This window comes from Globicephala melas, chromosome 3 (assembly GCF_963455315.2).
Source record: "Globicephala melas chromosome 3, mGloMel1.2, whole genome shotgun sequence".
In the NCBI taxonomy this organism is placed as follows: Eukaryota; Metazoa; Chordata; class Mammalia; order Artiodactyla; family Delphinidae; genus Globicephala; species Globicephala melas.
Genome location: NC_083316.1, coordinates 82166038 through 82238126, shown reverse-complemented (window position 1 = coordinate 82238126; position 72089 = coordinate 82166038). Strand labels below are relative to the sequence as shown.

The window sequence follows — 72089 nt, the reverse complement described above, 5'->3', positions numbered from 1 at the left end:
GTGCGCGGGCTTCTCATTGCAGTGGCTTCTTGTTGCGGAGCACGGGCTCTAGGTGCACGGGCTTCAGTAGTTGTGGCACGCAGGCTCAGTAGTTGTGGCTCACAGGCTTAGTTGCTCCGCAGCATGTGGGATCTTCCGGGACCAGTGCTCGAACCTGTGTCCCCTGCATTGGCAGGTAGATTCTTAACCACTGTGCCACCAGGGAAGCCCTCTATTTAATTTTGTATTTATACAAGATGATGGATGTTCACTAAACTTATTGTAATCATCATTTCATGATGTATGTAGGTCAAATCATTGTGCTGTACACCTTAAATTTCACAGTGCTGTATTCATTTGTATCTCAATAAAACTGGAAGAAAAAAATTGTTTTAAAAAGATCTTGTCATGATCCCCTGTAAGCACCATCAAACATCCCTGTCATTTTGGTGGTATTACACTTCCCTAATAAAGGATGGACTGACCTGTTGAACTAAAAGAAAAAACAACTCATACAGTGGTTTTCTTTCAGATTTGCATTGTACTGCAACATACAACACAAATGTTTTGTGTACTTCCCATTTTCTCACACAGAATCTTGAAAACAGAAGTACTCATTGTTAAGATTTAATTACGCAAATTTTTATAGTTTCATCAAGGACATTCTTGAGTGAAACTGGCTTTTTCTTTTTTTCTGTGAGTGCATGAAACTGAAGAATAAAATGACTCTGAGTGTACTTTGGTGCCACTGACTTGACTGTTTCTAAGCAGCCAGCAATTTTATCTACCACCATTAGTTACGAAAACTGATATGGTGGAAAAAACAAATAACATAATTGTATTAATAAGACTTGAATGTAAGACCTGAAACCATAAACTCCGAGAAGAAAACACAGGTGTTAAGCTCCTTGACAGTGGCCTTGACAATGATTTTTTGGATGTGACTCCAAAAGGGAAAGTAACAAAAGCAAGAATAAATAAATGGGACTACAACAAACTAAAAGCTTCTGAACAGCAAAGGAAATCATTAACAAAATGAAAAGACAACCTACCAAATGGGAGAAAATATTTGCAAATCATGTATCTGCTAAGGGGTTAATATCCAAAATATATAAAGATCTCATACAACTCAATAGCAAACAATCCAATTAAAAAATGGGCTGGGTAGTGGAATAGACGTTTTTCCAGAGAAGATATACAGATGGTCAACAGGTATATGAAAAGATGCTCAACATCACTAATCATCAGGGGAATGCAAATTAAAACCACGGTGATATATCTCCTCACATCTGTTAGAATCGCTCTTATCAAGAACAAGAAATAACAAGTGTTGGTGAGGATATGGAAAAAAAGGAACCATTGTGTATTGTTGGTGGGAATGTAAATTGGTGCAGCCATTATGGAAAACAGTGTGGAGGTTCCTCAAAAAACTAAAAATAGAACTACCATATGATCCAGGAATTCTTCTTCTAGGTATTTATCCAAAGAAAGCTAAAATGCTAATTTGAAAAGATATATATGCACCTCTATGTTCATTGCATCATTATTTACAATAGCCCAGATATGGAAACAACTTACATGCTAATCAATGGACAAATGGATACAGAAGATACTATATATGTGTGTGTGTATATATATATATATATATATATATGTATGTCACAGTGGAATACTATTCAGCCGTAGAAAAATGGTGTTGCCATTTGCAACACCATGAATGGACCTTGAGGGCATTATGCTAAGTGAAATAAGTCAGACGGAGAAAGACAAATATATCATCTCACTTATCTGTAGAATCTAACAACAGCAAAAACAAAAACTAAGCTCATAGGCACAGAGAACAGATTGGTGTTTGCCAGACATGGCAGGGGTGGTAGACAAAATGGATAAAGGGGGTCAAAGGTACACACTTCCAGTTACAAAAGAAATAATTCATGGGGGTGTAATGTACAGCATGGTCACTATAGTTAATAATGCTGTATTGCATATTTGAAAGTTGCTAAGAATAAATTTTAAACGCCCTTATTACAAGAGAATAAATTTGTAACGATGTATGAGGACAGATATTAAGTAAATTTACTGTGGTGATCATTTCACAATGTATACAAATATTGAATCATGATGTTGTATACCTAAAACTAACATAATGCTACGCTATATGTCCATTATATTTCAAGAACATAAAAATTATTTTGACCTCTAGACTCCCTGCAAGGGTTTCAGGGATTCTCAGGAGACCACAGACCACACTTAGAGACCACTGACTTAAGGAAGAGGGGAAGAGAACCAGGAGAGAATGGATGTAAGAGATTTGGTTAAATAAAATTTATAAAACTGTCTTATATTTTCTCTCAAAATGCCTATGTGCCTGTAACTGAATGAAACAATTTAGTATTTTATTGTGTGCTGATTTGTATTTTTTTCAGATAGCGTCTCTATATCATTTGTCTAAATAATCTACTTGTTAAAGCTTTGTGAAACCTTCTTTTTCTGTCTCCTGTAATATTGACCATGTAATAATTAAACACACAATAAATAAGACTTGATTAGTTGGTAGCTCTTGGAACAGACTGAAAAAAAGTAGTTTCATATTCTTATGTAACCTACAATTACTATATTAAGCAAAACTCATATTGTTTCTTAATCACTCTGAAACTGAGAAGAACTTTCAGCTTCAAGTATTAAAATTAAAGCTATTGGCATACTAAGTACTTTTCCATTTAATTATAATGAAATATCAGAACAAATGGCACGATTTGCCATTTTGCCAACTAAAACCTGGAAGGATAATCTCATCCTGAGCTTTTTACATATCACTTTAAACATTTCTCCTGGTTTGTTGGCTTCTTAGGGTTACAAGGTTTGCATATTATTTTCAGCCAGGTCTGAAGAGGGTAAGAACGTAAAAGAAGACACATTTATCAATAGGCAGAGGGCATTGTGCTACCACAAAATATTAAAAAGAAGAAAAGGCCACTTATCTTCATTCTAGGTATAGTTTTGTTATAATTTAAGTCTATGACCCTGGACACGTTAGTTAGTTGCTATGTAGTTTAACTGACTCATCTATAAAACAGAGGTTAAATTCAATGATTTGTCAACTTCTTTTTTCTTTCTTTTTTAACCAAGCTACAATCATTAATGTATGACCACGGTGACCAATATAATTACTTTATTATGTATTGAATAACAGTCTCTGATCTATTAAAAAGAGGATTAATGAATCATTTGGTTACCATAGTAATGGTGTGGTGATCTTTTATCTCTTCCTGACAGATTTTTAATATGTGCAGTTCAATATCACATATGATAATAAGATATATCTAGTCTTATCTTTTTTATCAAATGTAAATATTCAGATTAATTTCTTCAGTCCCATTAGAAAATGATGGTTTAATGTCTACACTCATCTCAATTGCATTATTAATTTTTCTGTCTAAATCCACAATTGACCTTGTTAAGGAAGAAACTAAGTTTACTGAGCCAATATACGATGTTTTAGAATCACAGAATTTTCTCCAAACTTAATTCTTTGATTCCTAACTGTTCCTAATTTTATTGATACTTTTTGCGAAGACAGGATCTTTGTTTCTGCTGTGGTTGCTGAAGGAGTAAGACACAGGCCTACGTCTGTATATCAGACCTCTTTTTTCACGAGGCAAGTCAGCCTGTAGTCTCTGATGGGAAGAAACAAAAATCAACCAAACAAAAAGAGTAAAATAGCTTGGTCATAACTTCTCACTTAAAATGAAAAGTAAAATTTCCTTTTCTTTAAGCCACTTTCAAGCAGGGCATCTTATTATTTTGCATCTGAAAATTCCATTCCAGTATATATAATACATGTAACTCTCTGCTATATTTACCTTCATATTTCTTTACTTGTGGATTATCGGAAAGGGATTAATTGTTTTTTGCTGCTGTTAAAATTTTTCCAATGTCCCTAAGAACTGAGGATATCCACAAAATATTAATATGTATATAACAGATCATAAAGAATCACTGAGAATCTCTCAAATAACTCGTTTAGTTAAGACTACAACCAAAAGAAATCTACTAGTTTATTCTTAGTCTATGGTAAAAACATAGTTTGTTAGAGGATTCTAGTTGTATGTTATCTGATTCGTTTAACATTCAGTTTCAAGGAGTATTCTATATCCAATTATTTTTTAGCTCTTTAGTTTTATAGATCACACACTAAACGAAATACTACTAAAAAATCTGTGGATACAGTATAAATGGTAAGGAATCAGTATGCTTACAAAAATCTCAGGAGAATTTAATTTGGCCTTTTTTCCTGTCTTAAAAAAATAATTTTTGATTATAATGCTGTTTATATATGTTAATTGTATCAAAACTTCTAGCTATGTAGAACCTTTCTTTAACATTGACCTTGAAGCAGTTTTTCTGGTTTCTGCCAAGAGAAGATGTACCCATACTTTAAATGTTGTAGTTTCCTCAGTCTCAAAGAAAATGTATCCTCTGAAACTTCCATTATGGTATTCTCCTTGAGATGGAGCAATATTTTCCAAAAGAGTAATTGAAGTTGTAGTTATATGTTGATACCGAATAGCCTGAGGCTTAAAATTCAGTGCTAGACGAATTCTTACTATCTGCACTCTTCAAAAAGGGGTATGATGGCCAAAAACTCATCATGTGTCTCATTTCAGGAAGATGAAGGAGGGAAAAATGAGGAAGTACAGCTCCTTGACTGTGCTTTCACTTAGATGATGAAACAGAAGTTAAAGTCTTTGCATCATATCAATAGGCTTAAAATTTTTTGAAGGTGAGAAAATGATTCATCGAGAAAGTGTATATATCTCTAAAACAAAAAATTGGCTAATAGTCATATGAAAGTATGTGATACCATGATACTTTTCTTCACTTAGACAAGTGCTTCTCAAAGTGTGGTTCTCAGATGGGCTACACCAGAATCACCTGAGGTGGTTGTTAAAATTACTATTTCTTGGGCTTTTTTCAAACTGTTAAACCAGGGTACCTGGGTTGGAACTGAGAGCTCTGAATTTTTAATAGGAACCTCTAGGGAATTCAATAAATGTTGAAACTTGAAAACTGCTGACTGAGAACTTGGGGATGACAGAGTCCCAATTACACTTATATCATGATGTGAGCTAAATTTTGCCCTTCTTTACAGTGAAATTTTATACAGCTCACTCTTGAGTATACGGATTCTATAAAACTTCCTCTGCACACCAAACTTGGACTTTTGTACATCAGCTAATGAAATATATTAAAAGCTATCGTATGGTGAAATTACCCTCCAGCCAACAGTTTTGCTTCAGCAGAATCAGTTTGTTTGTCTTCACAGCATTGCTGGTGTACTTAATGGAATATTATTGCCTTCATTTCACGTGAAGTAAAAATAATGTAAAATACAAGATTAAAAGTAATGTTTCTCGGGCTTCCCTGGTGGCGCAGTGGTTGAGAGTCTGCCTGCCAGTGCAGGGGACACGGGTTCGTGCCCCGGTCCGGGAAGATCCCACATGCCGTGGAGCGGCTGGGCCCGTGAGCCATGGCCGCTGAGCCTGTGCTCCGCAACGGGAGAGGCCACAACAGCGAGAGGCCCGCGTACCGCAAAAAAAAAAAAAAAAAAAAGTAATGTTTCTCAATGAGAACTAATGCATATGAGAACAAAGAGATTATTTCAGCTACATTAAATAATTTTATGTTATTCCAACATAAATTATTTTAAAGTTGTAGAAAATAAACAAATAAAATGAAGTAGATATATGACATGTTAGAAATACATTTTTTAAAATGGTGTCTAAAAAGCATGATGTAGTTAGGGATTTTAAAAAACATTTTTTCTCTTTGGGATTGGAATCTATCCATCTATCTATGCATGTTTGTCATTCTAATTCCATATCTTTGCTAGGAATTTACTGTGTATGAAATTAGGAGATTGCCTCTGTACTTAATATTGGGGTTTTCATTCATTAAACAGATATTTACTGAACACCTACTACATTGCAGACAGTGTACTAGAAGCAATATATATTATAGTAACAAACCAGAAAGAATAAAGCCCAAGCTCTCACAAGACTTTGATTCTAGTGGAGGAGGAGAGACAGTAAACAAATAATTAGTGAAAATCTATCCAGTAATGATAAATGCTATGAAGAGAAATAAAGCAGAGTAGCATGTTATATAGCGTGGTCAGGGAAAACCTCTCTTCGCATTTGCTTAGGGACTTGAAAGAAGTGAAGGAGTAATCCATGTATCTGTTGGAAGAAGTGCATTCTGGGCACTCAGAATGAGTGCAGAGACTTGAGGCAGAGGCTTGCACAGCATGACTGAGAGACAGAAGGGAGGCCAGTGTGGCTAGTGTAAGGTAGGGGGGTTGTCTACAAGGAGCTGAGATCAGAAGAGTAGCAGGGGACTAGATCACGTAAATCCTAGTAGACTATTGAGAAGACCTGGGATTTCTTCTACGTGAAATGGGAAGCCACTGGTGAGTTTGGAGAAGAATGATACTATCTGTTCAATGTTTTATAGAGATTTATAGATCTGATTTCTGTGTAGAGAGTGTGCCATAGAAGAGCAAGAGTGGAACTAGGGGTATCATTACAAGGCTTTTAAAATAGTCTAAGGTAAAGGTAATGGTGTCTTGGACTAGGGTGGGTGCATTAGAAGGAGGGGGAAATGGCTGGCTTCTGGTTATATTTTTACAATGTGATTTGCTGTTAAATAAGATGTGAATTTGAAAGAAAGAAAAAAAATGACTCCATTTTTTTTTTTTTTTCTGAAAGATTGGAGTTGTCATTTACTGAAATGAGAAAGTCAGTGAGAGGAGCATTTGAGGTGAGCAAGGGGAATGTGGGATAAACTTTCATTTGGAATTTGGTAGAATCTATTGGTCATATAAGGAGAGATACTGAATAGGCTGCTTGCGATATGGGACTGGAGTTCAGGGAAGAGGTCAGAGTTCAAGATAGAAACTTGGGGTCATCAAATATAGGTAATATTTAAAGTCAAAGAAACAGATGCGATCACCTATGGAGGACACGTGGACGGAGAAGATATCCAAGAACTGAGCCCCAGGCCACTTCAGTGTTTACAGATAAAGGAGATGAAATCAGTAACAGAAACCCAGGAGAAAGAGTGTGACAGGAGCAGAGCGAGGAGAGGAAGGCATCTCAGCAGACAGCTGTACATGGTTGATAAGAGAGAAGTGAAAGATGATGCTGAGGTTTGTCAGTAATTAAAAAGCTGGTCATGGGCTTCCCTGGTGGCGCAGTGGTTGAGAGTCCGCCTGCCGATTCAGGGGACACGGGTTCGTGCCCCGGTCTGGGAAGATCCCACATGCCGCAGAGCGGCTGGGACCGTGAGCCATGGCTGCTGAGCCTGCACGTCCGGAGCCTGTGCCCCGCAGCGGGAGAGGCCACAACAGCGAGAGGCCCGCGTACCGCAAAAAAAAAAAAAAAAAAAAAATGCTGGTCATGACATTATCTAAAGCTGCATTAAAAGAAGATGATTTTGTAGGACATTCCTGAAAAATAAAATACAAATACTATCTATCACTACCTTGAGGCTCACAAGCCAATGAAATCTAATAAATAGGCGCTGTTTATATAAAACAAATAATTGGAAACTCAAGTATCAAGACAGTATCTGATCTGTGATGTAGTTCATGAGAGTTTTTAGCTGTAATTTATGGGGCAGCAAATAATAAATAGCATATTAGTTAATACTTCAAGTTAATTTTTTTTTCCATTTTGAAGAATCTAGTACTCTTGTCTTCCATCTCATTTGTCCAGCCTTCTCATTTTTGGATACTGGTATATATACAAACGCAAATATGATTATTATTCATTTTCCATTCCAAGTTGGGATGTTTCTGTATGTTGTTACAGATAAAAGTAGCTGAAATGAAGTAAATATTAATACTTTAATATATGGGTTATTTAAAGGATAAAAAATAATGCATTAAAGTTTTAATTTATGTTTTGAAATTTTAATGATATTTTTTCACAGTATTAATAACAGAAACTGGAGAATTTTATTGACCACGAGCTTTTATGCTTGGAGGTCTCCTATGAGATTGTCCCTGGTCTCTAGGGGTAGTAGGTAGGTTCAGTTACTCCCCAATACATAATGTTACCATTCTGAGGAGGGTAAATTTAGGTTATGAAGTCCCTGGAAAGAGATGCCATGTTCCTCTGAGATTTCTGCTCATAGTACACGGAGCAACAGGGATTTTCACTTTTTTCTTTTAGCAAATATAAAAATGTGCTTGTATGCCTTCATAAAATTTCCAAGTTTAATAAGAATTTCATTTAGAATGGTCAGACTTTTTTGCTTTCTTCAGCGGAATGAGAACTCTTGCTAATAATACCAAAATTGGAATTCCCAAATCCCTCTTTGCTAGAGATGGCATCTCTGTGAACACATGCATCTTAGAGTTGTCTAGCATGAAGCATTTACAACAAAGCGAGCTCTCTGATGTATTCTGGATCAGTGTCATAATTGAACCTTGGGAAAACAGTATAATTAAGGAGCCCTTTAATATGTAGGCTTTTCTTTCTTATCTATTTGGGCTTAGTCCCAACACACAGTATATACTCAATAAATTCAATTGGATCACATGGAATTTTATGTTGACAAAGTAAGAATGTGATAATTAAGAATGCTTCCTGAAAAATCTTAGAACTATGAAAATATACAGTGTTGTTATTATGGTAGTAGGTAAAAAATGTGTTTTTTATAATATTTGTTATACTTTTGTGTTATTGGACATTTTCTTTACTTTTTTGGAATAAATACATCATTATACCATACCACAATAGAGATATCTTTTTTATGGGAAATACATGCTATAGTTTGATAATTTCATTTGCTTAAATGAAACTTATTTCTACCTCACGCCTCAGGATTTACATTTAAAGCTAAACCAGCAATTTCAACGTGAGGAATATAAAATTATAATGTAATATTAAGACCATTTACCTGGACATAACTTGTTCATAACTTTTAATATGGCTTTTGGTGCAATAATTTTCCCATTATATTTCTAAGAATCCTGTTTTACCAAGCGGAATTTTTCTATTCCATAGGGTAGCTGATAAAATCAGTGAAATCAGTGACCTTATCATTTAAGAAACTGTGGGACAACATCCCTGATAACATGGGTAATAACAAAATATTATCTATAATTATTAGATAGGATTCACATTATTTCACTTCAAAAATCAGTTCTAAACAGATATTCCATTATTTGCTTTGCTTTTAAAGGATTAACACAGGTTTATACTGTCAGTTTTATATATTCAAGTATCAAGTATTTTATATATTCAAGTATCTTCTTTCCCCATATACCTTCTCCATACGTTAGACAATGAATTAAGGAAATATATCCCCATGTATACTCTCATGTTGTTTATTCTTTCCAGATATAAATTTATATTGCTAGGGAAGAAGGGAGAATATGTTTGTTCTTACTAGGGATAAAAAGGTGATGGTATACACACATTGCCCCAGGCTGGAGTAGAGTCCAGTAAGTCCTCAGCCCAGGAAGTGAAGGAATATGAATATATGACTGGTACTTAGCAGCTCCATGGTATATCTTTCTTTGGTGGAAAGTTACTGAAGCCCTAAATTTGCCTCAAAAGAGAGGAAAAGCATTCCTAAACTATTTCTGGTTCTCCCTTTCCCTCATACACCCATGTACATTTTCCTTTATTATGTTTGGTTAATTTTTAAGGATGACCTGCTAAAGCCACTAAAATATGCAGGGGTATTAAAAGATAGAGATTCCAATAAATAATTATAATGACTGCTATCAGTGTAAATGTTTCCTCCTCACCTTAAATTATGACAATATAAGGGGAATCAGGTAGCAAACCTGGAGAAATAAATATTTAAAGAAAAATAAAATTGTCTACGAAGCTTAAAGCAGTACTTTCAAAGCTTCATGTTTTAGCTTTAAAAATCTTTGTAGATAGGAAATCCTTGCGGAAATTCAATATGTGTCACACAGTGGGGCACATGCGGCAGCCCACCTGACACATCTCTTCCCTGATAAGGCTTCTTAGTGTGTCTAAGGAACTCAAGGACTCTGATACACATTTTGAAGAGCAATGGCTTATAACTTTAATTTTTCAATAAATACTAGTTTTAGATGGTGACGATGATGATTAAATCTTCCTAACACAAGTAACTATTGTGTTTAGTTAACTTCAACAAATGTTATTGAGTCCCTACTGTGTGTCATAAACATTGCTAAGGGCATAAGAGAATTCCTCGATCCTTTTAGTTTTACGGTTATTTCTTCAAAAGTATTACATTTTGTGGCATTTTCCTGCTATAGAAGCTTTTAAGTATACTTCTTGGTTTCTTCCTTGAGAATTGTTGAGCTGTTTCTTGTGTTATTTTTCTTACAATTTTTGTGTAGGTTATAAATGAAATTAGAATTGTCTGAGTCAGCTCTGGCTGATGTAACAAATTACCATAGACTGTGTTGCTTACACAAAAATATTTCTCAGGCTAGAATTCCAAGATCAGGCAGCCACCTTGGTGGGATTCTTGATGAGTGCCTTCCTTCTGGTTTATAGTCGGCTATTTTCTTGCTGTGTCTTCACATGGTGGAAAGAGGACTAGCTAGCTCTCTGGCCACTTCTTTATAGGGGTACCGATCTCATTATGAAGCCTTCACCCTTATGACCTAATTACCTCCAAAGGCCCTGCTTCCAAATACCATCACTTTGGGATTAAGGTTTTAACATAGGAATTGTGGGAGGACTCAAGCCTTCCATCCACTGCAATAATAAAATATTTTGTGTACTTTGAATAATTTGATAAACTGGGTGCAGACAGAAGGAGAAGAAAAGGCATACAGAATATTAATGTGTGAAAAAATTCTCCAAAGTTATATATATATGGAAACAAAATGTAATCTCTTTAATAGCCTTTCTGTTAATCAATGGTGTGAACTCTGGCAAAAGAAGGTTCAAGTTACAGCTATAAAATGTACTTGCAATCTTTAAGCCCATCCTCTTCCTAGTGTCAATGAAAAAATTAATAAGTAGTCAAGGAAATCTTCCTCTTTGGTCAATTAGGTTAGTTGCTCCAAAAAAAGGCCTTTTTCTTTATGCTTGAGCTAAGTCTTGTGGGATGGGAGAGCGTTATCTGCGACGAAGGTAAAGTAGTGAGATAGACACTCCATGGAGAGAAAATAGCGTGGAAAGTTGCCACAAGCCTGTTGGCTTCTTTGAAATTTTGATGTTTGTGTAAATGAGCTTTGCAAACCTCTTTCATTCTAGCTCTTGTTAGTATTCCTTCAGCCTGGTGTCTGGATACATGACATATTGCATAGATTTGGAAAAATAAAAACAAATATTTCTTGAAATATGAGAATCTAAAATATAAAACCTGAGAATCCCCCCCATGCTTTAAGAGAGCTTTGCTCTATTGGCATATACCTAATTTACATGGGCTTCAAAAAATAGGTTTTTCTCTCTTTAAATCAGATGTGTAAAATGAATAATCTTGGTCAAGTTTTTATTGTGAGTATATTTGTGAAACATGATACTTTTTACTTTGCTTATAATTTTCTCTTTAGAGGATTTCGTTGATAGCCACTCAATGTGCTATTACTGGACTAGGCCCTGTTAACAGTAACCAAAAGCCTCTGGACCGCCTGTCTTACTAATCTGTTCTGGTCGAGGAAATGGTTACCTCTTGTTACTTCTTCCCATATTTAGAGTTACACTATTAAAATCCTTGATATTCTAGGACTATATATTTGGCCGGTCATTACAAATCACATAATCATCATTAATTTTATCTGAGGCTCAGTCACATATTTGGTAATGTAAGAAACAATCTTGTAAAATAGTCAGAATATAATTAATAAAACTAGTCATATTAATAAGGTCATAAGTAAGTGTTTAAGCTAAGAACTTCCATTAGGTGTGGCCCAGTGTCTCGCCAGGTCATCTGACCCAGTCTGTTCTGCACCGATCGCTATCTTTAAGGGAAATGATATGTTGGAAAGCTCAACGAAGATGTCTGCACGTACGAGGCGAGTGGTGGGTCCTCATAACCCCTTACAGGATTGAGAAAAGAATGTTATTTTCTAAGTAATTATATAGCTGGCACCAGAAGAAGAAAAATTAATCTTTATGGTTGAGCATGTATCTCTGCCTTTGGGGAGGTCTGGTTAACACATAATGCAGATGCACAATGTACACGAGAGGGGAGGCAGGAGGCCCAGACAGGCAGAAAAAAAAATTTTTATGTTTAAATTTGCCTTGTCTGGGCTTAAAACAGAATTTATTTCATCATTAGAAATTCAGTAGGCAGACCCATCTACCCAGTTGCCTTTACCCTGAACCATAAAACCCTAAATTACTGGTTTCTATCAACTTCTCTTTCCTCTTCTCATTCCTCTCTCCCCTTTGCCCACTCCAGCCCCACTGGCCTTTCTTCTGTCCTTCAAAAGTGTCACATTCATCCCTGCCTCACAGCCCTTTCACTTGCTTTCTTCTCCCTCTGAAATGCATTTTCTCCTGATCTCTGCAGGTCTTATTTTATCTAGTCATTCACATCTCAGTTAAAAAGACAATTTCTGACTATGTTACTGGGTCTCTAAAATATGTATTCCATAACTGGAGTTGCATCCTACAAATAAAACTAGCATTTTAATTTTGATTGAAAATTGAGCATGCAAGTGTGGATTGCTTGAATTTGAACTAAAGCCACTAGATGGTGCTCTATATTGTAAATATCAGAGAAATGTCTGGCTCTAAACGAGCAAAAGTCTTGAACTTTCTGTTACTAAAACAACCTGCTTAGTTTGGCCTGGTTGCTTTTCCTTGTGCTCATTTTTTTCCCCTCCTTCCTCTTTCTATATAATTGGCTTTCCTGCTCTGTGCACATGGGTTTACATTATGTCTATTAGGGGGAAAAGTGGGGGGGGAAAAAAAAGAAATGTGCTGTATACCGTTTTGGAGTATCCACTATGTGCTAGTCACTCTGAGGAGAATACAAAAGAAGTTTGGGCCATGGTCTGAAGTAACTTACACAGTAGTTGAAGGCCACAGTAGTCAGAAAAGCTTCATAAATGAATATGAAGGTATAATGCGTATTTGAAAAGGGAAAGTCTGAAGAAGAGAATCAAGCAAAGAACTGATAGTTACTGACACCCAGACATGTGCAGACCTAAAGTGTCTTTGTTCAGCTGAGAGCTTCAGATGCTCACATAGGAAGTGCACTGTGTGCACTTGGAGATTCATGTTCCCTCCCAAGTACTTGGAGATGAGGCATGGCCTTAAGAGTTACAGTAATAAAATTTTTATAAGCATAAAGGTTTAGATTGACTTTCAATAGAAGTTCTTTGAAATTTTGATATCAAAATAGCAAAAGAATAATTATGGCATATATTCATGTGAAAAAATGATATAACCCATTTTTATTAATGTATTTTCTGAGGACACCCTATATCAGAATCACCTGTGGTGTTTGTGAAACTGCATCTTCTTGGGCTACACTCAAAGCCTACCAAAATAGCATCTCTTGGGTGGTGGTTTTAAACCTTTTCTTTCTTTTTTTTTTTTTTGTGGTACGCGGGCCTCTGACTGTTGTGGCCTCTCCCGTTGCGGAGCACAGGCTCCGGACACGCAGGCTCAACGGCCATGGCTCACGGGCCGGGCCCAGCCGCTCCACGGCATGTGGGATCCTCCTGGACCGGGGCACGAACCCGTGTCCCCTGCATCGGCAGGCGGACTCTCAACCACTGAGCCATCAGGGAAGCTCTAAACCTTTTCTTTTTCAACAAGGTCCTTAGAAGAGACTGAGGGACATCATAAATTGAGAATACCTGCTATTAACTACAAAAGGGCATTAATAATTTGAATAAGTAATGTGTAATGTATAGAAGAAGTACCTGAAAGCAGGATATTCAGTCTGTTTCTAAAAAGAAGATAGAGCCTTGAAAAACCAGCCTTTGAGAGAAAGGACTTATGGCTTATTTGTTTCTATATGTCAGTAAGTTTTTAAAAAGTGGCATTTGATTAAATTTCCCTCTTCTGCTATTTGGGTCAAATCAACATTGTGTTCTGTTCAGGATACTATTTAACAGATATTTAAGTGAATGAATGAAGGAGGAGAAATGTATTGGGTGGAATTTATAACAAGTAAAAAGGAAGGGGACCTCATGGAAAGCCATTAGAATAGCTACCTTCCTGTTTCAGCTCATATTTCATATTCTCATATACTAACTTCCTTTGACTATCTTAATTAGCACCCTCCAGCTTTCTCTCATGTATCTGTTTATTTTATTATAACACTTACCACATTATGAATTTATTGCATTCTCTGTGTTTGTTCATTGTGTATCTCTACACATTAGTTTTGGCCTTATGGTGGAAACCCTATTTCTTTTTTTCCCCTTATTTATCATTGTATCATGAGAGCCTACAGAGTGGCATCCAATTTTTGAATGAAGGAAAAAGATGTTCTTAACTAGTTTATAAATAGATCACATAATTTCATTCGAGGGACAGGAAAGGCCCAAAATATCTCTTTTCTCTCTACTACTGATGCAAAAGTTTTCAATATTGGAACTTCATTACACAGCTGTTGGGTTGGAAACGCTTAACCTGTTAATACCATAAACTGTTAATACATAATATGCATTTTGAGTTCCTTTTAAAAATGGTCTCTAGTGGACACAATATTTGATTGCATGTAGAGGTGATAGAGAGAGGAAGAATTAAAGAGTATAGAACACTCCATGGAAGAACTAATCAGAATAGGAGTCAGCTCCCTGAGCATAGGAAATGGGGAGAGGGCAACAGAATGGAGAGACGTGTACTGTGTCTTACACTTTCTGATATGTGCAGCTCTCAGACAAGGCCTTCAACAAATGTTTCCAGCAAGGCACCAATTACTGTTCTAACAAATACGTATTTATCTCAAACTTCTTTCAAGACATTCTACAAGATACTTTTACAGATTCACATGGAGAAGATTTCCCTGTCCTATTGGAAGCTGTAGTCTAGTAAATTGAAAAAAAATGTACAGAAGTATTAATCGAGTTTTCCCTAGACTCTAACCTGATTTTTTTTGTCACACTCAAAATAGAACTCACCTTGGAGTCACCAGTAATGGTGCCCTGCATTATAAATACCTAGGAGAGTTAGAAAAAAAAAAAAAAAAAGACAAAGTTTCTAGTTCTATCTAGTTTTATAATGGTGTGATACTGTACTTACCAATTTGTATGTAATTGGCTATTAAAAACTAAGTGTTTTAATAAATAAGTGAAGTTTCTGGAGAAATATGATCATATAGTAAGGGAGATATAATTGACAAAATATTTGGAAAAGTGCAATTCTTTGGAAAAGTGCTATTTCTACCTGCTATTGAAGACAATTGAAAATGTTCTTGAATAGGCAGATTTATGACTATATGTTTCTTAAATCTTGATGGAATTTGTGGCTTGAACTCTTTCCTCAGGAGAGAGATTTTCTAAATTATTCCATAAGGCCAGCATTACCCTGATACCAAAACCTGTCATAGATATTATAAGAAAACTATAGATTAATATCTCCCATGAACATAGATGAAAAAATTCTAATCAAATTTTAGCAAATCAAATCTAACAAAAGATAAAAAGAATAATATATGGTGGCCAATGGAATTATTCTGGGAAAGCAAGGTTGACTTAACACTTGAAAAACTGTTCAATGTAACTTACTATGTCAACAAACTAAAGAAAAATCAGATGATAACTTGGGAGAATCAGAAAAAGCACTTGACCAAATACCACATTCATTCTTCATAAAAATTGTCAGCAAACTAGGAATAAAAGGAAGCTTGTCCATCTTGATAAAGAATGTCTACAAAAATCCTACAATTAACATCTCACTGATTGGTAAAAGACGGAATACTTTCTTTCTAAGATCAGAAAAGAGTCAAAGATGTCTGACTGCACCACTTATTTTAAACATTATATTATATTGGAGGTTTTATCCAGTGCAATAAAGCAAGAAAAAAAGCCATACAGACTAGAAAGTAAGATGCAGAATTGTCTTATTTTTCTGTTTTCTTTTTCACACAATCATCTATGTAGAAAATCCAATGGAATCTTAAAAGCAAACAAAAAGTCAAACGAAAAATTCTAAAACTGCTCAGTGAGTTTAGCAATTTTTCAAATATACAAAAATCAAATGTATTTCTATATACTACCAAGAAACAATGAGAAACTGAAACTTTAAAGTACCATCTAAAATAGCATCAAGAAATAAAATACTTAGAGATAAATCTACAAAAAAAAAAAAAAGTAAAACATCTGTATCCTGAGTACTATGAAACTATGCTGAAAGAAATTAAAGGTGACCTAAATAAATGGAATGATATACAATTTTCATGGGTCAGAAGGCTTCTAGCAAATTTTTGGAGAGCTAATGGAACAATATGACTACTGTTAATAATACTGTATTGTAAACTTCATTTTAAAATAAATTTTTATTTTAGAATAGTTTTAGAATGTACAAAACTTGAGCAGATAATATAGAGTTCCCATACACCCTACACTTAGATTTCCCTCTTGTTAACAAGTTATATTAGCATATATATCAGACCTAATGAACCAATACTGTTACATTATTAACTAAAATCCATACATTATTCAGGTTTCCTTAGTTTTTACCTAGTAACCATTTAAATTTTTTTTTTTTTTTTTTTTTTTTGCGGTACGCGGGCCTCTCACTGTTGTGGCCTCTCCCATTGCGGAGCACAGGCTCCGGACGTGCAGGCTCAGTGGCTATGGCTCACGGGCCTAGCCGCTCCACGGTATGTGGGATCTTCCCGGACTGGGCACGAACCCGTGTCCCCTGCATCGGCAGGCGGACTCTCAACCACTGCGCCACCAGGGAAGCCCTTAAATATATTTTTAATGAGAGTTCCATCCAGGATGTCACATTACCTTTAGTAGTTATGTCTCTTTAGGCTCCTCTAGGCTGTTACAGCTCTCAGACTTTCCTTGTTTTTGATGGTACTGGCAGTTTTGAGGAACACTGATGAGGTATTTTAGAATGGCCTTCATTTGGGATTCATTGATGTTTTTCTGTGATTAGACTGAGATTATGGGTTTTTATGAGGACAATCATAGAGGTAAAGTACCATTTTCGTCACATCATAGAAGGGGTATATACTATCAACATGCTTTATCATTGTTGATGTTTTCATTGATCTCTTGGCTGAGATAATGTATGTCAGGTTTCTTCAGTTTAAATTTACTCAGCTCCATCTCCTTCCTTAGTGTTTAATCTCTGAAAGGAAGTCACCATGTGCAGCCTACACTTAGGGAATAAGGAGTTATGTTCTACTTCCTAGAGGGGTGAGTGTCTACACAAATTATTTTGAATTCTCTGCAAAGGTCTATTCTCTCCACTTGTGTGTTCAATCATTTGTATAAGTTTGGACCCATGTATATTCTATACTTTGAGTTATAATCTAATACTACTTTATTATTTTTGTTGCTCAAATTGTCTTGACTTTGGCTACTGGGAGCTCTTTAATTTAGTTATTGTCTCCTTTGACATACTCCCATTATTGCTGTATTGCTTTTTAAGCACTTCCATTTTTTAGCACCTTCCATAGAGATGTTTAGGCTTTATCTTATATATACTCTGTCCCAATACTGGACTGAGCCATTTCTCCAAAGAACCCTGGTTCTTTTCATTGGAAAATGGTATTAGAAACCAAGATCTGGGCACTAGATGTGCTTCATGCTACTTGGATATCATTGCTTCTATGCTTCTCATCTCATAGAGCAAGGAAATATGTGTGTATACTAACCCATGTATATGTAACATATGATAAATACTTCCAAAGGTATACATCTGTATCTATACTAAGCTAAACATGAGATCATACCGATGTTTTCAACTACCAATATCATAAAGACCATTCTTTCCTTTCACCCTTGCTTATCTGTAGCCTCCTATGACAGTGATAAACCTGGCTATCACTGTCTACCATGCATTAATTTTCAATTCATATACATTTATAGAAGTCTCAGAATTTTTAAACCATAACCTTGAGAAAACAGCTTTACAAACTAGAGGACGTTGCTTTTGTACAGCTCTTTTGCCTTTGGTCTTGTAGTCACTGATGTTTCTTAGGTCAGCACCTTTCCCCCCATCCCTTCAGTGAGAGTATTTCATAGCCTTATAATATTGTTAGATTGTTTTGTCACAGTCTGAATTTTATCCTGAGATCCTCTATCTTCCTACATGTTTTTTTAAATTTGCATAATTAAGGTTCATTTATTTGTGCAAATTCTATGGTTTGACATACACATGGTACCATGTATCCTTCATTACAGTATCATATAGAATAATTTTGCCACCCCTAAAACATCCTCTTTTGTCTATTAATCCTCCGCCTTTCCAAATCTCTTGGTAAAAACACTGAATCTGTTTACTACCACTATAGTTTTAACTTTTCCAGAATGTCATAAAAATGGAATTATATGATATATACCATTCTTTTACTTATCAATATGCATTTAAGATTCACCTATGTTTCTGTATGTCTTGATAGTTCATTAATTTTATTATTGAACAATATTCCATTGTTTCTTTATTCATTCACCCATTGAAGGACATTTTGTTCCCAATTTTTGGTGATTATGAATAAAATTGTATATATCTTTACAATGCATATTTTTCTGTGGACTTACATTTTCAAAAAAAGATGGATCAATATCTGAAAGCACAGTGGCTGGATTATATGTTAAGATTATGTTTATCTTTGTAAGAAACTGCCAAATTTCCAGAGTGGCTGTGTCATTTTTCTGTTCCCACCAGCAATGAATGAGAGTTCCTGTTGCTCCATGTGCTCTTCAGCACCTGCTGTTGTCAGGTTTTTTTTGTTTTTTTTTGGTGTGTTTTTTGGCTTTTAGCCACCCTAATAGGTATGTAGTGGTATCTAATAGTGTCTTTAAATTGAAATTTCCTAATGAGAAAGGATGGTAAGCATCTTTTCATATACTTATTTGCCATCTATATATCTTCTTTGGTGAAGTGTCTGTTCAGATCTGTTGCACATTTTTTAGTTAGGTATTTTGTTTTCTTATTTTAGAGTTTCAATAGCTCTTTGTATATTTTGGATACAAATCATTCCTCTGATATGTGATTTCCAAACATTTTCTCTCAGTCTGTGACTTGTCTTTTTATTCTCTTAACACTGTCTTTTATATAGCACTTAATTTTTTTTTTTCATGATGTTCAGCTTATCAATTTTTTCTTTCATGGATCAAGATCTGTCTGGGAGTCAAATTTTGTTTAATATTTGTTTAGTTATAGGTACCAGAGTCTTCAAATTGCTCTAATGTCCTTGTTTTTGTCTCCCACTTTGGCTTTGGGACTCTGATATGTACATTACTCAAAGAGTTACTCCTACAACTTTTTCATTAGTAACACACTGTTAATACCCTGGAGGCTTGTTGGTAGGGTGGTAGCATGTGGGTGAGGCTGATCATTCTAAAAATATTCTGATTTAGTCTCAGTTATTTAGTAGGCCTGTATCTTGGGGCTGTAGTCTTCACAAGTGTTTCTGTTACACCTGTAGTGATACATAGCTTTTTTTCTCCTACAGTGTTCCATATGTATTTTTTGAAGCCCTATTCTCTGTTTTTTGTTTTCATTTTTATTTAAACCTCTTAAGTGAGACAAGAGGACTGGAAGGGGTTGGAGTGTGGAGGATTTACTTTGCTACAGCTGAAATAAAGTTTCAGAATTGTGTTCTGATGAAGTCCTTTTGTTATGGACAAATCTGCCTGTTTCACATTGTTACTCTTCTTCCTCTTCTGCCTGGGTCAAGAAAGGGATATTTCTTGAATCCTCACTGTGAAAGTGTGGTCGGGTCCTAGAAGGAAAGCTCAGGTAAGTGTCAACACTGCCCCCCACAAAAGAATGCAGTCCCTAGACATGTTTTACTCTCATCCTTGTCTTCATTGAGCTTCTGTTAGTTTGTCAAAATTATTATGTATATATTCTTACCAGTTTATGACTTTAAGTGGCTTCTGCTGAGCAGATCTTGGTTGGACATGCATCTTTCTGGATATGCATGTCTGTCTGGATTGGGGTGGCAATTTGCCCGTAACCTAAGTTTTCTGATGGATCCACAAAGTCCCTGATTTTCAATTTCTGAAACATTTTCTTGTTGTACGGATGGCAGTAATATTTCCAAGCTCTTTACAGTTGGAGCTAAAACCAAAATTTCTCTTTTCATTTCTTTTTCTTTTCTTTCTTTCTTTTTAAAAATCCTTCATCTAATATCCCAACTCCACCCCCTTCTCACTACTGGTGACCACAAAGTTGATCTCTTTTTCTATGAGTTTGTTTGTTTCTGAAGTATAATTGACCTACAACACTGTGCTAGTTCCTGGTGCACAACATAGTGATTTGATATCTTCATACATTACAAAATCACCCCATGATAAGTCTAGTTACCATCTGTCACCATAAAAAGATATTACACTATTGTTGTCTATATTCCCCACACTGTACATTTCATTTATTTTATAACTGGAGGTTTATACATTTTAATCTCCCTCACCTATTTCTCTCACTCCCCTACTCTCCTCCCCCTGGCAACCACCTGTTGGTTCTCTGTATCTATGGCTCTGTTTCTGTTTTGACATGTTTGTTCATTGTTTTGTTTTTCAGATTCTACATATAAGTGAAATCATATGTTATTTGTATTTCTCTGACTTATTTCACTTAGCATAATGCCCTCTAGTTCCATTCATGTTGTCACAAGTGGCAAAAATTCATTCTTTTTTTATGAATGGCTGAGTAATATTACATTGTGTATATGGCTGAGTAATATTACATTGTGTATGTAATATTATGTAATAATTATAATTACATAATAATATTATGTAATATTATGTAATAAATTACATTTACAATGTAATTTAATATTACATTGTGTATATATATAAAATACATCTTCTTTATCCATTCATTTATTGATAGGTACTTAGGTTGCTTCCATATTTTGGCTATTGTAAATAATGCTGCAGTGAACATGAGGGTGCACATATCTTTTCTAATTAGTGTTTTCATTTTCTTCAGATAACTACCCAGGAGTGGAATTGCTGGATTGTATGGTAGTTCTATTTTTAATTTTTTGAGGAACCTCCATACTGTTTTCTATGGCTGTACAAATGTACATTCCCACCAACAGTGCATGAGGGTTCCCCTTTCTCCACATTTTGGCCAATGCTTGTTATTTGTTGTCTTTTTTTTTTTTTTTTAAAGACCTACATTTTTTATTCTCTTCCCCCCTATTTTTTTTTTTTAACATCTTTATTGGGGTATAATTGCTTTACAATGGTGTGTTAGTTTCTGCTTTATAACAAAGTGAATCAGTCATACATAAACATATGTTCCCATATGTCTTCCCTGTTGCGTCTCCCTCCCTCCCACCCTCCCCATCCCACCCCTCCAGGCTGTCACAAAGCACCGAGCCAATATCCCTGTGCCATGCGGCTGCTTCCCACCAGCTATCTACCTTACTGCGTTTGTTAGTGTGTATATGCCCATGACTCTCTCTCGCCCTGTCACAGCTCACCCTTCCCCCTCCCCATAACCTCAAGTCCGTTCTCTAAGAGGTCTGCGTCTTTATTCCTGCTTTACCCCTAGGTTCTTCATGACATTTTTTTCTTAAATTCCATATATATGTGTTAGCATACGGTATTTGTCTTTTTCTTTCTGACTTACTTCACTCTGTATGACAGACTCTAGGTCTATCCACCTCATTACAAATAGCTCAATTTCGTTTCTTTTTATGGCTGAGTAATATTCCATTGTATATATGTGCCACATCTTCTTTATCCATTCATCCGATGATGGGCACTTAGGTTGTTTCCATCTCCGGGCTATTGTAAATAGAGCTGCAATGAACATTTTGGTACATGACTCTTTTTGAATTTTGGTTTTCTCAGGGTATATGCCCAGTAGTGGGATTGCTGGGTCATATGGTAGTTCTATTTGTAGTTTTTTAAGGAACCTCCATACTGTTCTCCATAGTGGCTGTACCAATTCACATTCCCACCAGCAGTGCAAGAGTGTTCCCTTTTCTCCACACCCTCTCCAGCATTTATTGTTTCTAGATTTTTTGATGATGGCCATTCTGACTGGTGTGAGATGATATCTCATTGTAGTTTTGATTTGCATTTCTCTAATGATTAATGATGTTGAGCATTCTTTCATGTGTTTGTTGGCAGTCTGTATATCTTCTTGGAGAAATGTCTATTTAGGTCTTCTGCCCATTTTTGGATTGGGTTGTTTGTTTTCTTGTTATTGAGCTGCATGAGCTGCTTGTAAATTTTGGAGATTAATCCTTTGTCGGTTGCTTCATTTGCAAATATTTTCTCCCATTCTGAGGGTTGTCTTTTGGTCTTGTTTATGGTTTCCTTTGCTGTGCAAAAGCTTTGAAGTTTCATTAGGTCCCATTTGTTTATTTTTGTTTTTATTTCCATTACTCTAGGAGGTGGGTCAGAAAGGATCTTGCTTTGATTTATGTCATAGAGTGTTCTGCCTATGTTTTCCTCTAAGTGTTTGATAGTTTCTGGCCTTATATTTAGGTCTTTAATCCATTTTGAGCTTATTTTTGTGTATGGTGTTAGGGAGTGATCTAATCTCATACTTTTACATGTACCTGTCCAGTTTTCCCAGCACCACTTATTGAAGAGGCTGTCCTTTCTCCATTGTACATTACTGCCATCTTTATCAAAGATAAGGTGTCCATATGTGCATGGGTTTATCTCTGGGCTTTCTATCCTGTTCCATTGATCTATCTTTCTGTTTTTGTGCCAGTACCATACCGTCTTGATGACTGTAGCTTTGTAGTATAGTCTGAAGTCAGGGAGCCTGATTCCTCCAGTTCCTTCTTTCGTTCTCAAGATTGCTTTGGCTATTCGGGGTCTTTTGTGTTTCCATACAAATTGTGAAATTTTTTGTTCTAGTTCTGTGAAAAATGCCAGTGGTAGTTTGATAGGGATTGCATTGAATCTATTTGTTGTCTTCTTGATAATAGCCATTCTGACAGGTGTGAGATAATATTTCATGTGGTTTGATTTGCATTTCTCTGATGATTAATGATGTTGAGCATCTTTTCATGTTCATGTTGGCCATTTGTATGTTGTCTTCAAAAAAAAATATCTGTTCAGGTGATCACCTCATTTTTTCAATTGGGTTGTTTGTTTTTTAATGTTGAATTGCATGATTTCTTTATATATTTTGGATATTAACCCATTATCAGTATATCATTTGTAAATATATTCTCCCATTTAGTAGCTGGCCTTTTCATTTTGTTGATAGTTTCTTTTGCTGTGCAAAAGCTTTTTAGTTTTATGTAGTCCCATTTGCTTATTTTTGCTTTTGTTTTCCTTGCTTGAGGAGACAGATCCAAAAGAAATATTGCTAAGACTGATGTCAAAGAGTGTACTGCCTATGTTTTCTTCTAGAAGTTTTATGGTTTCAGGCCTTACATTTAAGTCTATAATCTGTTCAAGTTTATTTTTGTATATGGTGGGAGAAAGTTGTCAAGTTTCATTCTTTTGCATGTGGCTGGCCAGTTTTTCTAACATCATTTATTGAAGAGGCTGTCTTTTTCCCATTGCATAGCCTTGCCTCCTTTGTCATAGATTAATTGACCATATAAGTGTGAGTTCATTTCTGGGCTCTCTATTCGGTTCCATTGATTTATATGTCTGTTTTTGTGTCAATACCTTACTGTTTTGATGCCTGTAGCTTTGTAGTATAGTTTGAAATAGTGATGCTTTGTTCATTTTTCCCAAGATTGTTTTGGCTATTTGGGGTCTTTTATGTTATATACACACAAATACATACATATTTTTAGAATTATTCTAGTTCTGTGAAAAACGCAATTGGTATTTTGATAGGAATTGCATTGAATCTGTAGATTACCTTAGGTAGTATGTTCATTTTAATTATATTCTTCCAATCCATGAGCATGGTGTATCTTTCCATTTGTTTGTGTCATCATCAATTTTGTTCATCAGTGTCTTATAGTTTTCTGAGTACAGGTCTTTTACCTTCTTAGTTAGTTATTCCTAGATATTTTATTCTTTTTGATGAGATTATAAATGGAATTATTTTCTTAATTTCTCTTTCTCTAATTCACTATTAGAGTATAGAAACACAACAGATTTCTCTATATTAATTTTGTATCCTGAAGCTTTACTGAATTCATTGAGGAGTTCTAATAGTTTTTTGATGGCATTTTTAGGATTTTCTATATATAGTATGTCATCTGCAAACAGTGACCACATTGCTTCTTTCTTTCCAATTTCATTCCTTTTATTTCTTTGCCTTGTCCAATTGCTGTAGCTAGGGCTTCCAATACTATGTTAAATAAATGTGGTGAGAGTGGGTATCCTTGTCTTGTTCCTGATCTTACAGGAAATACTTGCAGTTTTCACCACAGAGTATGATGTTAGCTGTGGGCTTGTCATACACGGCCTTTGTTATGTTGAGATATGTTCCCCCATACCCACTTTGCTGAGAGTTTTTATCATAAATCAGTGTTGAATTTTGTCAAAAGCTTTTTCTGCATCGATGATCATATGAGTTTTATTCTTTAATTTGTTAATGTGGTATATCACATTGATTTTAATTCATTTTTTCAAAATTATTTGTTGAGGATTTATTTTGTGCATATAACTTTTAAGCACTAAGAATGCAAAGGTAAACAAAATAAATGTGAATTTTGCTCTTACGGACCCTATGCGAAAGGAGACATTAAATAAGTAATTATACACATAGCTAATCAATCTCATACATATAACAATAAATAAAACAAAGGATAAATATAACAAAGGAAAAACAGGGGTTGCTATGAGAATGCATATTAAGGTAACCTGCATAATCAATATGCTAGAATATCAAGAAATTAAATGAAATTAAACCACTGAATTATCATACATTTATTAGATACTTGCATGCATGTATCTTTAGCATATTTTAGCAGCAATCACATAGGTGAGAGAGGAGCAAACATGATTTCTGCATTTATTCAAAAAATTTTAAAAATATGAGTATTGGGCTCATTGTAATCTTCAGAGTATGAAATAATGATATATGGGAAGAATGTTAAATGCTCAGTTAAGGCATTTGATTTACTATAAAAAGTATATCAGCTTCATTTCTTTTAAGGAATCAAATGAACATTTTTTGGTAATTGCTGCTAATGTGGGCCAAGTGAAACGTGTGTTTCTAGTTAAACATCAGATTTTTAAAGGACAAAGCAGTTTTATGTAAACAACTTTTGGCAGTAGCCTTTTAAAAGCTTGTTATGCATTGAAAAACTGAATAGCAGTATTTGAGAATGTTAAGCATTTCCCAGAACAACTGAGCACAAAGCCATTTATCTACAATTTCATGTAAAATTATACATAAAGACAGATTTTTAATACATGGCAGGGTTCTTGGGTAGGTCCAGGTATAGAGAATTCTGTATTTCAAGATTAAACTAGAATTTTTAAAGTGGCATTTAGTCCTTGACCATTAAGTTATTGATAACAGAGCCACCATTTCTTCACCAACTTTACAACTATCAAATCAACAAGCATTTACTGAGTTCTCACTATGTGCTTAGCCTTATAGTAGTCACTTTGGTGTATTAGAAGACAAGGTTACGGTTTCTGTATTGAGATAAAACAGTATTTTGGAGAAAATATGTGTAATTCAGAAAATCCAGTAATACATACTTATTGTTAAATTATTTGAAAAAGACAAGTTCACAACAGGTTTATAGAATGAATAATGGAGAGTCTTTCATGGCGGGAATTGTCAAACGGTTTGACTGAGGAGGGAGGAAATGTGCTGGATTTGACTTAAAGTATGCCTGAGATCACCAGAAGAGAGGAAAGGAAATTATTCAGGTCAGGATTCAGTATGTATGGAGGTTGGGATAAGATTAATGAACTTTGAATCCATTAGGCTAGTACCTGGGAGGACCTGAATGGTCTGTGTTATGGAGCAGGGTTCACTCCAAATTCTAAGACTTTATTTTGCTTCCCAGGCTGGAAACTACTCAGAAGAGACATGTGTGGACTCACTGATCATTTTTGATACATAGCAAATCAGTCTAATCTAAAACATTGCCCAGAACAGTGACCTGGCTCGTTGATGGCATTTACTTGGGTGATTTAGTTTCATGTGTTCAAATAGAATAGGACATTTCAGTGAGTAAAATTTTGTAGTCCCAGACACACAGACTCTTTATCTTATCTTTATTCATATCAAATATCCCTATTTTTTAAAAGTTTTTCTTTGTGGTCTTAAGAATGGAGCATCAAAACAAGTCATTGACTGTAATTCTGCATTTTAGCGTGGGAATTATAAGAAATGGTCACGATTTTCATGAACCCTATAGACAAATTATTGATAAATAATTTGTAAAATGTTTAGCATATGCTGGCCCTTGTGAGAGAATTGGGTTGTTTTGGTGGGTTATGTGAAGTTAGAGAGCCTGTGTGTTTTATTCTCTCCAGAGTGCTACAGACATTTGTTAACCACAGGTGTTTGGGCACACTAAACACTAACCACAAAATAACAAATACACCTATAGAAATACAATTTAGGTTTGAAAAATAACAAAAATACCCAGCTCAGACCCTCACATTGATTCCTTTTCTGGTTTTTGATACAAAGTCCCTGTGGACAGAATGAAAGAGAAAGCCATACTGAGAGAAGGAAGAGAAAATCAAGCTGCCAGCAGATAAGATGTTTGAGTGCTTCACGGCAGAGAGATTAAATCTCCAGCTTTCTCATGGGTGACAAGGGGTGAAGACTGCTGCATCACCCACTGCTCAGTGTTGTTTGGGGGCTGATAACAGGCAGAACAGAGCCAACGTGGAGCCTTTTCTCTGAGTCGCTCACAGAGCCCACTGTGAGTGAACAGCACAGTGACCTGGCAACGGAGCTGCATTACTTGGAGCTTGTTTTCTGTTGTTACTTTGCTTTAAATCTCAGTTGTCAGCTAAGCAAACATTTGACGGCAGGAAGCAATTCATTGAACATGCAGGAATCAGGATGGACAAATGGGCTGTGTTACTTAATCTTGGCCATACTTTGCATATTCTCACCAGAGGAGACATAAAAATACTCCACAGATTATTCTAGAGGCCTCATATCCATTAGCAGAATTGGCATTAGACATTAGTCACATTTTCTGGGTATTACCACTTGGTTCCCTGCAAAATCAAATCTGGGATTCTATTAAAAAAAACATAATTTGCATATAGAATCCATATAATTGATAGGATATTTTGCAGGCATTCCAGAGGTAGCTCTCTATATTGGCATGTAATATTTTTTGAGAATTATTAATTAACCAAAGGAACAGAATAGAGCTCAGAGTAAGGAATATTTGAGTTGTGAAGTGATAGATCATACATATGTATTATCTGTTGACCTGAAGTAAATAGATTGCCAGATATTTCTCTAGCAAATGTGGGTTTACCTGGGATCAGCAAAGAATTGCAATTCAAGGTCTGCAACCATGGAGAGCCATGTGCAAGTCCCCGCATGGCAAGGGAAGAATGCTTTTACAGAAAGGAAAAGAAGTTAGGAGGGCTGTAGTAAACAAAGAGTCCATGTCTTTTAATTGGCTAAGACATTGCCAGGAAAGGAGTCTTTCTTCTTTCTATTGGTCTCTGCTATCTTCCCAGGGCTTGAGAGCTCCCCCTTCTCATCTCCTGACTCTATTTGAGATCTCTCCTGACTCTATTATAGATTCCAAATTTATCTGAGATAGAATTTTTACATATGTACTTCTGGAAGGATAATAAAAATATCACTATGCAGGCAGACAGGGAACTGAGTAGGTGGTGGAAACCTTTAATTTATAGTTCTACATGAGTTTCTAATTAGAACAATGGCTTAAAGAATTTATATATATAAATTTCTGAAATGATGAACGTTATTTTCACGTGTGATTTATGAACGTAGAAACATTTAAAAGAATACCAAGGAAATATAGTACAAATATTAATGTTTAGCTATTTAATATTGAAATTGGAATTACAAATTCAGGGGATGATTTTTCTCCTATCTATATTTAAAATGGTATTGTGTTCTCCATTATCTCCTAGGGAAGTTGACATCTTCATGAAGTTTCAGGAAAGTCGAGCACTGTTTTTTTTTTTTTTTTTTTTTTTTTGCTGTACGCGGGCCTCTCACTGTTGTGGCCTCTCCCGTTGCGGAGCACAGGCTCCGGACGCGCAGGCTCAGTGGCCATGGCTCACGGGCCCAGCCGCTCCGCGGCATGTGGGATCTTCCCAGACTGGGGCATGAACCCGCATCCCCTGCATCGGCAGGCGGACTCTCAACCACTACGCCACCAGGGAAGCCCTGGTGCCTTTTTTCTAACAACATTTGTTCACTTCCTGTCTCTGTGTCACAGTTTGGTAATTTTTGCAATATTTCAAACTTTTTCACTATTATTATATTATGGTGATCTGTGATCAGTGATTTTTAAATTATTTTTAATTAATTTTTATTGGAGTAGAGTTGATTTACAATGTTGAGTTAGTATCTGCTGTACAGTGAAGTGAAACAGATAGGGACTTCCCTGGTGGTGCAGTGGTTAAGAATCTGCTTGCCGATTCAGGGGACACTGGTTCGATCCCTGGTCAGGGAAGATCCCACATGCTGCGGAACAACTAAGCCCATGCGCCACAACTACTGAGGCTGTACTCTAGAGCCTGCAAGCCACACTACTGAAGTCCATGCGCCTAGAGCCCATTCTCCACAACAAGAGAAGCCACCGCAGTGAGAAGCACAGGCACCATAACAAAGAGTAACCCTCGCTCACTGCAATTAGAGAAAGCCTGCGCGCAGCAACGAAGACCCAACGCAGCCAAAAACAAATAAGTCAATCAGTTATATGTATACATATATCCACTCTTTTTTAGATTCTTTTCCCACATAGGTCATTGCAGAGTACTGAGTAGAGTTCCCTGTGCTATACAGTAGGTTCTTATTAGTTATCTATTTTATATATAGTAGTGTGTATATGTCAATCACAATCTCCCAACTTATTCCTCTCCCCACTTTCCCCCTTGGTAACCATAAGTTTGTTTTCTACATCTGTGACTCTATTTCTGTTTTATAAATAGGTTCATTTGTACCATTTTTTTTAGATTCACATGTAAGCGATATCATATGATGTTTGTCTTTCTCTGTTTGACTTACTTCACTCAGTATGACAATCTCTGGGTCCATCCACATTGCTGCAAATGGCATTATTTCATTCTTATTTATGGCTGAGTAACACTCCATTGTATATATGTACCACATCTTCTTTATCCATTTCTCTGTTGATGGACATTTACGTTGCTTCCATGTCCTAGCTATTGTAAATAATGCTGCAATAAACATTGGGGTGCATGTATCTTTTTGAATTATGGTTTTCTCCAGATATATGCCCAGGAGTGGGATTGCTGGATCATATGGTAGCTCTATTTTTAGTTTTTTAAGGAACCTCCATACTGTTCTCTTTAGTGGCTGTACCAATTTACACTCTCACCAACAGTGTACAAGGGTTCCCTTTTCTCTGCACCCTCTCCAGCATTTACTGTTTGTAGATTTTTTTGATGATGGCCATTCTGACCAGTGTGAGGTGATACCTCATTATAGTTTTGATTTGCATTTCTCTAATAATTAGTGATGTTGAGCACCTATTGTAATTGTTTTGAGGCACCATGATGTGTGCCTATATAAAACAGTGAACTTCACTGATAAATATGTGTGTTCTGACTGCTTCACCAACCAGCTGTTACCCCATCTCTCTCTGTCTCCTCAGGCCACCCTAGTCCCTGAAACACAACAATACTGATATTAATTGATATTAATATTGGGCCAATTAATCATTCTGCAGTGGTCTCTAATGTTCAAGCAAAAGGAAGAGTCGCATGTCTCTCGCTTTAAATCAAAAGCTAGAAATTATTAAGCTTAGTGAGGAAGCCATGCCAAAAGCTGAGATAGACTGAAAGCTAGGCCTCTTGTGCCAAACAGTTAGTCCAGTTGTGAATGCAAAGAAAAAGTTCTTAAATGAAATTAAAAGTGCTACCAGTGAACATGAGAATGATAAGAGAGGGAAACAGCCTTAGAAGACCAAAACAGCCACAACATTCCTTTAAGCCAAAGCCTAGTCCAGAGCAAGGCCCTAATTCTCTTCAATTTTATGAAGGCTAGGAGAGGTGAGGAAGCTGCAGAAGTCTGCAGCTAGCAGAGGTTGGTTTATGAGGTTTAAGGAAAGAAGCCGTCTCCATAACATCAAAGTGCAGGTTGAAGCAACAAGGGCTGATGTAAAAGCTGCAGCAAGTTATCCAGATCTAGCTGTGATCATTAATGAAGGTGGCTACAATAAACATCAGCTTTTCGATGCAGACTGAACAGTCGTATAATGGAAGAAGATGAAATCTAGGACTTTCATAGCTAGAGAGAAGTTAATACCTGGCTTTCAAGCTTCAAGGGACAGGCTGACTCTTTTATTAGGGACTGATGTAGCTGATGACATGAAATTAGAGACAGTGCTCATTGATCATTCTAAAAATCCCAAGGCCCTTAAAAATTATGCTAAATCTGCTCTACCTGTGCTCTATAAGTGGAACAACAAAGCCTGGATGGCAGCACATCTGTTTACAACATAGTTTACTGTTTAAGCCCACTGTTGAGACCTCTGCTCAGAAAAAAATAAATTCAAAATATTACTTCTTATTGACATATGGTCACCCAAGAGCTCTGATGGAGATGTACAATGAGATTAATGTTTTCATGCCTGCTAACAAAGTATCCATTCTGTAGCCCGTGAATCAAGGAGTCATTTCAACTTTCAAGTCTTGTGATTTAAGAAATAGATTTTGTAGGGCTATAGCTGCCATAGTGATTCCTCTAAGGGATCTTGGTAAAGTCAATTGAAGACCTTCTGGAAATGATTCACCATTATAGATGCTATTAAGAACATCCATGATTCATGGGAAGAGGTCAAAATATTAGCATTAACAGGAGTTTGGAAGAAGTTGATTCCAACCCTCATGGATAACTTGCAGGGGTTCAAGACTTCAGTGGAGGAAGTAACTGCAGATGTGGTAGAAATAGCAAGAAAACTAGAATTAGACGTGGAGTGAATTGCTGCAATCTCATAATGAAACTTAGATGAGGAATTGCTTCTTATTGATGAGCAAAGAAAGTGTTTCCTTGAGATGGAAACTACTACTGGTGAAGATGATGAGAAAGTTGTTGAAATAACAAAAGGATTTAGAATATTACATCAACTTAGTTGATAAAGCAGTGGCAGGATTTGAGGGGATTGACTCCAATTTTGAAAGAAGTTCTTCTGTGGGTAAAATGCTATCAAAAGCATTGCATGCTACAGAGAAATTGTTCGTGAAAGGAAGAGTCAATGGATGCAGCAAACTTCAATTGTTGTCTTACTTCAAGAAATTGCCACAACCGTAGCAACCTTTAGCAACTATCACCCTGATCAGTCAGCAGCTCTCAACATCGAGGCAAGACCCTCCATCAGCAAAAAAGACTACAAATCACTGAAGGCTCAGATGATGGTTAACATTTTTTAGCAATGAAGCATTTTTTTTATTAAGGTATATACTTTTTAAAAGACTTAAAGCTATTGCATACTTAATACACTATGATGTAAAAATAACTTTTATATGCCCTGGGTAGCTAAAAAATTCATGTGATTCACTTTATTGTGATATCCTCTTTATCGTGTTGGTCTGGAACTGAACCCACAATATCTCCAAGGTATATCTGGTTAAATATTTCATGATCGTTGACTATTAGTTGGTACCAGCAAACATCTCTACCTTTACTCAAATGTCTCCAAATCTCCGAACACTGTGCTAAATTTGTAACTCCCCACCTGGACTCCAAACCATCACAGATGTACTGTCCTCTCTACTCTCTCCCTGACTCCATACATACTTGTTGAATACAAGAAAAGTTTAAACTCTGAAGTCTAAATCACTCTTGGATTTTCAAGCTTTTAGTGGATGAAAGCAACAAAGCAATACATTGATTCTTTTCTCCCCTCCATCCCTAATCATAGCTTTTCTTTGGAATGCCAAGGTTTTCATTTCTCTGGATAATTATGTTCCTTCTGCCTTCACCTACTATCATTCACTCTCTTAATATGATTTTCTCTATTTATTCATGCTCTTTAGATGTCAAAAATACATGAAGCTCTTTTTCAAGCAAGTTAATCCTAGCCTAGAGCTACTATTTTCTTTGTTTCTTTAAAGAGTTCGCTAATATTTTTTAAACAGCATAAAATAAATTCTTGCTCTTGGTTAAAAGCAAAAGTAGAATTTGCTGAGCACAAAAACAAATGAACTATCTAGTTTCAAGACCCCTTAAAAATCACTAATATATTGATATTTTGTTTATTCAAAAATATTGAGCACCTACCACATGAAAGATATGATTTTAGGCTCACATGGATACATATATTTCAGCTAAAAATTAAGAATAAAAATTAGTTCTAAAATTTCATTTTATTTCATGGTCTCTTTTAGAGTAGGGCACAGTCAAAGGACAATCATTCAATTTTTTCCCTTTTTCTGCCACTAATAATTGACTCTGTGGACTAAAACTTTCTTCCTTTTTAGGCCATCCGTGTGAAAACATTCATATGAAGGCATTGTTAAATATATCACTGGAGGGCAAGAATTTGTTTTCATACGTTGTATTTGTCTCTCTTTGTAAATACAAAACTAAAAGTTTTTTAATGAAGATTTTTTTTACATTAATAATAGAATTTTGTTTTGTTTCCTTTCATCAGTGATGGCATATGTAAGTTATCATATATATAATAGAGAGTACAGAACAAGGAATAATCACAATTTAATAGATACTTTGAGTAAAACATCATAAAATCAGTATATGTTTACTTTGTAGTGTAGACCCCTAAGCAGAAGTTAACATTGTAGATGAAGGTACACATTATTCACCATTTATCTACTAGCAAAATATATGCTGTGAGTCAGCCTTTGGCTACTTCTAAAAAAGAATTAAACTTTCTTGATTATCTATTCATAGCTCCCTAAGCAAATATCAAGCAATGCCTTTATTTCTGCTATAATATGCACTAATTATTACCATACAGGCTTAATGATTAGGAGCACTGACTGGAGATGTGACTCTAGTACAGTAAAAATATCAATGTAATATAGGTTTTTAATTTATTTCATTTTTAATCTGGTTTGATGTGCACAAGGATGAGATTACAATTTTTTAATATAATCTATTATAGGTTTTTAGTAAAGTAAAATTAATATGGCTTTTTAGAGTAATGTCAACATTTACAAGAAAACCAACCAAAGCAAACCACTGAGAATGTGGAAAAAAAAAAAATCCGTGATTTAATGGAAGGTAAATTATCTTATTTAATATATTCCTAACAGTGCATTAAGCCAATGGGAGTAAATTAGGGCAATGTTATTATGGAATAATTACATAATCTTAGTAATGAGGTTAGTTTCAAGAAACTAGCTGATATAACACTGGATTTTAAGACATTAATATGGTTGCTTTGGTGAGAGTATTCCAAAGTTTGGAAAAGAGGTATATCTAGGTGTTTTTATTACTAAGCTTAGAAAACTGTCATTTTCCTTTTGTAATTCATTACATTAAAATTGAGAACTTTGACTTCTTTGTGTTTCTCCTTATGCCTCTTTCTACTGCTCCCTATGCCTCCTGTGTGCTGGAGTCTTCCCCCTTTCAACCCTCCCTCCCTTCTGCATTTACACAGCTAACCCTGCTGCTGCTTGGCTGTATGTCTCTCAAATAAAAGGGAGACTTTTCTCCCTGAATATAAGAGCTGAAAAATCATTCCATTTAACTTAAGGCATCACACATCCATGATCTGATATTAGTAAAGTATATGTGAATGTTTAAATCAAATTAAATCTAAGGAATTTTTTTCTTACCTCACTAAGATGTTGGTATAATTACCGTATGTTGGTGGTTTACGATTTCTTTAGCAGAAATATTAATTCCTCTACTAAGGAATAGTGTTAGAGATTAATTACCGGAGTTGTTAATAGTAATCTAATTAGAAGTCTTAAGAGTGTTGCATCGAATGAAGTGAGCTTGGAAAAAGCAGAGCATATTTTAAAAATGTAATAGAATGTATTCAACAAATGTTATTTGTGAATCTTCGTCCATGTTTTGGAAACATGCTAAAACTTAAATGGTATGTTAATCAGAATTATACTATTAAAAGTTGAAAATAGAAGTTTATATGTGATTTTTTTGCATTGTTCTTGGGAAACTCTTGGGAACCCATTCTTTTATTACCTACATCTGTCTTGTAAAATAAGTACCCTTATTTTCTTGTTCAGAGAAAAATGCAATTTACATTTGAACGTGGTATCTAGACAAGTCTAACTGGAAGGAATAATAAGTGATCACTGTTGTTTCAAAATGGATATGGCCCAGATTCAGTGGCTACCGTGATTATTCATTGGCTACCGTGTATACACCCTTTTGGTCAGTCTTGTTGGTGTTTGAAACATTATCTTTTTTTCATTGTGAGATGAATATCAAAACTGTTCACCTCTTTTGGTGGCCTTTCAGGTCACTGGGTCAGTTGCTGTGACCCTATGCAGTCCTCGGTCTTACCACCCTCGATTTAAAACATTTTTGGTGTGCCCTCCTGTTTGTCCATTGGAACATTTCAGCTTGCAGTTGTTTTGCTAGCCTGTGAAAACTGGGCGTTGGGAAACTGGTTAGTTGTACTCTTAGGTCTTTTTATTACTGACTCTCATCTTAATTTTTTGTGTTAACCAAGGGTTATGAGTGATATGCCCTCCTTTTCTACTGCCTATCTAAATCATTTCTATCCTTCAATGTCTAGGTGGAATATTAACCCTCTCATAAAGCTTTCCCTGATGCTCTCAGCAAGAAGTAATGGATCTCTCAGTACCCAGTGAAATCTCCCTTTTCATCTCTTACAGCTTTTTCACTTTCTGCTGTCATTGTTTATGCTAGACCAGTGCTTCCAAAAGGAGTGAAGCATGAATGATTGTCAGAATTTTGTTTTTAGAATTTGAAATTCCTTTAGTACTTTCAGGGATGTATTTGTTGCACTATAATGACTTCAGATTTCCTCTTTTCCAGTGTGGAAATGTTGGTTTTGGTCAAGCTGATGATATTGCCAAACAAACAACCACATTAACTGACGAAAAACAAAAACAAAAAAAACTGAGGTGAGAAATGTGGTCTTTTCAGCAGAGATTAGAGTTCTGGAAAGATCACTGATAAATCAGCTTCTCTGGGAAGCATGAGATCTGAGAGAGACTTCAAACTATGTCCTGAGGAAGGAGCTAGGGAGGATTAACAAACACATCTGGGCTGAGGCTTGGAGACTGCATCAGTAACAGTAGGAGCTGAGACTGTTCAACGATGTTTTCTAGCTATTGGTGAGAAAGGTTCTTATAGTATTTTCTTCCTTTTTGATCCATGGACAGTTTAGATCTTCTCTAATTAGTTCTATTCAAAGTTAGACTCTTAGAAAAACCTTGTGATTCATATTCTTCCTGAATCCCCTTGATAGAAATGAAAGCAATTTCTGTGGGACTGGGAAGGTCAAGGCCCTGTGGTAAGTCTTTTCAGAAGGTTAAGAAGATCCATCAGTGCAACAATTACCTCAAGAAGCAGGCGGGGGGAATTGGGAGCATTTCTCATACTAGAAAGTGGAACTCAGTGAACGCCTAGGTGGGGTATAGAATGGAGCTCTGTCTCTTGGTATTCTTGAGTGCAGATGATTCAGAGTGTTTTTATTTTTAACAAGGAGGACTCCTTGATAGTGGAATATGAAATAGTAATCCCTGGGAAGAGGAAGGAAATGAGAAATCCAGAAAAGTTGCTTCTGAAGGCCTGCCAGTCTATTTTTTAAATAATATATTTTATTTATTTATTTAAATCTTTAAAAAAATTTTATTTTATATTGGACTATAGTTGATTTACAATGTTGTGTTAGTTTCAGGTGTACAGCAAAGTGACTCAGTTATACATATATCTATTCTTTTGCAAATTCTTTTCCCATTTAGGTTATTACAGAATACTGAGCAGAGTTCCCTGTGTTATACAGTAGGTCCTTGTTGGTTATCTATTTTAAATATAGTAGTGTTGTATATGTCAATCCCAAACTCCCAATTTATCCCTTACCCCTGCCTTTCCCCTTTGGTAACCATAAGTTTGTTTTCTAAGTCTGTGAATCTGTTTCTGTTTTGTAAATAAGTTCATTTGTATCAATTATTTTAGATTCCACGTATAAGCGATATCATATGATATTTGTCTTTCTCTATCTGACTTACTTCACTTAGTATGAGAATCTCCATGTCCATTCATGTTGCTGCAAATGGTATTTTTTCATTCTTTTCAATGGCTAATATTCCACATCTTTATCCATTTCTCTGTCGATGGACATTTAGGTTGCTTCCATATCTTGGCTATTGTAAATAGTGCTGCAATGAACACTGCAGTGCATGTATCTTTTCAAATTATGGTTTTCTCCAGATATATGCCCAGGAGTGAGATTGATGGATAATATGGTAGTTCTATTTTTAGCTTTAAGGAACCTCCATACTGTTCTCCATAGTGGTTGTACCAGTTTACATTCCCATCAACAGTGTAGGATGGTTCCTTTCTCTCCACACCCTCTCCAGCATTTATTGTTTGTAGACTTTGATGATGGCCATTCTGTCTGGTGTGAGGTGATAATGTCATTTTAGTTTTGATTTACATTTCTCTATTAGTGATGTTGAGTATCTTTTCATGTGCCCCTTGGCCTATGTCTTCTTTGGAGAAGTGTCTATTTAGGTCTTCTGCCCATTTTTGGATTGGGTTGTTTGTTTTTTTGATATTGAGCTGCATGAGCTGTTTATAAATTTTGGAGACTAATCCCTTGCCAGTTGCATCGTTTGCAAATATTTTCTCCCATTCTGTGGGTTGTCTTTTCACTTTGTTTATAGTTTCCTTTGCTGTGCAAAAGGTTTTGAGTTTAATTAGGTCCCATTTGTTTATTTTCATTTTTATTTCCATTACTCTAGGAGACAGATTGAAAAAAATATATTGCTCCTGCCTGTCTTTGAGTCCAGTATTTGACTTTCTTAAGGCTGTGCATGATAGAACATGGGGGCTTTATACTCTGGGCAGAAGGACAGTTTTAAAACAAGCCATTGTTTGTTTAACAATTCTATTATCTGCACTTAATTTTTAAAGCCTCCCAATATGTCTAATCATTACCAAGGGAATCAGGCGAAAGTATTTTGGGAAAAAGTTGGGATAGAGTATAAAATTATGGGGAAGGGGATTCTAGGATTCACTGTTTGGGAGATAATATTTAACAATGTATGAAATTCCCCAAGGTTAAAGTAAGACTTAAGGGGAAATAATTGGGGTTACTTTGACATATGGAACTTTTTTTTTTTTTTTTTAGTAATTAACATTTAAATGTCCTGTGTTATATTTGTTAAGCATGATGATTTCCATTACAGACCAGTAGGATCTGGGCCATTTCACATCCTCTCAAAGAGAAGTGTGAAATAGACAGATAAATCCTCCAAGGAAATTCTGAACTCAATTATTGGGGTTGTGACCCTCATGAACTGAGTGTGGATGAGTTCTTTAGAATGCTTGGCCTAATTTGGGGGATCTTTTTTTTTTTAATTAAATAAAAATTATAACACTGTATTTTGGGGTTTATGATGTATTTAGATGTGAACTATATTACAACAATAATATAAAGTCTGGGGGTATAAATAGAATTACACTATTCAAGATTCTTATAGTTTGCCTGAAATGGTGTGATACTGTGTAAGTAGACATTGACATGTAAAGTCTTTAATCCATTTTGAGATGATTTTTCTGTATGGTGTAAGATAAGAGACCAGTTCTCCCAATACCATTTATTGAAGAGACTATCTTTTCTCCATTTATATTCTTGGCGCTTTTGTCAGAAGTTAATTGGCCATATACAATGTGGTGTTTATTTCTGGGCTGTCAATTCTGTTCCATTATTATATGTGTCTTTTTTTAGTTGAATAAATTTGACATGTAAATTTAAGGTGTACAGCATGTTACTTTGATACTTTTATACACTGTAATGTGATTGCTAATGTAGCAATATTTATCAAATTATATAATTATAGTGCAATATTATTGTCTATATTAATTATACTGTGCATTAGATTTCTGTTGCTTTGTATCAAGTTTGTACCCTTGAATTATCAATCTTATCCTCCCTACCCACCCCATCCCCTAGTAGCTACCAATTTACTCTCTGTTTTTTAAAGGTTAAATTGTTTTTAGATTCCACATATAAGTGATATCATACAGTACTTGTCATTCTCTGACTTAACCTCACTTAGCATAATGTGCTCAAGGTCTATCCATCTTGTCTAAAATGGCAGGATATCCTCATGGCTGAATAATATTCCATTGTGTATATGTATCACATCTTATTTATTCATTCATCTGTTGATGGGCATTTGGGTTGTTTCCAATTTTTTGGTCATCATATTGTGAAAACTGCTTCAGTAAACATGGGAGTGCATATATCTTGTCACAATTGTGTTTTTATTTCCTTTCAGTATATAGCCAAAATTGCTTGATCCTGTGGTAGATGACTTTTAATTTTTGAGGAACCTCCATATTGTTTATAGTGGTTGAACCAATTTACATTCCTACCACCAGTGTACGAGGGTTCCTGTTTCATCACATCCTTGCTAGCACCTGTTGTCTCTTGTCTTGATGATAGCCATTCTACAGGTGTGAGGTGATATCTCATTGTGGTTTTGATTTGCATTTTCCAGATGATTAGTGATGTTGAGCATCTTTTCATGTTCTTCTTGGCCATTTTGATGTCCTCTTTGGAAAAATGTCTATTTAGTTCTTCTGCCCATTTTGAATTGGATTGTGTGTTTGTTATTAAGTTGTATGAGTTCTTTATATTTTGAATATTAACTCCTTATCCAATATTTGGTTTGTAAAATTTTTTTCCTATTCTATAGACTGTCTTTTCATTTTGTTAATTAGTTTTTTTTCCTGTGCAGAAGCTTTTGAGCTTGATGTAGTGCCATTTGTTGATTTCTGCTTTTGTTTTTTGTGCTTTTGTCATCACATCTAAAAAAATCATTGCCAAGACCAAGATCGATAGGCTTCTTCCCTACATTTTCTTCCCTACACTTTCTTCTATGGTATCAGTTCTTATGTTCTTTGATCCATATAAAGTTAGATTTTGTGAGTAGTGTGTGATAGGGGTCCAATTTCATAGTTTGTATGTGTTTTTTTAGTTTTTCCAGAAGCATTTGTTGAAAAGACTATCCTTTCTCCTCTATCCTTTCTTTGCTTCCTTGTCAAATATTAGTTGACCATGTATGCCATGATTTAATTCTGGGCTGTCTATTCTGTTTCATTGCTCTATGTGTCTATTTGTGTGCCAGTACCATACTGTTTTTTATTACTATAGCTTTGTAGTACAGTTTGAAATCAGGAAGTGTGATGGCTCTGTCTTTGTTATTCTTTCTCAGAATTGCTTTGGCTATTCAGGGTCTTTTTTAGTTGCACACAGTTTAGAATTGTTTCTTCTATTTCTGTGAACAATACCTTTGGTATTTTGATGGGGATTGCATTGAATCTGTAGATGGTTTTGGGTAGTATGGTCATTTTAACAATATTAATTCTTCCGATCCATGGACATGAGATGGAAAAATATGAAATGCCTCACAAATTTGTATGTCATCTTTGCACAGGGGCCATGCTGTTCTCTGTGTATTGTCTCAATTTTAGTATATGTGGTGCCGAAACGAGCTCTGGGGATCTTTAACAGGGGCAGACTTCTGATGGCATGCCCAGCAACAGAGGCCCTAAAACTCAGGGCTGTCATTAGTCCATAAATAACCTTTACCTGAATTAGACAAAAACCTATGGACAAGGCCCAATGCCAAGGTGTGTAGTTCTACATATGGACTGTAAGCTGGATCTTATCTTTACATACCCATTTTGCCAGGTAGTTTTGTAGAGTGCATGACCAACAAAACTTAATGTATAATCTTTGCTAATTCTTCTATTTTATTTAATTCCAGGCCACATAGAAGAGATTGGCAATATAATTTCACAGAATAATATACAGTCACTTTCTTTTTGGCTTTTCCCTTTGTTTAAAACTCACGCCTGGTTTGCAAAATGACAAATAATTCATAGGAAAGTTATATCCTTTGTTGTAATCTTGACATCTTCAAAAGCAATACATTGTAAATAAGCTGTTGTGAGATAGGACAAGAAGAAGCTTTAAGACAGAAGTATTTAGGCTCTTGTACGTTTCTTACATACAAATTTCATAATAATCATGTTGAATTGGAATTGTATGTATATTTTTCTGCTTATTCCCAAAACACTCTCCTTAAAGGTAAGGAGAATGCATTTCACATTTGAGTTCCAATCAAAGAGCACAGTGCCTGGCACATAGTTGGCATTGAATGAATGCATGATATTCCTTATTTTTCACTATCTTACTTCCTTAAGGAATACTAAAGGAAAGGATCTGAGATAAGAAGTTTGAAATCACAACATGTAGATTCTTTCTAATGAGACAAACATGTAAGAATTTCCTGTACTCCTTCATTTCTTTTCAAGACTACTATAGTTGTGTAGCATAAATTATATTTATAAAACTATATCTTACATTACTATTTATTATAACTAATGGTTAAAACTTTAATACCAAGGCTCTTTTACTTTACTTTATAAATTTTTTCTCTTATTCCTGGACTTTGAGTGAGAAAATTGTGTCAAGTCTCTGTCTCAGTCATTACTAATTATATGATATTGAGTACCTAGTGACTCTAAGCTCAGAGTTATATTTCTTTATATTAGAAATATATGAGAATATATTTTCACTTGCAATTGTGTTACATTTGTTCAACTTCTACACAAATGCAACATACAATTATTGTTATTGTACTAGTACACATTGAATACCCACTGGTAACATTGCTGTGTGATAAAAATATAATAACTTGGCAAATTGTAGCTTGGCTTTGAAATAAAAAAATGGATTTGAAATTGCCTAGAATAGGAATAAACTGGAAGAAACAACACACTGTATTCAAAGTATAATTGTATTCAGCCCATGATTTAACATACTTTGCAGCCAATGTTAATTTTTATGTAATGCATGTGGTGCTCATTTATTTATTTATTTATTTATTTATTTTTTTTGCGTTACGCGGGCCTCTCCCGTCGCGGAGCACAGGCTCCGGACGTGCAGGCTCAGCAGCCATGGCTCACGGGCCCAGCCACTCCGCGGCATGTGGGATCTTCCCAGACCGCGGCACGAACCCATGTCCCCTGCATCGGCAGGTGGACTCGCAACCACCGCGCCACGAGGGAAGCCCCATTTATTTACTTTTTGATCTCTCCTTAAAAGTATTCTGTGTGAAGGACATTACAGAATTTGTAAACTACAATATAGAAAAGGACACTAAGACATTTAAACTTGATCTTATTCTATCCCAGAAGTACCGTGATCTCAAGGCTATGAATTTGTAATAATCCAATAAAATAAAACTCTCTCCTCTGCTATCTAGGTTTAGTGCCTGCACTACGAAGACAATTTTTGCAGCCTTACCATTGGAATTTGCCATGTTTAAATCCTTTCCATTTGCTGGAAAACTTCATTGTTGCTGACAAGGAATCAAGTAGAAAATTGGAGGCTTGGATATGAAACTCTCTCTGGTGCTTGTTTAGCATAAGTGAACATTTTTGTTTGGGGACCAAAATAAACTCCCTGCGTCTATTTTTAAGAAATACTTATAGTGTAAATATGTTATTCATGATTTTTCAAACATAAGCTTTGAAAAATGAGCTTGGGAATGGTCTATATTTAAATCTATAAAGAACTCATGACAAAATGATACTAACTATAGTGCTTACAATGTTTTGTGTCATTTAGAGAGAAAAATATAAAGCTGTCCTGACTTCCTGTGGTAATTAGTGCCTATTTTATGGTACATAAAATACTCTAATGGTAATGTTGTAAGAAGTCATTTGGTTTTATCAACTGCTGAAATTACTTTTGATGTTGTTACTAAAAATAGCGGGATATGTAGGTGTGTCAGGACGCAGGGTGCAGCAGCTTGGCACATGCCTGTCTAAACCCCGCATTCTTCTGAGGTTCAGATTAAAGGCCTGATTTTGTAGTTTTGTCCCTCACACTGAGGGAAGGTCATTGACTGATATTCCTTCAGCTCCTTTAATGGAGGTGACAAAAGGAGAGTGTCTGAAAGAAAGGAGGTCAGGGTGGAGGAATGAGGGAGAAAGCAAGAATTAGGGAGAGACTTGAATTTTTAAACTTGTTTCTTTTACTTACCATTATTTTTTTACCCTCCTAACAAAGATTAATCTGGCAAATTCCCTAAATCGGATGGCTGAATTTATCCTTTTAAGCTTTTTAAAAGCAAGAGAATTTTTCAAAGATACTTCTGTATAATTGTGAATAAGACCAATGCCAGAGAAGAGAAAAAAAAAACAAACAAAACAAAAACAAAGCAAGATAAAAGACAGGAAGAGAGAAAGAAAAATGAGAGTGAAAAGTCTTCAAACTTCTGTACTTTTAGAGATTGTGAGAGGCTGTGCTCTTTTTCAATTCAATGAGTCTCTTAACTTTTTTTTTTCTTGCTATCACTGCTCATTCTTGTCTCTTTGCTTGTTCCTGTCTTCTCATCTCCCTTTCCAAATTTTCATCTTTACAAATTCCTCATGTTACAGTTTAAAATTATTATTGTAATACTGACTGCTAGGACCTTTCCATTTATTCCAATTTCCACTGGATGGTTAGGGCTAATGAACCTGTGAACACCAAACCTTTCTATTTCTGGGTGTGGTGGCCCTCCACCAAGGAAAGGGGTTTCCTGAAGTCCTTGTCTGATAGCAAATACTGGAGTAGGGTTAAATGTCCTTGGGTCACATAATGGTGGCCAGTGAGCTAATCTGTTTCTGGGAATGCATTACATTTTAAAACCTTGCCCATAATCCCATGATTGTTCAGCTGGTGACAGGTGGAGAAAGTGGTCCTGATTTTGGAATAAAAGTGTGAGATTGCTTGTAATTAGTAGTCCTGAGAGTAGGTTCATAGGACTATGAATGGATTTAAATGGTAACATAGTTTATCCATTTAGTGAACACAGTTCTAATTGTTCAACTGACTATTTTCACTTTCTGGGCAGGCAGGATGACCACATTCACAAGCCTAATTCAGAGTCTGTGTGGGACTGCGGGACTGCAAGAGGAATTGATGTGTCATTTCTAGTCTGCAGCAGTTATGAGTTAGTGTGTTTCTTCCTCTGTTGCATCTCTCTCTTGCCCTGCCTTGGCAATCCTAGAAACCATGGAAGGCAGCCATCAGGAAATGGAGGCATTGAATTCTTCCTAAATGAGAAATAAATTTTTATAGTAGTAAGTACCTGATATTCCAGGATTTGTTTGTTACTACAGCAGAACTTACCTGATCATGACAGCTACATTTAGTATAGTATCCTGGCACATACTCTCCACTAAATGATATTTATCATTATTATTATGATAGTATTCTATGGGCCTATTGGGAGATGTAATAGAATTATTCTTCCTCATTGATAATGACTTTATTAAAATGAAATTAAGAAATATTATGCAAATATGATGGAATATATATTAGATACTTATTACAATTTTTTGACTCCCTGTGGGGTATGGTTTAGGATGAGAGCAACAGGATCATTTTCACTTAGGTGTCTTTTTATCCGTGCAATATCTTATATAAGCAGTAATTAATTTTCAGAGCTATGACCTAAATAGCTAAGAAAATAGAGTTTTAGAAGATAAGGGAAAAAAGTGGAAAAAAGTAAGATATACAAGAAAGAAAAGAAAGAAAAAAATTGTCTGTGGAATTATTTTATAATATCACCTCCCTCAATAGACTACAACAGTACCTGTGTATGTTTCTAAGACTAATAAATAGGGTAGCCCAAATCATTGAGTAAAGTAAATGACTAAAATAATAAAGAAGCTGAGTAGTGAATAAAGCACTTCTAAGTGTCAAAGTTGTGGCCGTCAATCACGGTTTGGCCACCTATATTGCTGGAAGTTTTGGGACAATATTCAGGAAAAATGACTAGACACAGATAGGTCCTATAATTAGAGAGATTATTTGTCACTCTAAAGAATCAACTTAAATTTGTCAGTTAGTCAGTCTAACTTCAGTTTTTTTAGATGAACCTCCAAAGTACACATTTCACTGTTATGATCTCAACACCCCAGTTGTACACTTTGTTGAGAACTGTGCACGTATTGACATCCTCAAAATACTCTCCTGTTAGAAAAATGTAGCAGTGTGCTTTAGCAGTGAATGTAAACTCTACTTCCTCTTAAGATGCTCATGATTAGTTTGACCTCTGGGAAATTGTTCTTTAATATGAATAGAGGAGTTTTATATCCTTTTATATAAGATAGCTATTTAGATCTTTTGGAAACCTTTTAAATTATTACACTTTTTCATGTCATCTTGACAGAAAAATGGCTATCTACATGAAGGAAAGTAAAAAGGGATTCGTGTATCTGTTAGTTAGATTCCATTGCAGCACTCATATTTCTTGCCCATGGACTCGATAATCTGTGGGTTGGCTGAGATCAGCTAGGCTTGGATTTGGGGTTGTTCCATGTATCTCTCATTCTGAAACGGAGGTGAAAGGCATTGCAGTCATTGGGGGCGTGCTCTTTTCATGGTGGATAGCAGGAAGGCAAGAGGAGCCAATGGAAATACCTGATGCCTTTCAAAGTCTCTGCTTGACATTCCACCATTTCATGTCTGCCCATATTGCTTTACTCATGTGAGCAACACCAGAGTCAATGGGGGTAGAGGTGTATAGTCCTCCTCTAGAGGCAGTTCTTACAGCCTCTTTGATATGTAATTGTATCATCGGGAGAAAATAGAATAGGAGGGATCAGAATCCATTCATTCACATTAGCTAACACCACATATGATGGTGGCCTCTACAGAGATGAAAGACCTAAAGTTGAAAGGTAAAAGTATAAAGTTAATAGAAGAAAATCTAGAAGACTATCTAGGGTAGTAGAACTTCTTAAAAAAAAAACGTAAAAGTACAAACCAAAAGAAAGAAAATTAATAAATCTGACTATATCAAGAAAAATTTTAATGAAAGGCACCATGTATCAAGTTAATAAACAGATAATAGATTGGGGGCATATATTTCTGACACTTAAAATCAACTAAGAATCAATACCTAGAGTATGAGAAATTCTTCTGTAAAGAGCAATTCTGATACAATTAAGTGTGAAAGATATGAGATGGAATTTTCAAAAAATTAAAACCAAAAAGCTACCAATCATGCATAAGGGGAAGTCATAGAATCATTAGTGATCATAAATATGTAAATTAAAGCAAGAATATCACTTTAGAGGCATTAGCACACTAAATAATACTAAGAACGCAATAATGTAATAGGAAACTTCACGCACATCTAATGGAGTGTAGATTGTTGTGGACATTTGGAAAGTAATCTAGTACCAGTGAGTCAGTTTGTAGACACATACCCTGTGATAAATCTGTTCTTTTACCAGGTATATAATCCAAATCTATCCTCATATAAAGTCAAAAAGGGACATGTAAAAGGTTGTCTTGGTTGTGGACTAAGAAATATTGTGTTTGTTCTTGGTTGAGGACTAAGTTGAGGTAAGTGAGACAACTCAGGTGCAGATTTTAAGGAGGCACTCACTCTAAAGGTCATGTAAAACATGAGTACAGGATAGCACACTCACCCTGAGAGTAAGTGCCTCCTTAAGTGTTGTGCCCCATCTGCCTCACTTGCCTCACCCTACTATCAGCTCAGCTGGTAAGCTGGAGTCAGATTAAGTGTCTGTCACATGGAGAGTGGATAGATGACGTGAAATAAATGCACAGGAAGGAGAATTACACATCATTTAGAAAGAATGGATGAAAGATAAATATAGTTGTAGGAGTGAGTTTTAAGTTGTTTAATTAAAAAAAAACATTGTGCATCATTTTGAAAGTGAACACATCAAATGGCATTTTATTTACTTAAGAAGCAAATATTAATTAAAACAAAGCCAAAATAAAAATATTTTGATAAATATACTAAGAGGAAAATTAAATAGTACAGCCTATTTAAAAATGTTCATAAAGCAATGTACTTAAAATGATCAAGTGAAAACATTTATATTTTTACAATCTTAAAATCAAAATCATTTTATGTATCAGAAATTTTTCAGTATGTGGGGAAAAGGTTTATATTGTTCAATGAAACCTTAGCATATACTTTTTGACTCTCCCCATAATAACTGGCATATCTATTTCTCAAGCCAATTTAAATCTAAAATGTAAAACTGACTTTGACGTGACGGCTCACTATGATCTATTTCACCCAAAAACTTTGCTGAGTTTTTGGTATAGACTCTCTATATCTGCAAGTTATGAATGGTTTAAAATATAGAAATAGGGCTTCCCTGGTGGCGCAGAGGTTGAGAGTCCGCTTGCCAATGCAGGGAACATGGGTTCGTGCCTCGGTCCGGGAAGATCCCACATGCCACGGAGTGGCTGGGCCCATGAGCCATGGCCACTGAGCCTGCGTGTCCGGAGCCTGTGCTCCGCAACAGGAGAGACCACAACAGTGAGAGACCCGCATACCGCAAAAAAATATATCTATATCTATATCTATAGATATAGATATGTATATAATATAACTACAAATTTAAGAAAAATGTGGATGGTTTGGAGACTTTTTAGCAGAATTATGAGTTAAAATTCATTGTTGTGGTCCACTCTAAATCTGACTTTTTAATAGCTTTATCAACTATCATACCCTAGATAAGAATAGTAACTGAAGATGGTAGATTTTAGTATGGCTGAGGACTGCCAGATATCCACGAAGGGATACTGGGTATCTGGAAGAGATCCCTGGTGGTCCAAAAACAAAATCTGTTCTTGCATCTGCTCCAATCCAGCTTTCTGACTGTCTCTCCTTTCTTCAGTATTTTCACGTTCTTCTGTGCCGTCATTTATAAAACATATCTGTTAATTAAATGTGTTCTATGTCTCTGGGGAATTGATAACTTGATTTGAAAGCACTTTAAAAAATAAAGTTCAGGGGTTTCCCTGGTGGCGCAGTGGTTGAGAGTTCGCCTGCCGATGCAGGGGACACAGGTTCGTGCCCCGGTCTGGGAGTATCCCACATGCCGGGGAGCGGCTGGAACCGTGAGCCATGGCCGCTGAGCCTGCGCGTCCAGAGCCTGTGCTCCACAACGGGAGAGGCCAAAACAGTGAGAGGTCCGCGTACCCCTCCAAAAAAAATTTAAAAATAAAGTTCAGGCCCCCAAATGGCGGCCAGCTGCTACCAGAATTTTCTCAAACTCTGTGAGGAATGGCCAGTGGACAAGACCAAACGAGGCCGGGACTTGGGCGCTTATCAGTGGGAGCGGGTAGCGCACGCCTTTCGGGAGGGAGAGAACACCCAGATTGCAGAGCCTGAGGCCTGTGATCAGTTGTACGAGAGCTTAGTACTTCTCCATTCAAGCTACTACAAACACAAGTACCCTCGCCCCAGAGACACAAGCTTCAGTGGCCTGTCCCTGGAAGAATACAAACTGGTCCTGTCCACAGATACCTTGGAAGAGTTTAAGGAGATGAATAAAGGCGTGTGGAAGGAACTGCAGGAGAAGTTTGCCCCCAAGGATCCTTAGGAGAAACATAAGGCCTGGGCTAGGGCCTTATCGTGACCGCATTACCTAAGCGTGAAGTAGTATACACTGTCATCATCAGTAAAATGCCCTGATTTCTCCATCAAAAAAAAAAAAAAAAAAAAAAGTTCATATACCTATAATAATTCTTTTAACCTTTTTATTTTATATTGGAGTATAGCTGATTAAGAATGTGATAGTGTCAGGTGCACAGAAAAGTGACTCAGCCATACATACACATGTATCCATTCTCATATACCTATATATAATGATACTGAGTGTTGAAATAATTATTTTTGGAATATGTTTTAAAATGATGGGAGGGAGACGCAAGAGGGAGGAGATATGGGGATATATGTATTTGTATAGCTGATTCACTTTGTTATAAAGCAGAAACTAACACACCATTGTAAAGCAATTATACTCCAATAAAGATGTTTAAAAAAATGGAACAGTATAATAAAGTCACAGTCTGAATTTTCTTATATAAGAGGTACTTTTTCTCACCATGAGTTTGTTTTTCAGCCCTATTTAATTTGGAAACTGGCCTGTTTGAATACCTAGAGTGGAAACTTCCTCACCCAGCAGTTAAAGAAGGGCATAATGTCAGATTTTAAACTTTATTTTCCACGTAGGACAGCAAACTGTTACCTCCTTGTATAGGTGCTTTTAATTACAGACTAGATTGGTCAATGGGATAGTGCCACCCAAACGATATATATAAAATGACCAAGATTTAGAGACATCAGGTATTACCGTGTGCAGAGTAATAGCAAGATGGGTGTCACATTCACCTCCTTTTCCTTGTACATAGATTACATGTTCATTAGTTTATAGACATCATGATAGTAATCTAATTTGGGACAAACGGAATAGATTTCATGCCAGGTTTGTATTTGGGAAGCCACAGGGTTGGTGCAATGCTGCTTCCTGGGGGATCTACAGAGAAGACTGACCCAACCTGGGGACAAGGGGATATCTTTCTCACCTTGTAATTCTCCCCTTCAAGAGGTGCAAGACTCATAAATGTGAGGAAAAGAACTATCAAGGATAGTTCTTTAGTATCTTTAGTATCAGAGTAAGGCTAGTCTTTCCCCTGTTGCGAATACTATTATTATGATTATAACCACTACTAGTACTATTATTTATTAAATACTTATTTTTAGAAAGGTTTATGTGGATAATGTTATATATATAAAGATTATGTGTATTATAATATTATTTCTCTTTTAAATAAGAGAAAAATTAAACTTGGAGAGGTGAGGTGATTTACTCAAAGTCATACTTCCAGGGTTAAAAGAGAACCTCCTAGAGAAATGGAAATAAAAACAATAATAAACAAATGGGACCTAATGAAACTTCAAAGCTTTTGCACAGCAAAGGAAACCATAAACAAGACCAAAAGACAACCCTCAGAATGGGAGAAAATATTTGCAAATGAAGCAACTGACAAAGGAATAATCTCCAAAATTTATAAGCAGCTCATGCAGCTCAATAACAAAAAAACAAACAACCCAATCCAAAAATGGGCAGAAGACCTAAATAGACATTTCTCCAAAGAAGATATACAGACTGCCAACAAACACATGAAAGAATGCTCAACATCATTAATCATTAGAGAAATGCAAATCAAAACTACAATGAGATATCATCTCACACCAGTCAGAATGGCCATCATCCAAAAATCTAGAAACAATAAATGCTGGAGAGGGTGTGGAGAAAAGGGAACCCTCTTGCACTGTTGGTAGGAATGTAAATTGATACAGCCACTGTGGAGAACAGTATGGAGGTTCCTTAAAAAACTACAAATAGAACTACCATATGACCCAGCAATCTCACTACTGGGCATATACCCTGAGAAAACCATAATTCAAAAAGAGTCATGTACCAAAATGTTCATTGCAGCTCTATTTACAATAGCCCAGAGATGGAAACAACGTAAATGTCCATCATTGGATGAATGGATAAAGAAGATGTGGCACATATATACAATGGAATATTACTCAGCCATAAAAAGAAACGAAATTGAGCTATTTGTAATGAGGTGGATAGACCTAGAGTCTGTCATACAGAGTGAGGTAAGTCAGAAAGAGAAAGACAAATACCATATGCTAACACATATATATGGAATTAAGAAAAAAAAATGTCATGAAGAACCTAGGGGTAAGACAGGAATAAAGACACAGACCTACTAGAGAATGGACTTGAGGATATGGGGAGGGGGAAGGGTGAGCTGTGACAAAGCGAGAGAGAGGCATGGACATATATACACTACCAAACGTAAGGTAGATAGCTAGTGGGAAGCAGCCGCATAGCACAGGGAGATCAGCTCGGTGCTTTGTGACTGCCTGGAGGGGTGGGATAGGGAGGGTGGGAGGGAGGGAGACACAAGAGGGAAGAGATATGGGAACATATGTATATGTATAACTGATTCACTTTGTTATAAAGCAGAAACTAACACACCATTGTAAAGCAATTATACTCCAATAAAGATGTAAAAAAAAAAAAAAGCATTCTGAATTATGAATCCACATTCTTGGTAAATTAAAAAGACAAGGCTATTAGCACTTTAAACTTTTTATTTAAAGCTTTTTTTATTTCACCAAAAATTATCTAGTTGTTTCATAATATTGTCCCTGATATAAACCAATACTAGAAACTACCATGCATTATCTCCATGTATATACTATACACATTTTCCATTCAAGTTGTACCACAACTCATGATTTATATTTTGGTTGGTGAAGCTTTTAATGCATGAAATGTTTTCTTACTGGAAGCTACAATTTTATAATTTTAAGAGGCATAGGCAATCATATGACTAATCATCATAGATGTCACTCCTATTATTTATGTCACATTAGATAAGTATACGCATTTTATTTTATACTCCAACACCAAGAAAAAGTGGATGAATTAACTGTATAAGGAGCTGATACTTTATTTAAAATTGATAGAGAATAATGTGTTGCTTTTCTCTACTAGAGAGAGAAATAATATTATAATACATATAATCTTTATATATATAACATTATCCCCATAAACCTAATTCAAAATTATTTAAATGCACTCATTTGTAAATTAAGGTTAATTAACTGCATTCATTAAAGCTATACTTATCTACAATGATTCTGACTTGATTATGAATATTATGATTGAGTTATAGTTATGCAAATGCCACTGAAACTTATTGTCATGTGTTACTTAAGTCATAACCTCATAGTTATGGTAAGTTACTCAAAATATATTTTCTTGTAAAAATATACTGTCATGTCTAATATCTGTAGATATTTATATATATATATATTTATATATAGTCTATGACTAAAACCTAGTAATTTCTCTAATAACAACTAAATAACTAATAATACCCTCCAAGAGAATGAGTACTTGAGTTTCATGGGGGTGGTAAGTGTTCTCTGAATGAAGTTATATAAAATAATACAAGACAATGTGTACCATCTATTTAGTCTATAGTCTGTACCAGGTTCAGTGGCAAGCACCTTACTTGCACCATGTCTTTTTATCTTCTCAAGAGCTCCATGAATCCAAATAATTTTTTTTTTTTTTTTTGCGGTACACGGGCCTCTCACTGTTGTGGCCTCTCCCGTGGCGGAGCACAGGCTCTGGACGCGCAGGCTCAGCGGCCATGGCTCACGGGCCCAGCCGCTCCGTAGCATGTGGGATCTTCCCGGACCGGGGCACGAACCCGTGTTCCCCTCATCGGCAGGCGGACTTTCAAACACTGCGCCACCAGGGAAACTCTAAGTAATTTTTAATGCGGATTTCTATGGGCAAGTTCCATTCTAGATACTGGGGAAGCAGCACTAAACCAACAGACATCTCTGCCCTAGTAGAGCTCACATTCTAGTTGAGGAGAAAGATAAGAGACAAAATAAGTAAAATATATAAATAAAACAATTGTAATATTTGTTTTAAGCAGAAGAAGGAAGTAGAGAATTAGGAATAGGAAGTGTCATGGAGAAGGGACATAATTTTAGGAAGGGTTCAAGGAAATTCTCATGAAGAGGTAACACATGACTGAAGACCCGAAGAAAAACAGAATGAAAGCCAAATACTTATCTGTCAAAGAGCTTTCCAGGCATTAGAGAGAAAATGCAAAGCTCCTAAGATCAGACTTTGCCAGCTGTGATGGAGCCCAATGAGTGGGAGAGTGGTGTGAGATTAAGTTAGAGAGGTAACCTGCTCCAAATCACATGACGCAGGTGATAAACCAGCAAAGCAAGGACTTCAACTATAAGAGATAAATGACAGGCAATCAATAAGTTAGATAGATTAATGAATAAATGGATTGATGGGTGAATGAACAGGTAACTGATAGATAAGTAGACAAATTGATTAATAACTAGATACCCAGTTTTTTTTATTATTCCTTTAAGAACATTGTTCAGTTTGTCTAAAGCAATGGATACTTATTAAAGGAGAAAGAAACTGAGTAACTGTTTATATGGCTGCCCAATATTACACAAACTGTTAGCATAAGAGTTAGATACGGAATTGAATGCACTAGAGAACCTCTAGAATCATTAGAAGGTTAAGAAATATCCTTGAATTTTGTCCTTCCAAAACAAGAATAAACATTTTGCATAACACTTTCATGTTATACTCTAACCACCACAACCTACTTTAAAGCACACATAGGGTTAATATTTATGTTCTGGCAGCCTCTTACTGTAGATCTGATCCCTTCATACAGTTCTGGAGTCGTTGAATCTTTGCCTTGATAAAGAACTAAGCCTCTGTAACAGGCTGTTCTGTGTTGGTACTGCTCACGCTTTATAAATGGAGAAGTCAAACAGAACGATGAGCAGCAAGACGCAAGACAGAGGGGAAAACAGGACAAGCTTAGTGGTTGGGAAAATCTGGCCAAGTGGATGAGAAAGATGGCAATCTGCTCTGCAGTTACCAAAAAAAATGTTATTTTTTATCATAATAAACTCTGTTGAGCAGTTATTTTAGTGGTTATTTTAATACCCTGAAAGAACTAGTATGCTAACTTTTTTCCAAGGGTAAGTAATTTACAGAGAGAATTTGCTGATTAGATCTTCTGAACTGTAAAGGTTCTCTATTTTTTGTGATGCCAGAAGTGAACAAATGAGGTACTCACCTCGTCAAAGGAGAGCATACACCATGGAGGAACGTGGAATTTCTTATAAGAGGGTGTTAAAAAGAATCTGCGATGGGATTTAAATTCTGGTTGGGTGATTTGGGAAAGGGTGTAAGGAAGAGACGGCTCTCAGGAATGAACACTGTCAGAAAGCAGGGGCAGTGCTATGGGTAAAGAAGTAGAAGGTACTAGTTTAGTGTCTGAACAAGGAGAGTGTTTTCTTGTGGGTGGTGGAGTTACCATGTTTTTGTTTGTTCTTAGACAAAATTATGAAGTGGCCTTGCTGTTTTTCATGATTGTGTCTCAGAGTAACCGTGTCTGAAATTGGTATATTGTGAAATTGTTTATCAAATGGGAGAATAAATGGCTTAGATGTGACCGTCAGACCAGCTTCTGAATGTCAGGGGCTTCTCTCTCTCTCTCTTTTTCATATATTTCTCAGAACTTTTTAAGCAAGGAAAATTAGCTTACCTATTGCAGACATATATAATTTTGATAAACTATGTAAATTATATGCAGAGTCTAAAAATATCCCACTCCATGAATATACAGAAAGAATAAAGATTATTCAGCATAGTATTAAATTATTTAATATAATCCTAAACAATTTTTAACTTTGAATATATCATTTGCAGAAGCTGTTATTTCCTCTAGTGGCCAAAAAATAATTTCTAGTAATAAAAACTCCTTCAAATCTTGGAAATATATGCCATAACAGCCTGTTCACAAACTAGCAAGTTCAGTAAAATCAATATTTACATATATATATATATATTTTTTAAAAACCTAACAGAATATAATTTTTATTGAATGTACTATTTATTAATATGAAATATTCTGTACAATATAAAATACACTTGATTATTTGTCATTTCACTCATATTCTTTGCAGTTCACTATCTTCAGAGATTTAAATGACTAAAAATTTTTCTACATCTTTTTATCAGAGGCAATATTTTTCTCAGTTTTCCTTATTTCTTCTTCTGAACCTATCTTTTGCCACATTAACTTTTTAAAAATAGACTTTACTTTTTGGAATGGCTTTAGATTTGCAGCAACACTGAGAAAATAGTAAAGAGAGTTTCTATTTACCCCACACCCAGTTTCCCCTAATAACATCTTACATTAGTATGGTACACTTGTTATAATTAATGATCAAATATAATTGTTTTCTTTCTTTGTAATTTATCCTTTCTCCACCCCCTTTCCCCTTTGGTAACCATAAGTTTGTTTTCTATGTCTGTGAGTCTGTTTCTGTTTTGTAAATAAGTTCATTTGTGTGTTATTTTAGATTCTACATATAAGTGATAACATATGGTATTTGTCTTTCTCTTTCTGACTTACTCAGTATGATAATCTCTAAGTCCATCCATTGCTGCAAATGGCATTATTTCATTCTTTTTTTATGGCTGAGTAATATTTCACTGTATATATGTACCACATCTCCTTTATCCATTCCTCTGTCGATGGGCATTTAGGTTGCTTCCATGTCTTGGCTACTGTAAATAGGGTTGCAATGAACACTGGGGTGCAGGTATCATTTCAAATTATAGTTTTGTCCAGATATATGCCCAGGAGTAGGATTGCTGGATCATATGGTAATTCTATTTTTGGTTTTCTGAGGAACCTCCATACTGTTTTGCATAGTGGCTGTACCAATTTACATTCCCATCAACAGTATAACAGGGTTCCCTTTTGTCCACACCCTCTTCAGCATTTGTTACTTGTAGACTTTTAATGATGGCCATTCTGACTGGTGTGAGGTGATACCTCATTATAGATTTGATTTGCATTTCTCTAATAATTAGTGATGTTGAACAGGTCAGAAATGCCTAAGAGAAATGTCTATTTAGGTCTTCTGCCCATTTTTGATTGGGTTGTTTGTTTTTTTGTTATTGAGCTGTATGAGCTGTTTTCAAATATAATTCTTATTATTAAAGTTGCAGTTTATTCATACTTCCTTATTTTTTTTCACCCAGTATCCTTCATCTATTCCAGGATCCCATCTAGGATATGATTTTGCATTTAGTCATGTCTCCTTAGGCTCCTCTTGCCTGTGACATTTTCTCTGATTTTTCTTATTTTTTTTTGGATAGACTTGACAGTTTTGAGGAGCACTTTTCAGGTATTTTGGATGATACTGATCTGTTGGAATTTTCTAATGTTTTCCTCTTGAGTAGACTGGGCTTGAGCTTTAGGGAGGAATACCACAGAGGTAAATTGACATCTTCATCATATCATACCAAGGATATGCATTATTAACATGATTTATCATTGGTGATGTTAATCATCATCTCTCTAAGGTAGTATTTGTCAAGTTTATCCACTGCAAAGTTATTCCCACCCAAACTTTTTTATACTCCATATTTCAGTCTTTGGAAGAAAAGACACTATGCATAGCCCCGTCTTAGGAAATGGATTTATGCTTTTCCTCCTGAGGGCACAGTATCTATATAAATTATTTGGAAATCTTTTGCATAGCAGATTTGTCTCTTCTCCTACTCTTCTTTAAGTATTCAACCATTCTTTTACATCAGTATGAATTCATGACTATTTTATACTTAGGGTTATAACCTAATGCTACTTTATTGGTTTTCTTGCTTAAATTGTTTCGGCTTTGGCCATTGGGAGCTTTCAGTTGGCTTCTTTGTTTCTTTAACTTATGCCCATCAATGTGTGTGTATTTACGTATATGTGTGTGTGCTTTTTTTGTACATCCTTATTTTCTGGCAATACAAGATGCTCCAGGTTCAGCTTGCATATCTCCTACCCAGGTTTATAATCAGTCATTTTCCCAAAAAATCTCTGGTTCCTTTTATTGGAGAAAGGTATTAGAAATCAAGGTCTGGGTGTTGGGTGTGCTCATTGCTGCTGGGTTATTTCTTCTAGACTCTCTCAGCTGAAATAGCAAGAAAATATGTCTGTATAGCAACACATGTACATGCACATGGCCATAAATAGCTGTATATCTATCCCTCATTATTCATATATGGTACATATGAGTTCATATTGATGTCTTCAACTCAAGATTATTACCATATCAGTCAGTCTAGTCTATTTCTTTTGCTATTGTAAATACTCCAACAGTGAGAAATCAGGTTCCTGTTATCCACAATTCATTTAATTTCTCAGTTTCAGTATACATGCATAACAGTGTCAGAGTTTTAAACTCATACTGCCACAGGACAAAACTTTATGAATTAGAGTACAATGTGCATGTTCAGTTCCTTTTGCCTTTAGTCTTACAGAAGCCACTCATACCTAAAAAAGTTACTAAGGTCAGCACCTTTATGTCCCAGCCGTTTTCAGTAATGCTGTTCAATATGTTTCTAATATGGATACTTTTGTCACAGTCTGTATTCCATTTTCAGATCCTTTGTTGTCTTAAATGATGATTTTTGAACTTGCATACATTAAGGTTTGGCTTTTACGTTGTAACATTTTTTTTTTTACATCTTTATTGGAGTATAATTGCTTTATAATGGTGTGTTAGTTTCTGCCTTATAACAAAGTGAATCAGTTATACATATACATATGTTCCCATATCTCCTCCCTCCTGCATCTCCCTCCCTACGTTGTAACATTCTAAGGATTTTGACAAATGCAGAATGTCATGTATCCACCATTACAGTATCATACATCACAGTTTCATCACCTGAAAAAAAAATCACCTATTCAACCCCTCCTTCATGCTCCCAAATCCCTGGCTCTGAATATTTTATCATTTCTATATTTGTTCTTTTCCAGAATGTCATATAATTGGAATCACACAATATATAGCCTTTTCAGACTGACTTCTTTCACTTCAAAATGTGTTTAAGATTCCTCCATGTCCTTTCATTCCTTGATAACTCATTTCTTTTTATCACTGAATAGTATATGAATGTACCACCATTTGTCTATTTGCCTATTGAAGCATATTTTGGTTGCTTCCACTCATGACAATAATGAATAGGGTTGCTATAAACCATCCTGTGCAGGTTTTAGTGTAGACTTAGGTTTTCAAGTAAATATGTAGGAGAGTGACTGCTGGATTATATGGTAAGACAGAGTTTAAATTTCTAAGAAACTGCCAAACTGTTTTCCAGAGTGGCTGTACCAGTTTGCATTCCCAACAACAATGAATGAGAATTCCTTTTTCTCTACATCCTTGCCAGAATTTGGTATTCTCAATTAAAAAACTTTTATCCATTCTAATAGGTGTGTAGTGTTCGGTCATTGTTGTTTTAATTTGCAGTTACGTAATGACAAATAATGTCAAACATTTGTCATATGCTTATTTCTCGTCCATTGTCTTCTTTGATGAGGTATTTATTTATTTCTCAAATTTTTTTTAATTGTATTGTTTTCTTATATTTGAATTCTAAGAGTTCTTTGTGTATTTTGGATAGAAGTTCTTTTCAGATACATATTTCCCAAATATTTTCTCCTCGTCTGTGGCCTGTCTTCCTCCTAACAGTATCTTCTGCAAAGTAGAAGAGTCTAACTTTTATAAAGTTCAGTTTCTCAGTTTTTTTCTTTCATGGATTATGCTTTAGGTGTTGCTCACATCATCATCTTTTTTTAAAAAACTGAGGTATAATTGACATACATTATAATAGTTTCAGGTGTACAACATAATTTGATATTTGTACATATTGTGAAATAACTGCCACAATAAGGCTAGTTAACATCCATCCCCATATATAGTTACCAAATGATTTCTTGTGATTAGAACTTTAGAGATCTACTACTCTCTTAGCAACTTTCAAGTATATATGTATTAAAACAGTATTATTAACTTCAGTATCATGCTGAATGTTACATCCCCAGGACATTTATTTTATAACTGGAAGTTTGTATATTTGTTTTCCCCAGTCTGACTTATTTCACTGACCATAATGCCCTCAAGGTCATTTCATGTTGTCACAAAATGGCAAGATTTCATTTTTTCTTATGGCTGAATCCATTTTGTGTGTGTGTAATACCCAGTGGGCATGGATTCACTGGGGCCATTATTATAACAGTTTACCTCAAGGATAATTAAAATTTTAACTGGAGTTGAAATCTCAACTAAAAATTTTATGACAAATAAAATTTGAGTCTTACTAGCCCTTTAAGATTATAAGCCTTTAGTCATTTCAGTTTTAGTTTTAGGGTTTATGATGTTTGCATGAGAAAATTAGGGAGTGTGAAGATTCATGAAGTGACATTCACAAATTCTTCTTGGCATGACTAGTGTATTCTTTTTCTTTCCCACTGTCCCAGAGGTGACTTGACTTATCCTTCCCAGAACAGGCCCCCTCCTGGCACCTGTTTCTACCCAAACCCTTTAATCAGTGCTCAGCTCTAGGAATTCTTTATAAGGTCCTATCTAGAATAGTCTCAACAGTGCCACGATTGTTTCTTTCGACCGCATGGAGAGCAGTAATTGGGCAATATTCATGGAGAATGCAAAATGAAATGTGTGTGGCAGAAATATTCAGAGCTGCTGTGTATCTGTTTTATTTCCATTTGGTGCCAGTTTTTTGCAGCTACTTATAAAGATTCTTCCTTGTCAGTGTAGATTGCTAAAAGATCTACTTCCAAATAGCAAAACTAAAACTGTAAATGTGTTTCTGCAGTGGTCTGACCTGCTGTTATTTGTATATAACAAATAACTCCCATCCTGATGCCTAAAGACAAAGGCTCTCAAGGGTCTCACCCATTAATTGGAAGCTATTTATTGTGAGTATTCCCTAGCCACTTGACTTGCTATTGCTGCCATGATTCAAAAGTGAATGGTTTTTAATATCTAGAACATTAATTTGAGTCAAATTATACATGCAGCAACATTTGTGCAGAAGGTAAGAATATAGTTTAGGTCATAATGGAACAACGGTGAACTTCTGAAAACCGGTCAATTGTCCTTTGAAACAGAGGTACTTATTTCTATTTTTGAAATATTGGCAAGTTAAAAGTTTTCTGGCACTGTTTCCTTTTTCATGTGATATGAATGCAGATGCTGTTAGAACTGAAAACTTTTTTTTATTGTTGGTAGTGCTGCTACTGTTTGGTAAAGAAGGAACTTGGAAATTCTATATGGAGCCATTGGTAAAACGCACTTATAGAAAGATTCTAATTTTTATATGTCAGAGCAATAGAAAATACAGTATTTCTATTTGAGTGACTTTAGGAGTTTGCTGAGCTCCTTAATATGAGTCCTTTATAAATTCCTCTTGATAGGAAACACTTTAGAATAAATGTATCACTTATTTATGAATATGTATATAGCAAAAAAAAAAATCACTTATTTGAGGTCAGTTACCCAAATGGGTCTCCAAAGGCACTTTGTTTCTTGTTCTCTTCTTAATGTATTTTTGCATTTTGTGGCCATGGTGTATAGCGGTTACACAGCTCTGGGAGGCAGCAACTGTGTATGTTTAATGACAGTTTTCAAACAAATGGAAGTAGGATGACTTGATGAAGAGGTAGATATTTCACTTTACCTGGAGGCACCATTTGGGTTAGATATTTTTATTAAAAAATTCTCTTAATATATTAGTTGGATTCCTTTCGTTGTATTTACATTCTTGAGATACATTAGTGTTTTTTTTTTGACATTAAAAGGTATTTATTTTGTGTATTGCATTATTCATTTCTACAGGGCTTAGAAAGTTAGAGCAAAGGCTTAAAGCCTTTTCATAAAGAGAAATACCTTTGGATTTGCCTAAATTCTTTTTTTTCCACACACACACACACACTGTATTTTATTTTTACAAGAGATAAATAGACTGACACCAAGCATTGTAAATGGATGACCACAACAAAAGCAACAATGATTGCAATTACCAAACACGAAACACACTCACACTCATACTATGTCATTGACATTCAGTCCAGTAATCCTCCATGGTAACAGCTCCTTTACTTTGCAGTGAAGATTGATTGTACAATTTTTGCCTCTGAGTCCTTGTGGGATTTTTTTTTTATTCAAACAGAAAGTCACAAAAATTATAATCATCCTCATCAGTTCACTCAGTCCCATGTAATTAATTTTTTTTCACCTTGATCGTTTGTTAGCACTTTTATGAGTTCATTAGTTTTCCATTAGAGTTCTGAAAATGCTTATTCATTCAGTTCAGCAGTGTAGTCAGTTACCAGAAAACTGTACTCGTCAGAGACTTCCATGAATTCTTTGAAGATGAAACCCTTTTATAGGAACATATTTGCAAAAGCATCAGAGTACACCCAGAACTGTCTGTAAATGACAAAAGACTTAAAAATGACCATGGTTAAAGATTTGATGAAAGTTCATAATAATGCAATTGACAAGGAAATTTAGTTATTTCTGAGATATACATTTTAAAGTAATAACTAGAATTTCATGACTTATAACATTATACCAGAACATATAAGATTTTTAGAAATTTTCATGTAATGTCTGAAACATTTATATTAACATATTTCCATACAAATAACCCAAAGAAAGTTTAGTATTAGTCGTTTGTTTTTTTATACTGCAGGCTCTTATTAGTCATCAATTTTATACACATCAGTGTATACATGTCAATCCCAATCGCCCAATTCAGCACACCACCATCCCCACCAAACCGCAGTTTTCCCCCCTTGGTGTCCATATGTTTGTTGTCTACATCTGTGTCTCAACTTCTGCCCTGCAAACCGGTTCATCTGTACCATTCTTCTAGGTTCCACATACATGCGTTAATATACGGTATTTGTTTTTCTCTTTCTGAATTACTTCACTCTGTATGACAGTCTCTAGATCTGTCCACGTCTCAACAAATGACTCAATTTTGTTCCTTTTTATGGCTGAGTAATATTCCATTGTATAAATATACCACAACTTCGTTATCCATTCGTCTGTCACTGGGCATTTAGGTTGCTTCCATGACATGGCTATTGTAAATAGTGCTGCAATGAACATTGGAGTGCATGTGTCTTTTTGAACTATGGTTTTCTCTGGGTATATACCCAGTAGTGGGATTGGTGGATCATATGGTAATTCTATATTTAGTTTTTTAAGGAACCTACATACTGTTCTCCATAATGGCTGTATCAATTTACATTCCCACCAACAGTGCAAGAGGGTTCCCTTTTCTCCACACCCTCTCCAGCATTTGTTGTTTGTAGATTTTCTGATTATGCCCATTCTAACTGGTGTGAGGTGATACCTCATTGTAGTTTTGATTTGCATTTCTCTAATAATTAGTGATGTTAAGCAGCTTTTCATGTGTTTGTTGGCAGTCTGTATATCTTCTTTGGAGAAATGTCTATTTAGGTCTTCTGCCCATTTTTGGATTGGGTTGTTTGTTTCTTTAATATTCAGCTGCATGAGCTGTTTATATATTTTGGAGATTAATCCTTTGTCAATTGATTCGTTTGCAAATATTTTCTCCCATTCTGAGGGTTGTCTTTTTATCTTATTGATGGTTTCCTTTGCTGTGCAAAAGGTTTTAAGTTTCATTAGGTCCCATTTGTTTATTTTTGTTTTTATTTCCATTACTCCAGGAGGTGGATCAAAAAATACCTTGCTGTGATTTATGTCAAAGAGTGTTCTTCCTATATTTTCCTCTAAGAGTTTTACAGTGTCCAGTCATACATTTAGGTCTCGAATCCATTTTGAGTTTATTTTTGTGTATGGTGTTAGGGGGTGTTCTAATTTCATTCTTTTACATGAAGCTGTCCAGTTTTCCCAGCATCACTTATTGAAGAGACTCTTTTCTCCATTGTTATCCTGGCTTCTTTTGTCATAAATTAGTTGACCATAAGTGCATGGGTTTATCTCTGGGCTTTCTATCTTGTTCCATTGATCTCTGTTTCTGTTTTTGTGCCAGTACCATATTATCTTGATTACTATAGCTTTGTAGTATAGTCTGAAGTCAGGGAGTCTGATTCCTCCAGCTCCGTTTTTTTCCCTCAAGACTGCTTTGGCTATTCGGGGTCTTTTGTGTCTCCATACAAATTTTAAGATGATTTGTTCTAGTTCTGTAAAACATGCCATTGGTAATTTGCTAGGGATTGCATTGAATCTGTAGATTGCTTTGGGTAGTATAGTCATTTTCACAATATTGATTCTTCCAATCCAAGAACATGATATATCTATCTGTTGGTATCATCTTTAATTTCTTTCATCAGTGTCTTACAGTTTTCTGCATACAGGTCTTTTGTCTCCCTAGGTAGGTTTATTCCTAGGTATTTTATTCTTTTGTTGCAATGGTAAATGGGAGTGTTTTCATAATTTCTCTTTCAGACTTTTCATCATTAGTGTATAGGAATGCAAGAGATTTCTGTGTATTAATTTTGTATCCTGCAACTTTACCAAATTCATTGATCAGCTTTAGTAGGTTTCTGGTGGCATTTTTAGGATGCTCTATGTATAGTATCATGTCATCTGCAAACAGTGACAGTTTTACTTCTTCTTTTCCAATTTGTAGTCCTTTTATTTCTTTTTCTTCTCTGATGGCTGTGGCTAGGACTTCCAAAAGTATGTTGAATAACAGTGGTGAGAGTGGACATCCTTGTCTTGTTCCTGATCTTAGAGGAAATGCTTTCAGTTTTTCACCATTGAGAATGATGTTTGTTGTGGGTTTGTCATATATGGCCTTTATTATGTTGAGGTACGTTCCCTCTATGCCCACTTTCTGGAGAGTTTTTATCATAAATAGTTGTTGAATTTTGTCAAAAGATTTTTATGCATCTATTGAGATGATCATATGGGTTTTTTCTTCAATTTGTTAATATGGTGTATCACATTGATTGATTTGCATATATTGAAGAATCCTTGCATCCCTGGAAAAATTCCACTTGATCATGGTGTATGACCTTTTAATGTGTTGTTGGATTCTGTTTGCTAGTATTTTGTTGAGGATTTTTGCATCTATATTCATCAGTGATACTGGTCTGTAATTTTCTTTTTTTGTAGTACCTTTGTGTGGTTTTGGTATCAGGGTGATGGTGGCCTCATAGAATGAGTTTGGGAGTGTTCCTTCCTCTGCACTTTTTTGGAAGAGTTTGAGAAGGATGGGGGTTAGCTCTTCTCTAAATGTTTGGTAGAATTCACCTGTGAAGCCATCTGGTCCTGGACTTTTGTTTGTTTGAAGATTTTTAATCACAGTTTCAATTTCATTACTTGTGATTGGTCTGTTCATATTTTCTGTTTCTTCCTGGTTCAGTCATGGAAGGTTATACCTTTCTAAGAATTTGTCCATTTCTTCCTGGTTGTCCATTTTATTGGCATAGAGTTGCTTGTAGTAGTCTCTTAGGATGCTTTGTATTTCTGTGGTGTCTGTTGTAACTTCTTTTTTTCATTTCTAATTTTATGAATTGAGTCCTCTCCCTCTTGATGAGTCTGGCTAATGGTTTATCAATTTTATCTTCTCAAAGAACCAGCTTTTAGTTTTATTGATCTTTGCTATTGTTTTCTTTCTTTCTATTTCATTTATTTCTGCTCTGTTCTTTATGATTTCTTTCCTTCTGCTAACTTTTGGTTTTGTTTGTTCTTCTTTCTCTAGTTCCTTTATGTGTAAGATTAGATTGTTTACTTGAGATTTTTCTTGTTTCTTGAGGTAGGCTTGTATAGCTATAAACTTCCCTCATAGAACTGCTTTTGCTGCATCCCATAGGTTTTGGATCATCGTGTTTTCATTGTGATTTGTCTCTAGGTATTTTTTGATTTCCTCTTTGATTTCTTCCGTGATTTCTTGGTTATTTAGTAAGGTATTGTTTAGCCTCCATGTGTTTGTGTTTTTTACATTTTTTTCCCCGTAATTCATTTCTAATCTCATAGTATTGTGGTCAGAAGAGATGTTTGATATGATTTCAATTTTCTTAAATTTACTGAGGCTTGATTTGTGACCCAAGATGTGATCTATCCTGGAGAATGTTCCATGCACACTTGAGAAGAAAGTGTAGTCTGCTGTTTTTGGATGGAATGTCCTATAAATATCAATTAAATCTATCTGGTCTGTTGTTTCATTTAAAGTTTATGTTTCCTTGTTTATTTTCATTTTGGATGATCTGTCCAATGGTGTAAGTGAGGTGTTAAAGTCCCCCACTATTATTGTGTTACTGTTGATTTCCTCTTTTATAGCTGTTTGTACTTGCCTTATGTATTGAGGTGCTCCTGTGTTGGGTGCATATATATTTATAATTGTTATATCTTCTTCTTGGATTGATCCCTTGATCATTATGTAGTGTCCTTCCTTGTCTCTTGTAACATTCTTTATTTTAAAGACTATTTTATCTGATATGGGTATAGCTACTCCATCTTTCTTTTGATTTCTATTTGCATGGAATATCTTTTTCAATCCCCTCACTTTCAGTCTGTATGTGTCCCTAGGTCTGAAGTGGGTCTCTTGTAGACAGCATATAGATGGATTTTGTTTTTGTTTCCATTGAACAAGCCTGTGTATTTGGTTGGAGCATTTAATCCATTCACGTTTAAGGTAATTATTGATATTATGTTCCTATGACCTTTTTCTTAGTTGTTTTGGATTTGTTTTTGTAGGTCCTTTTCTTCTCTTGTGTTTCCCACTTAGAGAAGTTCCTTTAGCATTTGTTGTGGAGCTGGTTTGATGGTGCTGAATTCTCTTAGCTTTTGCTTGTCTGTAAAGCTTTTGATTTCTCCATCGAATCTGAATGAGATCCTTGCTGGGTAGAGTAATCTTGGTTGTAGGTTCTTCCCTTTCATCACTTTAAGTATATCATGTGACTCCCTTCTGGCTTGTAGAGTTTCTGCAGAGAAATCAGCTGTTAACCTTATGGGAATTCCCTTGTATGTTATTTGTTGTTTTTCCCTTGCTGCTTTCACTAAGTTTTCTTTGTCTTTAATTTTTGCCAGTTTGATTACTATGTGTCTCAGCATGTTTCTCCTTGGGTTTACCCTGTATGGGACTCTGCACTTCCTGGACTTGGGTGGCTCTTTCCTTTGCCATGTTAGGGAAGTTTTCGACTATAATCTCTTCAAATATTTTCTCAGGTCCTTTCTCTCTATCTTCTCCTTCTGGGACCCCTATAATGTGAATGTTGTTGAGTTTAATGTTGTCCCAGAGGTCTCTTAGTCTGTCTTCATTTCTTTTCATTCTTTTCTCTTTATTCTGTTCTGTAGCAGTGAATTCCACCATTCTGTCCTCCAGGTCACTTATCCATTCTTCTGCCTCAGTTATTCCGCTATTGATTCCTTCTAGTGCAGTTTTCATTTCAGTTATTGTATTGTTCATCTCTGGTTGTTCTTTAATTCTTCTAGGTCTTTGTTAAACATTTCTTGCATCTTCTCGATCTTTGCCTCCATTCTTTTTCTGAGGTCCTGGATCATCTTCAGTATCATTATTCTAAATTCTTTTTCTGGAAGGTTGCCTATCTCCACTTCATTTAGTTGTTTTTCTGGGGTTTTATCTTGTTCCTTCATCTGGTACATAGCTGTCTGCCTTTTCATCTTATCTATCTTTCTGTGAATGTGGTTTTTGTTCCACAGGCTGCAGGATTGTAGTTCTTCTTGCTTCTGCTGTCTGTCCTCTGGTGGGTGAGGCCATCTAAGAGGCTTGTGCAAGTTTCCTGATGGGAGGGACTGGTGGTGGGTAGAGCTGACTGTTGCTCTGGTGGGCAGAGGTCAGTAAAAGTTTAATCCACTTGACTGTTGATGGGTGTGGTTGGGTTCCCTCCCTGTTGGTTGTTTGGTCTGAGGCAACCCAAAACTAGAGCTTACCTGGGCTCTTTGTTGGGGCTAATGACAGACTCTGGGAGGGCTCACGCCAAGGAGTACCTCCCAGAACTTTTGCCACCAGCGTCCCTGTCCCCACGGTGAAAAAGAGCCACCCCCCCGCCTCTGCAGGAGACCCTCCAACATTAGCAGGTAGGTCTGGTTCAGTCTTCCCTGGGGTCACTGCTCCTTCCCCTGGGTCCCGATGCACACACTACTTTGTGTGTGCTCTCCAAGAGTGGAATCTCTTTTTCATCCAGTCCTGTCGAAGCCCTGCAATCAATTCCCACTAGGCTTCAAAGTCTGATTCTCTAGGAACTCCTCCTCTCACCTCCTCCTCTCCCCAGGTTGGGAAGCCTGACGTGGGGCTCAGAACCTTCACTCCAGTGGGTGGACTTCTGTGGTATAAGTGTTTGCCAGTCTGTGAGTCACCCACCCACCAGTTTTGGGGTTTGATTTTACTGTGATTGTGCCCCTCCTACTGTCTCATTGTGGCTTCTCCTTTGTCTTTGGATGTGGGGTACCTTTTCTGGTGAGTTCCAGTGTCTTCCTCTCGATGACTGTCCAGCAGCTAGTTGTGATTCTGGTATTCTCACAAGAGGGAATGAGAGCACATCCTTCTACTCCGCCATCTTGGTTCCTCCTCGAGATACATTAGTTTTTGAACTCGTCATTATTACTAATAAACTGAAAGCTTTGAGAATATTGTCTTGTTTGTTTGCTCATTACCTGAAACTGGGCCTATAACTTGCTTATGATAATGACACAAAAATGTTGGCTAAACATGAATCAAAGTGAATTGAAATTGAAATTGCTAGGGCAGAGAAAGGAGGATATAAGAATAGCTAAATCCTGTGTCTTTTCCAAAGCTACCTCTTTATTCCCTTTCCTACAGGGACTTCTGCAGAGGGAAGATTGCTACCTCTCAACAGTCACCAGCCAATTTTCACTCCTTGGAAGGAAGCAGAGGAAGATGTTTTTCACCACAGCAAGCTGTGTGACTCGACCATAGCCTGCCCCACTCTGGACTTGAAAGACCTCCCTCATTTAATGCATCAGGTAACTCAGGCCAGTGGTTCCTAGAAGAAGCATTCCTCTGATAATGAGTTTCCTTTATCTGGTAGCTTTTTTTTCTTTTTATTAAGCAAAGTCTGTGGTTTTACATACTTATATATATTCAAATTACCTTAGTAGTCAAAATCTTCAGTATACGTGAGTCTTTCCACACTGTCTAGAAAGGATATTTTTGGATCAGAAATAAATAGGGACTTTCCTACCGCAGGAGTTTTGTGTAGGGAAAGTTTGTTTTCAATTCTAGAAATTCTGTGTGTTGTAGTCTATACTCACATTTTACTCAGGCCAAAGTGCCTTTTGGTGGAGAACACTGCAGCAGATGGTGATTTTTTCAGCCTGATAAATGGCAATTTGGTACAGTCAGAACTTCTTATTTGTCTGTGGTGGAATAAAGGGTCCAGGTCTAATAGAATTCTCCTAAATTATTGGTCGAGACATTTCTGTTAGCTTCATTGCACTTTTCTCTTTGCCTGAGTTTAGGAATTAAGTCCATTTCCTGGGAACTGCTTAAGTTAGTAAGAAGTAGTGTTGCAGGAAGGGGGACCCCTTCCAGGGCCCGAGAGTGGGTTTTTTTCTAACACTCGGAAATGAATTGTACGAGGAGACACACATGCTGACAAAGCAAGAGACTTTTTTGGGAAGGGGCACCCGGGTGGAGAGCAGGAGGGAAAGGGAACCCAGGAGAACTGCTCTGCCACATGGCTCACAGTCTCAGGTTTTATGGTGGTGGGATTAGTTTCCCGGTTGTCTCTGGCCAATCATTCTGACTCAGGGTCCTTCCTGGTGGCGTGGGCATCACTCAGCCAAGATGGGTTCCAGCGAGGAGGATTCTGGGAGGTTGGTAGGACATATGGACTGGTGTTCCCTTTTGACCTTTCCTGAATTCTAGTTGGTGGTGGCTTCTTAGTTCCATGTTCCTTACCAGGACCTCCTGTCATAAAACAACTCATGCAAATGGTTATCTGGCCAGGGTGGGCGGTTTCAGTCAGTGGTTCCCCTAAGAGTAGTACTTTTCAATCCGTTTTTTTGTTGTTGTTAATTTAAGATGGCCACAGGCTTTGTATTTTGATAAAAATACATAGTTCCATTATATTCCTTTATACTCTGGTTGTATGTGAGGGTTTCTGTAACTTTTATTAATATGGTTCACCAATGACTTTCTCAAGTTGCAATTTTATGGTGTGTAGGAGATTGGCTTGCAATTGAGTTGTGGGTATCATACCTACCATATTTAGTTGCCTTTTTTTCATGTCAACAAACCATTGCTCTGTCTCAAGAAAGACAATTTCCCATGGATCTGAATGACTGATTAGAACAACAGTCACAGGAATAACAAATGATGCAGTCCTATTTAATACTTTAGACTGCTCAAGATAATTGGAAAAAATGTCTTAATATTTGCTTTTCAAATGCCAATTTGGGACATAAATATTGGTAACCATAGAACCTCAAAATTATGTGATGAACCCAAAAGGCTTAATGACCCCAAGGGAAAAAGTGGTTTTATAACCACATAGAATCTAATACAATGGATATCGTTTAGTGTATAATAGAGATTATTAAGGTTATTTGTGAAATAGGTACCTCCTCTCTGTCCTCACTTTTTTTCCTTTTTGCATTTTCCCTCCTAACTAGCTGTGTGTTTGGAGTGGGTTGTCCCTGGATTCTGTGTAAACTGCTTTCAGTATGTCTGTACACAGGGAGGGGCTATTAATCTTAGGTAAATCCTAAATATCCTACACTTTCTTTTTCTCAAACCTGAGCAAAAGAAAAGCAAAAACCAAAAAGAGCTGGAGAGCCATATTCTGCCTTGAATATGATCTGTATGTTTTCCAGCCCCCAAACATTCTCTCCATAATGCTTACCTGTCCTTCATGAGTGAGTAGTGAGTCACAGGTACAAAAACCTAAGAATAAATCACACTGGGAGAAGCTGGTCAAGGATCCCTGCATAATTACCATGTAGAAAAAAAGCAATTCTTTCCATTTCTAGAAAATATTTCTTTAATTTCCTCCCTTATATTATGAGGTGATTGGGTGAATTAATCTGTAAATCCCTTCGGGAGCAAGCTTTCTAATTTTCTTTTAAGAACCTTTATTGTTATGTAAGAATATCTCATTAAGCTTTACCTTTCCTGGGGAGCAAGAAGGCAGTCGGTGATAATGAAATATTTGTAAAAGGTATGCTTTTTACCAATGAAAATAAAAAGGTGTTAAATACACTTTTAAATAAGCATTTTCTTAAAATCAGGAGTTGAGTGAGCATCTGCTCGATTTCCTTTCTAGAGCTTTTAATGGCAATTTCTCCTCTTATAAGGAGGCAATATGAAATGCATTGACATTATTAAGCCTGCTAAAGCCTATTCCCAAATTCAGGACTTATCTTGTAAGCTGACTAAAGAATAATTTCCCTTTTGATTAGAGTCAATTTTATAGAAATTTCTCATCTCTTTGAGTTTTAATATCTTGTGTTTATCATTTTTATTCAAGACTCTAAAGTAGGATGCTTTTTTGTAGCCTTCAGGCAGAGATATTATAAGCAAGATGAAGAGTGAAATCAAATTCTTGTTGTATATTAAAAGCCTAACCATGTTTGAAAATGCTTCATCACCTGAAATGGTGTTCTTGAACAAAACACCATAGTGGATGTTAAATTTGCATTCCTTTAAATTCTAATTTGTGATTTTCAAGTGAAACTATCTTTCTTGTCTTTCACATATAAACATGGTTTCCCCATTGTATATCAAGTACTTTTGCCATATATTCATAAAATGTTGGTAAACATTCATGCAGTATGTATGGTTTTCTTTATCTCTTAGGATTATACCCACTTTATAACTCTTACCGTGTAACTCTTTAAAAATCAATTCAAGAAAAGGTTATAATGGATTGCCAGTGATGTACATGAAAAGCCTGTTCCCTTCAGCACTGTCATTTTACTTCTCAAAAAGTCAATGTTACAGGATGGTATATCTATATGTCTATCTATATTAAAAACTTGGTAAGTACAGTTTAATAAATACACATAGCTATTAATCATTTCAGTGGTACTGTAAATGAGTATTGATGAAAGAACTTGTACTTTTGTGATGGTATGATTTTCTTTATAACTGGAATCAGACCATACGAATTTTCTATGAATTGTATTTTGAAAAAATATGACTTGGAGAATTTTGTCATCTATATGAATCTATTTAATTATAGTCTATTTTTAACCATGTACTATGATATTTTTGTACCACAATTTAATGAACAATTCTGCGAGTGGATGTTTATTCAATCTCTAAGGTTTTTTAAAAAAAATTTATAAAAATGGAATGTATTATTCTTTGTATGCAGACTTTCCAAGATATCTTAAGGAAGCATTTCTGAGTTTAAAATTATATGCATTTTAAACATAAATATATATTGTGATAGTGTTTTCCAAAAATGTTGCACCAGTGTTCATGAGCATTTTCCAATTTGACCAATTCTGATCAGATATATCAAATGTATCTATTTTTCTTCATTTTGTAGTGTGGTGGAAGAAATAAATACATTCATTTGATTTTACTCTTCAGATCACATTTGAGATAAATTTTTAGGTACTCTTTTGTGATTTGTCTGTTCCTATTTTTAATTTGTTTAATATTATGTAATCAAATGCATTAGTCTGTTCCTTTATGATTCCTTCATCTTGTAGCTTTTTAAATGGATCTTCCTTATAAGCATATTTTCTTTTGCAATATTTTTGAAGTTTTATATTTTACACTTAGAATCTGAAATTTATTTAGGTAATAAAAGGTAGATTTTGAAACCATTTTTCTTCTAGAAGCTTAAAAGTTTGGCTCCACTACTTTGGTCTATGACCCACTTAAAGTTAATTTGTTTTTGGTGTGAAATAAGGGTTAAGCTTTTTCTTTTTCTTCTTTTTTTCATGTGGGTATCCATTTTTTCCAGCAGTATTTATTGAAAATATTTTTCTTTTTCCACTGGCAACTGTGTCAGAAAAGGAGCAAAACGAGGAGGAGAAAGAGAACAAGAAGATGCCTGTGGGGAGGATGGCCCTGGGTACTGGAAAAGGGATGAGCCTGTTCTGTAGTGAGCACACAAATGTGCACGTCTAAAAAAAAAAGCAAAGAACTAAACACACACAAAATACCTTTAAAACTGGTGAAACGTGAATCAAGTAAGTAGATTGTATCAATGTGACTATTCTGGCTATGATATTATACTGTACTTATACAATACGTTTCTAGTTCAGGAAACTGGGCAGTACTATGTGGGATCTTTCTGTGTTAGTTCCTACAACTACACGTGAGTCTACAATTTTCACAAAATAGAATGTCCAAATTATTTGTGAAAACATTCTAAAAGAAAGGTTAATATTTGTCACAAAAGTAACTTTAGAGATTCCTAAATCCTTGAAATGAAATTCAGGGATTATATGAATAAAATATGGGTTTATCAATGACCATAACAGTGATAGTAGAGTGAAACAAATTTTTCAAATCAAGACCTATTAAATAAACAGGTAACAGTTAGAGGAGGAACTGTTACTAATCTTCGCAATGATCTCATTTGCTAGAGTAACCTTTTTCATTTCTGAAGAATGACCCAAAAGGTACAGTAGAGGGTGAAGGTCAGCAGGAATTAGTTAAGACTTTCATAAAGCAGGCTAATGACCAGTTAAATTCCATAAGAGGAGATACTTACTCCACATCTCCATGCAGCATTGGTTTGATTATTAGACCCTGCAGTCAATTAGTTCAAAACACCTATTCAGTAAAAAGCTATTAAACCAGCTGTGCACATAAATGGAATGGATAAAAAATTCAGTTGCCACAAAAAAGTAATGACATGATTAATTAGGGTTCTATTTCCATTTCAGTTATTGAAACTTATCGTTTTGAGCAAAATCTTCTGTCTTCAGGAAGTTTATAAGATGCCTGGAAAAACGATAGTACAACCAGTTTCCATGAGAAATTAAAAAAAATAGGCATATCACCATATCCATGAAAATGCTCCAGGAAGGTAGATTACCATTCAGACAAGACCAAAGATGAAGTGAAGATAATAGGTTCTCTCTTTCTGATTGTGTTCAGTCACAGATGTAAAATGTTTAATCATAACAGTAATATAAATTTGGCCTGGAATAATTCTAAATTGTTTTAAAAATGTAGATTGTATCAAAAAAGGTCCTTCTTAATTGTATTTTTAAAAGGGAGAACTTTACAGCTGGATGGACTCAGTAATAATCTATTAACTCTAGCCCCAAACTGCATTTGAAAATGAGGAAGGAGAGGCATAGATATATTAGTGTTGCAGTTCAGACTAGAACCCCCTCCCCTTTTTATAAATTATGCTATACTTTACTTTGCAGAATGCTATTACTTCATTTGGTTTTTAGG

At 35.7% G+C, this 72089-nt stretch overlaps 1 non-coding gene and 1 pseudogene across 1 annotated transcript; one reads left to right on the top strand and one right to left on the bottom strand.

Moving 5' to 3' along the window:
• Window positions 1-39775: 39775 nt before the first annotated feature.
• LOC115848597 (U6 spliceosomal RNA) lies at window positions 39776-39881 on the bottom strand. Its single transcript, XR_004037764.1, has one exon. It is a non-coding gene; the product is annotated as a U6 spliceosomal RNA (small nuclear RNA).
• Window positions 39882-47459: 7578 nt separating this feature from the next.
• On the top strand, window positions 47460-47822 carry LOC115845216 (ubiquinol-cytochrome c reductase complex assembly factor 2 pseudogene; annotated as a pseudogene).
• The last annotated feature ends 24267 nt before the right edge of the window (window positions 47823-72089 follow it).